We start from the raw sequence: 70,786 nt of genomic DNA, 5'->3' as shown, positions 1-70,786 counted from the left end.
TCAAGAATACCAATATACACATTATGAATGTCCCATAAGGAAAAGAAAGAGGGAAAGGGGCAGAACAAATATTCAAAGAAATAAACTTCCCAAATTTAAAGAAAGATATGAATATGCACATTCCAAGAACTTCAACAAATACCAAACAGGATAAACCCAAAGAGAACCATGCACAGACACATAGTAGTCAAATTATCAAATGCCAAGTAGAGGAGAGAGACTTCTGAAAGCTGCAAAAGAAAAGTAATGCATTATGTACAAGGGACCCTCAATTAGATTAAGTGTGAATTTTATATTCAGTGAGGCTATCTTTCAAAAATGCAGAGAGATTAAGATATTCCCAGATAAACAAAAGCTGAATGAGTTCATCACCACTAGACTTGCCCGACAAGCAATGTTAAAGGGAGTTCTTCAGACTGAATGGAAAGGACATGAGGCAGTAGATCAAGTGGAATAAAGAAATAAAGAACTCCAGTAAAGGTAACCATGAGTAATTATAAATGCCAGTACTATTGTATTGTATTTTCGGTATGTAACTCCTTTTTTTTTTTTTTTTTACTTCTTATAGGTTCTAAAGTGCAAATGCATAAAAAGTAATGTTTGTATTAAAGGCAAACATGATTGAAAGGGGTTGTTTAAAGGCATGTATCCCACAGATTAGCACTACAAATATAAATAAGTGCTTGCATGATCTACTTTTAAGGTGTGACACTGGTACAAAGAGTTAAAAACGGAGTGGTATATGGGAAAAGCTACCTATTGCATACCATTGACTATATTTAATAGGAATACCTCACCAGTACCACACTAATTCTAGGGATAAATAATTAGGGGGTGATAAGAGCTTTGGGGTGTTTGGGGTTATGATAATTGTTTAAAATTGAGAGTGATGATTGCACAACTAAGTGAAGATAATGTGAAACACTGATTGTTTATCTTGGACAGAACACATGTTATGTGAAATTAGGAGCCCCCTATTTACTAAGTGAAGCCCTCAATCTTGAGGTTTGCTCTTGTGAAATTTATGGCTGTAAAGGGGAGGCTAAGTCTACCTATAATTATACCTGAGTCACTTCCAGAGAACCTCTTTTGTTGCTCAGATGTAGCCTTTCTCTAAGCCCAACTCTGCAAATATATTCATTACCCTCCACCCTATGTGGGACATGACTCCCAGGAGAGTGAGTCTCCCTGGCAATGTGGGACACAACCTCCAGGAATAAGCCTGGCCTGGGCATTGAGGGATTGAGAGTGATTTCTTGACCAAAAGGGGGAAAAGAAAGGTAACAAAATAAGGTTTCAGTGGCTAAGAAATTTCAAATAGAGTTGAGAGGCTATCCAGGAGGTCAATCTTATACAAGCTTCAGCTAGATATTCCAAATCGCTACAGTATGCCAAGCCCAAATCAACAGTAGTCCCAAAAATTCTAAAGAATATCCTGGTCCCCATATCTGAGATTCTATAAAAGTTTCATTCATGAAGTTTATTTCTCAGAAACTTAAATCCTCCAGAGTGTTCCTATGCCAGATAAGTCCCAAAACCCAGAGGCAAAGCCTTTTCAAGAACATCAACCAGATACATATCCCTTCACCATAATGTCTACACCCCTTCTCAACATGAACAAGTTAGGGTGGTCACTGCCCAGATATCCCTGAAGAGTGAGATAGTGATCAAATAAGAAGGAGGAGTAGCAACAGACAAGATAGGATTTAACAAAGGACTATGATTACTGAATCTTTACATAAATATATATATAATTTTTTTAGTCTCTAGGGTATTAGAACAGTTAGAGGAAATAACTGAAATGGTGGAACTGTAACCCATAATATTCTTTGAAATTTGCTCTATAACTACTTGTTAAATCATACTTTGAAAGTTATTACTTTTTTGTATATATGTCATATTTCTCAATAGGGAAACAACTGAAATTGAGGAACCCATAACTTTTTTTGAAATTTGTTCTATAACTACTTGTTAAATTGTAGTTTGAAAGGTGTCACTTTCCTGGATACGTGTTATATTTCACAATAAAAAATGTTTAAAAAAAGTAATGATAAATCTGTGGTTTGGAAATTACAATGTATAAAGACATAATTTGTAACAAGTAGAACAAAAAGGATGTGGAGAAATAGAAACACTCATTCATTGTTGGTAGAAATGTAAAATGGTGCAGCCACTGTGAAAACAGCTTGGCATTTCCTCAGAAAGTTAAGTATAGAATTATATGACCCAGCAATCCCACATGAGCTATATACCTCAAAAAATTGAAAGTAGGGACTTGAACAGTTATTTGCACACAGATGTTTATAGTGGCATTATTTACAATTGCCAAAAGATGGAAGCAACCCAAATGTTCATCAGCTGATGAATGGATAAACAAAACATGGTATATACAAACAATGGAATATTATTTGGCTGTAAACGGGAATGAAGTTCTGATACATGCAACAACATGGATGAATCTTGAAGATATCATGTTGAATGAAATAAGCCAGACACAAAAAAGACAAATATTATATGGTCTCACTTATATGAGATGATTAGGATATGCAAACCCATAGAGCCAGAAACTAGAATACAAGTTTCCAGGGGCCAGGGTTGAGGTAGGTAATGGGGAATTAATGCTTAATTGGTGCAGAGTTTCTGTTTGGGATGATGGAAATGTTTTGGTAGTGGATGGTGGTGATGGTAGCACAACAATGTGAATTTAATTAACACCATTGAATTATGTATATGAATGTGGTTAAAAGGGAAAACTTTAGGGTGTATTATGTTACTAGAATAAAAATTTTTTTAAAACAGGGCTGTACAACACAGTGAACCCTAATGTAAACTATGGATTATAGTTAATAGTATAATTATAATAATATCATTTTATCAATTGTACCAAAGTTACCACCCTAACGAAAAGTATTACTAATAGGGGAAACTGCATGTATGAGGGAGGTATATGAGAACTCGGTATATTCCATGTGATTTTCCTGTAAACCTACAATTTCTCTAATTAAAAAAATGTTCCAATGAATAGATAAAAAATTGTATCCAAATATTTTGCCACGAATTTTTGAAATTTAGTGAAATGAAGGTCAAGAAATATGGTAAGAAGTCAGGATATGAAAAGCAATCTGACAAAGTTCAGAAAGGAATAGAAGAAAAATTAAAACTTCCCAGAAATGAAGGCAAAACTGGAGGCAGCACAAAGGAGAATAGTCACCACCGAAAACAGTAAGGGATATTGCACATCAAGTTCAGTCACCACATCTCCTCAGCCTCCCAAAGTCTGGGAGTTTCTGCCTTTCTTTCTTTTTCATGAGCTCAACACCTTTGAAGAGTACTGGTCAGGTCTTTTGTAGAATATCCATCAATTTGGGTGTATCTGATGCTTTTTCATGATCAGACCAGGGTTTTCTGTTTTGTAGAAAAATACCACAAAGGTGGTTAGAAGTAATTTGAAGTGTGATGCTATACTGGTATATAGTTTGTTTAGTGAGTCTGCGAATACTGGTAAAGACCTAATAGGTAGGAAAGGCAAATCCTTCTTCAGATTAAGAGACTATTCCCCTAAGAACAAACTGTTGGACTCAGCTGTTGGGCACATAGTGGGAGCAGGATGCTGATCAGACTGGATGAGGGAAAAATCCATATATTTGAGCCCATGTGTAGCCTCCATCTGTGCTGCCATCTGGGCTGCCATAGCCGCTTTGTACGTGGGCCCATTGAGAAATTGCTGAGGTGGCTGGGGCCAAAAGACTGACCAGTGTCCACAGAATGGGTCATGTTGTCCATCTGATTCTTCAGAGACTCTCTGAGGTAAGCTTTCACGTGAAACACAAATACTCTGACATGTGAGGGTCCACCTGCCTCCCTCGTCCTCAGGTTGCTTTACCACCAATCATCCAATTGTGTTCCTTCCAAGTCTCTGTTTATCTGGCTGGTTTGGAGCTGTATGTACCCAGAAAAGCATGTTCTTAAATCTAATCCATTCCTGTGGGTGTGGACTCATTGTAAGTAGGATCCTGTGATGCAGCTACTTCAGTTAAGGTGTGACTCACCTCATTCAGAATGGATCTTTATCATCTTACTGGAGTCCTCTATGAACAGAATGAAGGGGGGAGGGTGTGGAGAAAGCTGTGGAAACAAGAAGCTGAATGCAATGAAACCCAGAGGAGAAGGGGGAGACCAGCAGATGCTGCCATGCTCCTTGCCAGGTAGCAGAGGAGGTGAAGATCACCGGCAGCTGGTCTTTGGGAAGAAAGCATCGCCTGGACGATGCCTTGATTTGGACATTTTTCTCAGCCTCAAAACTGTAAGCTAATAATTTCCCATTGTTAAGCCAACCCATTGGTATCTGCTTTCAGCAGCCTAGGAAACTAAAACACTGGCCAAACCATTTTCCATGGCCCATGAATTGATGTTAATTCTCACTTGAGGCCACTTACTTCAGTGCACCCCCTGAGACTTGACTCCAAATTGTAGTTACGTGGGAAGAGAGGCAGTGGCGTGTCTGCTGGCATCCATGTCAATGGTGATACCATTAATTCTGGCAATGACTTCTTCATCCCCAGATGCTATTTAAAGACGTCGTGTTTGGGGAGAAACAGATGTAGTGATAGTTTCCTGATCCTGGATCACAGCTGAAGTGAGTAATTCTGGAATCAGAAATAGAGCAGCAGCTTCCTGTTTTGTGGAAGAGGTAACAGTTCCCTTGTTGGGCCAGTTCTTTGCTGCTCTTCTGGGAGTCAGGCCTGGAAACTCAGCCTAGAGCCTAATCTAGGCAATTCTGCAAGTTCCCAATTCCCTGTATTGAATGTCTTTCTGATTGAAATAGCTAGAGTTGCTTTGATTGTCTGCAACCAGGTCTGCCTGATATCCCTGTCAGAGAAGGGAATGGAGAGAAAGTGAGCAAATAGACTAGATAGATCTAGTTATTGGAAGAAGATAAGAAATCTAAGAGAAGACCAGTATCACAGAGGGGGAGAGACAGGCATATGAAAATCACTGAAATAGAAATTTAAAAGTAGTGAAAGACGCAAACACCCAAATGATCCCAAAGCCCTGTTCATAGAGTCCTAAGATGCTCCATAGAAGAGTTAAAGGAAGTCAATAAGGGAATTGGTCCTGGATTTCGAGAGGCACCGGTATGAGATTAAAAGATGAGTGCACAACTATGTGATGATACTGTGAACCACTGATTGTACACTTTGGGTGTATTGTATGATATGTGAATATATTTCAATAAAACTGCTTAAAGATAAAAAAAAGAGCATAGTTTAAACAAAAAAAGATGACTGGTTGGTGATATGGAATTAAGAAGCTGACTGGTGAGGTTGATGAGAAGTTGGTATGATGTTCAGTGGGAAGTGAATAGAAGTTTGTTGAGAATAGTGAAGGGTTTGTGCAGAATAGACTCAGCAGTTGTGATATTTGGAGAATAAAAGCTAACTCTATTATACCAGGCTACCTTGGGTCTCAAATATCAGAACTTCAATATGTGATTTCCTGTAGAATTAAGTTTCTTGGAAAAGCTCCTCAAATCCAAAGATGATGAGATTATACCAGCCACCTAAGAGACTTCTATCTTCATTGTGGAGCAGCTACAAATGTTCTCAACACATAAAACACTGATCAGAAATGGTGGAAAATGAATTGGGATGTTATTGTTGTTGTTATGTTGTTGTTGTGACAACAGAATGATGAAAGGTAGACTTTGAGGTAGATAGATCTGAATATAACAATTTTAGTTATAAGCCAGAAAAGTTCCTTGGGATAATTCTAAACTACTGAGAATTTGGCAGACACCCCATACAAGAGCAAGGGCCCTGAACGATGAACATCCAATTAATTAAATAACCAAAGCATTCACTGGGGCTGGAGGATGTGACTGATTTACTTTGAGCTGCCAACCGAGTGCCTGTGGGCAATGGAATTATGGCCCCAGACAGACTGAGAAAATTTATAGCTCTTGGCACCTGTTCTGACTCCTTGTTTCCTTCTCAGCCTGTGTGAGGGATTCAGGCTTTTAAAAGAAGCTCATTTATAGGGATTCAAGGGTCAGAACAGGAAGTACAGAAATAGCCCTTCTTTGCCACTCCACATCCACTGGGTCCAGAGACAGAGGTCTTCTCTTTGACAGATTTTCAGGCTCATGGAGCCTAATAAAGGCTGGCATAGAGATAAGCTCTCTCTGACCACGTTTGGACCCCAGCCTGGTAAAGATCCCCAGGGCACGGTCAGACCTCAGGACGTAGTCTGATTGGGAAATGCTTGACACAACGGCCTCAACTGTCCAATAGGGCACAGGCAAGCTGCTTGGTGCCAGAGTTGGGGAGACATTTTTGTTTCTCTTTAAGTTTATCTAGAACTCCTCTTCCTCCATTATACATTTATCTAACCTAAAACCTCCAAACTTTCATTATATTTGCTCAAGATGTGTTCTTCAAGAGAATCACAAGCAGGGACTTGGACATCTGCACACAGATGTTCGTAATGGCATTACTCACAACAGCCAAAGCACGGACACTACCTGTGTCCATCAACCGACTAATGGATAACCAAAACGTGGTATATCCAAAAGTAGACTGTTATTCAGCTGTAAAGAGGAATGAAGTTCTGATAAGTGAAATAAGACAGACACAAAAGGACAAATATTATATGGTCTCACTTACATGGAATAATTAGAATATGCAAACTCATAGAATAGAAACTAGCATACAAGTCACCAGGGGCCAGGATGGGCATAGGGAATGGGGAATTAATACTTAATTGGTACAGAGTTTCTCTTTGGGGTGATGATACATTTGGCAGTAGATGGTAGTGATGGTAACATAACAATGTGAATGTAATTAACATCATTGAATTATATATTTGATTATGGTTAACAGGGAAATGAAGTTGTATCTCTGTTACCAGAATAGAAATTTTAAAAACCAAAGTACTATACAACACAGTGAACCCTGATGTAAGCTACAGACTACAGTGAATAACATAATTACAATAATATTGTTTCATCGATTATAACAAAAGTATCACACCAATGCAGTGTTAACAATAGGGAAAACCATGTTTGTGATGGGGGTATTTGGGAACTCTGAACTTTCTGCATGATTTTTCTGTAAACTTACAACTCTTCTAATAAAAAAATTTTAAAAATAAAAACATGCCTTGAAAAGATATATCATATAAAATAATAGAATATATATAATATTATACAACATATACACACTACTATGTATAATAAAACAAAATAACAAAACTGAGGTTAACCAGATGTATTGGATCAATAAATGTAATTGGGCTTAACTAATAGAAGAAAGATACTTGAATTGGCTAAAAAAATCAAAATCTAATACTGTGATCCACATAAGAGACACTCCTCATACAATGAGATTCATAAAGGTTAAAAATAAAAGGAAATAAAAAATTAAAACTAATAAAAGGATATGCAAAGATATAACAGACAAATACAAATGAAAAAGAAATCACGAGTCACCAACTTGATATCTAGCAAGGTAGAATTCAGACCAAAGAGCATTAAATGAAACAAGGAAAGACGTTTACAATTTTGAAGGCTGCAATTCTGTTAATACTAAAGATTTAACTGTAAGTGCTATTTATGCATGCAATGCCTTAGCAGCAACTTTCATAATGTAGAAACTGTAGGACATGACAGGAGAAATACACAGAAACACATTTTTTAAAAACAGGAACATTTAACACACCTATCTCAGTCCAAGAAAGATCAAGTAGGTAGATAGATTAGATAGATGACAAAAAAGATAGACAAATAGATACCTATAGAGGGAGGGAGAAGGGCAGAGAAAGAAATTGTAAATGGCTGTCTCTAGAAAGTTTACAAAACAAAATCATTAAGGTAGATCTTATAGATAAGTTTAGAGACAAGGATGGATGCTCTGATGTGCCATCCAGATTCCTCTTCAGGAATAAAGACCACCTGCTGCAGGTGCTACCAGAAGATGACTCTCGGCTGTCAGCCCTCCTGAAGGTTTGCCTCAACAGAATAAAACTGCCTCACCTAAAGTCACACTCCTTTCCAATGATGGAGAAACATGGGGGTCAACCAGGACCCCACCCCCACCTCAACTCAGGACATCTCTGATGACCTTCCCAGCTCTAGAGCTCCCCTGGGGTGTCTGGGACACTTGTTGAGATTGCGTAGTAGCTCCACTTGTCTCTCTCCTTGATCTTGCTCCCTTGCCTTTCTTCCTCAAGTGTTGATCCAAAGGCCACGCTTCATTAAATGCCCCACTTGCTAGTCTCTGTTTCAGAGTCTGCTGCCAGAGAGTTCAACCTTTGACAGAAACACATGTGTAAAAATACAGAGATACCATTTCTCACCTATCAAATGAACAAAACTCTAAAAGAGGAACAGCGTCCTCTTTTTTTAAATTACATTCAGTTTTACTGAGATATATTCACATACCACACAATCATCCATGGTGTACAATCAGCTGTTCACAGTACCATCATATAGTTGTGCATTCATCACCCCAATCTATTTTTGAACATTTTCCTTATACCAGAGCAAATAAGAAGAAGAATAAAAAATAAAAGTAAAAAAGAACACCCAAATCATCCCCCCCACCCTATTTTTCATTTAGTTTTTGTCCCCATTTTTCTACTTATCCATCAACATACTGGATAAAGGGAGTGCAATCCACAAGGTTTTCACAATCACAGTCACCCATTGTAAGCTACATTGTTATACAATCGTCTTCAAGAGCCAAGGCTACTGGGTTGGAGTGTGAAAGCTTCAGGTATTTACTTCTAGCTATTCCAATATATTAAAATCTAAAAAGTGTTGTCTATGTAGTACGTAAGAATGTCCACCAGAGTGACCTCTTGACTCCATTTGAAATCTCTCAGCCAGTGAAACTTTATTTTGTTTCATTTCGCATCCCCCTACAACATCCTCCTTTGGCAAGGGTAGAGAAAGAAGTACTTCTACTTTGAGGGTGGGAATTTTCTGAATAACTTGCAAAATCATATATGCATTAATTCTTTGACCCAGTAATCCCACTTCTAGGAATTTATCCCACAGATCTCCCAAAGAAAAATATGAAAAGATATATGCCCAATGCTCTTTATAGAAGCACAATTTTGTAGTAACAAAGGACTGGAAACAAATGATATCAGTAAGGACTGCTTAAATAAACCATGTACTTCCAGATGATGAAGTTCCACATAGCTATTAAAAGGAATGAGGCATACTCCAGATACCAAGTGAAAAAAAAAAAACAAGGAAGAAAAAAATATATAGAGAATACTATCATTCAACTAAGAAAACGTAGAGAAACTAGATAGATATTTTATAGATAGACTAGATAGATAGATGATACATACATACATTTGCTTATTTTAAAAAAAGCAATGGAAGGATAGAAAAAAAAAAAATGGTGATCCATGGGGGAGAAAGGGAATAGAATGGAGAGGACGATATTGAACATATCTCATTTTACAGATTCAGCCTCAGAATTAAATTTAAAAAGCAAGCCTTAAAGATGAAAAGGGAAATTATACAATGACTCTTAATTACATAACACAACAACCAGTTGGTAACGTTACCACCCAGAAAGGAATTATTCCCAGTAACTTTAAGACAGTAATTTGACAATACATCCCTATGGGATATCATTTCAGGACAAAAAGAAATGCAAAAAAAAAAAAAAAAAATCATAAACTGTTTTCAGTAATCATATTGTTAGTGTTAATGTATGGTATTTTTACTCTCAGACTGTTGTATGCATGTGCATTGTGGGATAAAGCAGATGAGTAATTATGTTAGTGACACTGAGAGATTTTCAGTATGAGAGAAAGGATGATAGAGATGTAATATCAGTGAGGTTAAATTAAAACTCTGTATCCCGAATTTGAATTAGTAGTATCAGTATGAACTCACCATATATTTTATCTCTTAAAAGTTATACGTATTTCCTATCTATAACCACTGAAAAGACCTAGAAACAATAACCAGTTTATAAATATATTTCACACTAAAAAGAACCAGAATTCACTGGAGAAATGGCCAAGTCCTGTACAAAATAATTTGTTTTGGAACACGTTGTCATATCAGAAAACAAGGAAGCTATCAAGACTACTAGGGGCATACCAAAATAACTCAAGAGCCAACCTGAATAAGCTCCCACTGGCCAAAGATGGAAACATGTTAGCATCAATAAGGATAAAAACTATGATGGATTGAAACAAATTGTTATTTTTTCAATCCATTCTTCACTTTTGGGGAAGCCAGAGGATCATATTCTGAAAAACTGATAAAATGAAAAACACAAGCATTTTTATTGCCTTAACTTTATGAACTGCACCTCTGGGTAACAAAAGAGTTGCTGAGAGTAAGTTTCTCACTATAAAAGAATTCCATCTAATAAATGAAAAAGGAAGCTAGAAATAGAATAGAAATGCATAACGCATTTTGCAACCCCTGATGAATTCATGATCAGAGTGATCATTAATGGCTGCTCATATGTTTTAGTTCCTAGGCTGCTCCAAGCAAATACTATAAAATGGTTCAGCTTGAATAATGGGAATTTATTTCCTCATGATTAAAAGTCCAGGAAAATATCCCAATCAAGGCATCATCAAGGCAATGTTTTCTTCCCGAAGACCGATTGTCAGCAATCCTTGTCTCCTCTGCTATATGACAAGGCACATGACAACATCTGCTGGTTTCTTCCTTCTGTTCTGGGTTTCGTTTCAGCTTCTTGCTTCCTGTGGCTTTTTTCTCGATACATATTTACTCCAATAATAGGATTAAGACTCATCCTGATTGGGCTAGGCCACACCTTAACTGAAGTAACCTAATCAAAAGATCCTACTTACAGTGAGTTCACACCGACAGGAATGGATTCAGTTTAAAAACATGTTTTTCTGGGGTATACACAGCTTCAAACCACTACTTTATATCATAAAAAGAGGCAAACAGCTATTTATGTGCCTCCTGTTAGTATAATACCATGTAGGGGTAATCTTGCCACAAAATTAAACCTGAGTATGATAAATGCTCTAGATTTAATTACCAATTTATAGGAAATATAGGTGACAGAGAAAAATGTGAGGTAACCAACCATCCTGGTGTACTCAAGACTTTCCCAATTTTAGCACTGGGAAAGCTAGGAGAGTTGGTGACCCAAATGTTAGGCAACATCACAATGATGCAATCACCAAAATCCAGACTGTAGAAAATTCTTGAGGATGAACCATCTAGATTCTTTAACTAAAACAAAACAAACCAAAAATGTGGAGGGAAACCCTGTAGATTAAAAGGGACTTAAGAGACATGTCTACCAATCTCAACACATGAACTTTATTTGGTTTCTGATTCAAACTTTTTTCTAAAATGTATGAAACAACTGAAGAAGTTTGATTATTAACTGGATATCTGAGGATATTAAGAAATTATTATTTTAATTATGGAAATGCTATTGTGCTTATGTTTTTAAGAATTTTCATCTTTTAGAATAAACACTGAAATATTTACAGAGGTTATATGGTGACTGAAATTTGCTTCAAAATAATCTGATGTTAGGGGAGTGGAGGGTATGGATAAACAAGACTGGATATGAATTGGTAATTGTTGAAGTTAGATAATAGATACCTAAAGGATTGTTATATTATTCTTAGTACTTTTGTAAGTGTTTGAAATTTTCCACTAAAAAATAAATTTTAATTCAAAAAAGAAAAGACAAGAGACAAAAAAAAAAAAATACTAGGCGTGAAAGGCTTCTGGCAAGTTGACCATAGCAAATAGTCCAGTTGTCTCTTGGCCCTCAGACCTACTCTCACTTTTCCTTACTTCTCTCTGTATTGTGGAGGCTAAAAGTCTGAAAACTACACTTCTCAGGCTCCCTTGCTGTGATAGTTTGAAGTTGTTGTGTACCCCAGAAAAGGGATGTTCTTTTAATCCATTCCTGTGGGTGCAGACCTACTGTGGGTGGGACCTTTTGATTAGGTTGTTTCCATGGAGCTGTGACTTGCCACATTCAGGATGGGTCTTGATTCTCTTGCTGGAGTCTTTTAAGAGGATAAAACATATACAGAAGCTAAGAGATGAAATTAAGAGAAGATTATGGAAAAAAAGCCCTGAGAAACCAAGAGAGGAGCTACGGAAGCCCAGAGAGGAAGCCACTGGAACCAGAAGATAAAAGAAACAGAACCCAGGAGTGAAGGACCAGCAGACACTGGCCATGTGCCTTCCCATGTGACAGAGGAGTCCAGGTTGCCAGCAACCAGTCTTCAGAGAAGGTATCATCCTGTTGATGCCTTACTTGGGACATTTTCATGGCCTTAGAACTGTAAATTTGTAAGCTAATAAATCCCCATCAATAAAAGCCAGTTCATTTCTGGTATACTGCATTTCATCAGCTTTAGCAAACCAAAACACTTGCCAACTGACTTTTAGGTAAGTTTCACCAGTGGGAATCAATGGCAAGAGATTAGAGGACAGAAAGAAGAGAGAAGCCATTCGGCTTCTGGCTGTGTGACAGCAGGTAACTGCAGGCAACTGTGACCTGTAGCAGTGCCAGGGGTTTCAGTGGTGACAAGAATGGCTCATGCTGAGCAGCACCTCAACAGTTACCATGGACTTGTGCACTCCATCCCAGGGGAAGCAGCAGCTGCCTGATCTCTTGGTATGACCCCTTCCTCCCTTTTTCTCTTCCAGCCCTTCCTCCAAATTTGTAACCAGTGTCCTGCACTAAATCCTTCTTTGCTTAAAATATCAAGAATAATGTCTGTCTTTCTGACTGGACACTGACATGGATACACCATGACATCATGCAATGAGGTGGCTATAGCAGGTGTGAAGCTGATAAGAACATTATGCAAAGAAAGATTAGAGATTGACAGGAGCAGAGGAAAAGGGGGCTAGGGAAGAAAGGCTACAAATGAACTCTGGAATTAGTCCCAGGGATCCTAGGAATGTCAGTGGCTTAGACACAGAGAAAAGCCACTTTCGCCTTCTGTAGGAGAATGCTCTGGGCAGAAGAAAGGATGCTGAAGAAGAGAACACATTCCATGGTTATTGTCCCCTTCTCTTTGATTGTCTTTAGCTATGGAGCAGCAGTTTAACTCCCACATCCTCTTTTCCTCTGCCAATCAAAGCCTTCTGGAGTCACACCCAAATGGCCAAAGGTTTAAAAGTTTTATTATAGAAAACAATGGGAGACAAAAACAGCAGAAGTTCAGAGAGCACACATTTTTGAGACAAGAGATCATAATAAATATCATCTAAATGTGGCTAAAGATATTTTTGGCCAACTGACTTCTTGGCTTTGAAGAAATTTTATTATTTCAATCCAGAGTACAAGTTCCTTTCTCTCTTTCATAAAATATACAGATTTTTTAGGTCCTCAAGACAGCCCCCTTCTCAACTGCTCCCATTATTCTTTGTCAGAAACTCTAGAACCTCTCCCCATAATCTCCTTTCCTGTCCCTGGTAAATGAGCCCTGATGATGCGAGGCCAGGGACAATAAGGTGCCATAGATCTAGTAAAAAACAAACAAACAAACAAACAAAAAAAAAAAAACCTCACTCCTTTTGGAACTAATACTGAGGCCAGATACTGTTAAGATAACAGAGTTGCTATAACAAATAAACCACGTATTTGGGAATCTTCACAAAACCATCTAACTTTATTTTTTGATCATGTAAAATGCAAAATGAGTGATTCAGGATCTCAGACTCCTTCTATCTGGCAGCTCTGCCATCTTCAATACAAGGCTTCCAAGATCACTAAGGAAAGGAAGAAGAACATATAGAGTAACACATGGAAAAATTTTATGAACCAGACTTCAGTTTTGCCCACCCTCCATTAACCAGAACACAATCATATGTCTACCCACCCTAAGTGCAAGGAAGACTAAGAGATATATTCTATTATGTGCCTGAAAAGAAGAAGAAATGGATTTTGTAAATGGCAAGCCAGTTTATGCCACAGGTAAGAGAGGGAGTGATATTTTGTATCCTTGAGATAGGGCAAAGAATATTTCTTAGGGATTGTGATGGTTTGAAGCTGCATAGACTCCAGAAAAGCATGCTCTTAAAGTCAATCCATTCCTGTGGGTATGAACCCCTTGTACGTACGATCTTTTGGTGAGGAGAATCTTAAGTTAAGATGTGACCCACCTCATTCAGCATGGATCTTAATCATCTTACTGGAGTCCTTTATAAATGGCATGAATTCAGACAAAGAGAGAGAAGGACACGGAAGCAAGAAGCTAAAAGCAACAAAACCTGGAAGAGAAGGGGGAGAGCAGCAGACATCGCCATGTGCCTGTCCATGTGACAGAGGAGTCCGGGATCACCAATAGACAGTCTTCGGGGAGAAAGCACGGACTGATAATATCTTGATTTGGACATTTTTCTCAGCCTCAGAACTGTGAGCTTGTAAGCTAATAAATCCCCATTGTAAAAGTCAACCCATTTCTGGTGTGTTGCTTTTGGCAACCCAGCAGGTTAGAACAGGGATAGTGAGAAAATACTTCAGTGGCAGAAGAAATAAGTCATTAGGCATCTCTGCTCCACAATTTTAGTAGCTAACAAAAAAATGATCCTAAAATACAAGTGGTGTCTGGGCTTGTGAGGCAGTGATACAGAAGCCATATGTAGACTTGAGAAAGAGATACCCTCAGATACAATAGTTGTTTGAGGCATAATGCTGAACACCCTTGTCCAGGGAAAGTTCCAAGTGCATTTCTATTCACTCATTTCCTGTGGTAGATCAGATTATTGTTCTCAACTCTTTATTCCACCCATGTAGTAGAATTATGCTCCCAATCTCTTTACCATGCAAGTCTTACATTAGAATAGGCAGATTACGTATTCCTGTCCTTCTGACTTGTGCTCAGCCTTGGGATTTGATTGGCCAAGAAAATGTGAACCCAATCAGAGACTTTAAATATGTTTGTATAGTTTCGTTTATACTCTTGAACTTCCATCTTCTGCCATGATAAGAGCAAACCCTGGTAGTCATTTCTCCTTCAGCCTGTGCCCCAGAATGAGTAGACATGGAGTACAGCTGAACTCTATACAAATCTTGGAATTGCATCTAGTCCAGTTGTGATCAGCGGATACAGGCCAAACCACAGGCAATCTGCAAATCAATGAGTGAGAAAACTTGGTGCTTTAAGTCACTGAGATCCTGGAGGTTGTTTGTAATGCCACATTATTACAGCAGAAATTAACTAATTCAGAAATTGGTGCCAGGAGAGGAGTGCTGCTATAACTGAAAACTAAAATATATAGCATTGACTGTGGAGCTGGGCAACAGTCAGTGTTATAGGAAACTGAAAAAATAGTGACCCATATAATGTAATCGTGAAACATTTTGTAAACTCTTGCCTATGATAACCTGGAAGGCAAAAATAGTACTTAATGAATTTGTAGCACTGGGTGAGATTTTGAGACATAATCTTGATAGTGTGATGTGGTTATTGGTACCTGCACTTGATAAGGTTCAACTAAAAAGAAAGAAGCTCGGAAAAAAAGAGAAAGAGAAGAAACAATCTGTGTTGAAACCAGAGTAGGAACCTGGAGAATTTAGAATATTGAAAGTTGAAAACGAAACTTTCTAGACTTCAGTCAGTAAAGATAAAATTTAGAAGTGTTGAGAGTTACAAAAATTCACACATGCTTTGAGTTAGAAAGACCTATTAACGCTATTCCTCAAGACAAAAATCATCAAAGGTGTGGCTATGAAGACACCCTCATACTCTTTGCTAAGACCTTGAGGGAACTAAATTGACACCTAGAAGATCGTTTCAGCTGACAAAATGGCTCCTGGAAATGAGTCTAAAGGACTGGCTCTGAATACATTAAGTAATTAAGTAATGAGTGTAAGTCAGTCTAGAGAGAACCCATATACGGAAAAGGTTTGTGGGTATGGCTTTTTGCATTTAGAGTTGCTTAAACTCAAGTAAATCATAAAACAACAATTTTCTGAGGAATTCATTTTTGGCAGCAATGCTGAATTAAAAGAGACTGATAGAGGCATTTAAAAAAAAGCTTTTGGGCCTCCAACATTCTATAGAGAAAAAGCTAGCAAGACGGGAAAGGAATAATCTGCCAGAGGGCAAAGCAAAGAACATTGGAGAACAATGAATTGGAAAATCTTCTCCAAGGAGCAGACTGGGCCTGGTTAAGAAACATTCCTTACTCCAGGATAAAGGGACTTGGCAACATTCAACCAGTGGGTTTCAGAATTGCTGTGGAACAGTTATGTGCCTCCCATTCTTCCCCTTTTCAAATGAGATTGTTCGTTGCAGTTATTTTGTTCCACCACTATGTGTTGTGGGAAAGGGCAAGTGACTTGTGTTTTTAGTTCGTAGGTCCCCAGATCAAAACAAGTCCCAGATCTGATGCAGATCACAAGATAAGATCCTGGCCTTCAAAACTGAGCTACTATTGGGTTAAACTTTTGGGGTGTCTTGGTAGGGGGATTCTCAATGCTGTCTTCTTACTCCATAGCAGGAGAACCAAGTTATGCAGAATTTAAAGAGAGTTCCAAAGAAGATAATAAAAGTGATTGAGGACCGGAAAAGGACAATAAGCAAAAGAAAAAATGAAAGAACTATAGTGTTTTTCTCATAGAAAATTCAATTATATTCAATACAGTGCAGATTAACTGGAGTGTATGGCTCCGGAGAAGACAGTGTAAGAACAATCCAAGCAACTAGTTAGTCCTATATGAAGGGAATATCAGTCAAAATTAGGTTTAACTGTATGTTACAGCAACAACAACAAAAACAAACATATATGTAATATCTATAAAACAGAGGCTGAAACAAGGTAGAAATTTATTTTTTCTCTCATGTAGAATGAGTCCAGAGATAGACAGCCAGTGCCAGCAGGGAGGCTCTTCATTAGGTACCCAGGATCTTATGACTCCTCCACCTTTAACCTAACACCTCGCATTTCAATCAACAGGAAGGGGGAAAGGTGGAAAGGGTACCTGTTTTGGTTTGCTAAAGCTGCCAGAATGCAATATACCAGAAATGGATTGGCTTTTACAAGGGAGTTTATTAGTTCACAAATTTACAGTTCTAAGGCCATGAAAATTTTCCAGTTAAGTCATCAGTGGGACGATACCTTCTCTGAAGAAAGTCCAATGGGATCTCTGCTGGCCCTTGTCTCCCAACTTTGGCTTCTGGTTTCTGTGGCTTTCTCCAAAATGTCTTTGGGCTTCTGTCTCTAAGCATTTCTAAGTGTCTCTCAGTTTCATCTGCCTTTTATCCTCTCATAGAAGACTCCAGCAAGGGGATTAAGACCCACCTTGAATGGGTGGGGTCACATCACCACGGAAACAACCTAATCAAAAGGTTCTGCCCACAGTAGGTCTGTCCCCACCAGAGTGGATTAAGGGGACATGGCTTTTCTGGGGTACCTAACGGATTCAAACCAGCACAGTACTTCTCCTTCCCTTGAAGGAAACCTCTCAAAAGTCACATGTGGCACTTTCACTCACATGCAAATGGCCAGATCTTAAAAACATGGAAACACCAAGCCACAAGGGAGGCTGGCAAATGTTGCCCTTATTCTGGGAAACCATGTGCCTGGCTCAGAATCAAGAGCTCCATTATTAAGGAGGAAAAGAATAGATATTGGGGCAGGCAATTAGCAGTCTCTGCCACCAAGGGTTATTATTACATATGCAATCCATGTGTCTACTATCTGGTGGGCTCCAACCATGCAATAGCAAGATTGGTCTCTCCTCTCCCATTCCTCCCATCAATTCCTCTAAAAAGTCACCTGAACTCTATATTTGGGGGCCAAGAGAATTGTCTCACAACTGCTCCTGGTCAGAACAGGCTGCAGCCTGGTTTTGTGATGTTGCATGACTCCTAGCATCTTTCTCCGCTCTGTCTCTGGCTTCTGTTCTCCTGAAAACACCCGCTTCCTCCATTTCCCCAAAGTACCTCTAACACACAGCGATTGTGTTTAACAGACTTACTATAGGCTAGGAGGGTAACAGAGTGGAATTTTACCACAGGTAGGAAATAACCCATATATTGAATTTCAAACAACAATCTTCCTAAAAATTAATTGGCCATTTCCCACAAAAAAAAAAAAAAAAAAAAAAAAAAAAAAAAAAATCTTACTCTCAGTGTCTCTTCATTGCCCTGGATGTCTTCCAGATCTTTCTCCCCTTCATCTATAGGCATCTCGCTGTCTCTCCCAGGACGCCCATAAAAACTCAACATTATATCTGCAATTCCATTTCGGCCTCACCCTCATTTACCCAGGCCATTCTCCAGGGAACTCATCTCTAATAATCAAACAGGCCCATCAAGGTGTTTCTAAACAGAAGAATAGTACTCTTCCTAATAGGAATAGCTGGCTTTTCTCCTAGGATGCTCAGCTCAAACTATAGTCATATTTTTTTAAAATGTTTTTTCTGCCACACATAGAAGACAGAAATGGCTGTTTCCATTTTGGTGAGAAAACACCACAGTAGTGAATTAAATTTGGTATAAGAGTGACTAGCACAGGAGAATAGGAAGGCTGTGAATCCACCCCCCGAGAAATTATAAAGGCTAGGGCTTCAGCAGGGTTTCTCAATCTAAATACTACTAACGTTTTAGGTGGGATAATTCTTCGCTGTGAGGGGCTGTCCTGTGCCTTTTAGGATGTTACCGGGATCCCTGGCCTCTACCCACTACCTGCCAGTAGGTAGGTGAGTCTGAATGACTCAGCACAATCCTGTTCCCACCCCAGAGAAGGAATTCCCAGCACAGGCTCCCTTATGAGAATCTAGTACACTACTGTCCTCTCCACAGAGCAATCCAGGTTTTACAAAGGTGTGTTCCAAGGGTTGGAAGGGTCATGACTTAGGCCTTTGATGGGATAGAAGGGCCAGAAGATCCGTGTTCTAGACATGGTCCTGCCGCTAATAATCAGATAAGCCATGTCCTGTCTCTGGGTCTAAGTTTCTTGCTCATCTGTGATGAGTGGCTTGAGCCAAGTGCTCCCCAAAAAGTCACCCACCGTGGATGTTCTCTGACTCCACAGAACCTGTTTCTATAGTCATCCTGGCCTTCAGTTCTCCATCACTTGTTGAGTTTTCACAGCAGCCCACTTTTCCAACCCTGATATTTTCAGTCATCCAGTCTTCACTGAGCCCGTTCTTATGCCTGGCTCAGTGACAATTGACAATGACAAAAGAGGGGCAAAGTAAAAACACTGGGTTTCTCTTTTCTATATTCAGGAACAAGGGATGCAGGAGTTGAGAAGCCTGCTCTGCTGCTGGTCTTTCATGCACATCTTCGGTGAGACACTTCCCAAACAACTCCCTCTCTTCATTTCAACTTCAATCTCAGCCCCATCTTCAAGGAATTTATAGTCTTGTTAGAAAGACAGAACTAACACACATTTCTATTTTATCTTGCCAAAGGTGAAGAATGCCACCTTCTCCACAACAGCAACCAGCAAATAACTTGGCCTATATCAAGTGGGTTTCATAACTTTTAACTCTTAGCATGTAGTTGTCTATTCACATACGGCTGTGCAGGTTGGTTTAACTGAGTCCACCCTGGCACCTCATTCTCCTGGGGATGCTGCTCCTTTGGTTTCCTCCATCTAATTCCAAATTGCTCCCACAGCTGCAGCTCCAAGAGCCACCTCCACTGCCCAAGCCTCCAGAGCCACAGGCACCATGCTTCCACCTCCGTTTACAACTGTGCAGGTTGCTCTTGTGCATCAGCCTGTGACTTAAGCTGGATTTTCATCAGAATGGCCCTGTCAGAGGACCCAGAGGGTAAATGGGACCCTGCAAGACTCACATTCAGGTAAGTCAATGTAGTCCCTTAAAGATTTCTGGAAATGAGAACAACTTTAGGATGTAATATGCATATGACTACAAAGACCCCTTTCCAAGCTTTCTTTTTGAACAAACAGAATACAATATTGATGTTATGGCAGGGAAGAGAGCTAGAAGTCCCTCCAGACCAGAAAACTCATGCCCCTGCTGGCTTTGCAGTAAGAAATGAAACTTCAGTCCTTTTGCAAGGTGGTCCTGAGTCCCGCTCCCTGGGTGTGAGAGCCACAGATGAGATCAGAACCAGGGAGCACACAGGTGACTATGAAAGGAAACTGCTTCTAAATCAAGTTTACGTCCTGCCTGAGGCCCTTGCCATTTCTTGTGGGCAGAGAGCATCATAATGGTTGGAACCACAGACAGTATCAGTAGATGGATCCTCTGCTGTTGGAGGAAGAGGGAGCATTCCCCCAAATTTCAAGATCTATTTCACCAACACAGAGGTAGGTTAGGGACAAGGAGCAGGGCACCAACGAACTGCCCCAGGACTCAGAAGGCAGCCTGCATCCCGGGAGAAAATCAGGAATTGAGAAAGCCGAAGGCAGGTCTCATCATACTCTGGACAGCCAGCCTCCCTCTCTACCTCCATGGGAACCCCACAGGGAACCCCTCTCCTTGGCAGGACTAGAAGGCTGTGCCTATATCAGGCAAGAAGTCAGGGAGGGGACCCTGTGTCATTTTTTTGAGGAGAACATCTTATGAAAGGGGCATTCCCCCAAATTCTCAGCTCTGCTTGACCAACACGCAGCTCTTACAACTCAGGACTTAAACAGGACAATGCAGCAACAAGTGTCATGGGAGTGCATGGTGGTTCTCATCGACTGGATGACAAAGCTTCATGGAGAAGGCCAACCATGAGCAATGAGAAGGGCTTGAACAGCGAAAGGAGAAGATCTGTTGGGCATGTTCCATGTTTCTTTCATGTGTTCTCAATTAAACTACGAGATACTGAAGAGCCCGGCTGCATCTTATGCAATCACCTTGTGTTCTCCAGAGCTTCTCACTTGCAGAGGAGCTAGAAGTTAGGAAGCCTTGTCCCCCTTAACTCTATGGCCTTTGGCAACTTGGGGCCTCGTTTTTCTCCACCAGCAAATGAGGATAGATTATGTTCTCAAAGGACACTTCTTGACTTTGTGTGATTCCAGGAGGTCCTCAAGAAAAATGTTTGAATTGAAAACTACCCTGTTCTTGTCTGAGCTGACAGGTGAGCCTGGGGTTATGATAACTCCCCACAGACAGCTCCGAGGGTTTGCTCTGCTCAGGGTGCGGCAGTCAGGGCAGGAGCCCCATGGGCGCTGCGTCCGGGCTTCTGGGTGGACTAACCCAGGGCTGAGAACCCAGGGAGCTGCCGCCTGATGAGGACAATGTGAGGAGAGACAGGTTTGTCCTATGGACATTACTTACTCCCCCAGCCCCTCCCAACTTGCTAAGCATTTTGTTCAAAATAGCTGCCAGCCAGCTTCTTTACCAAAGAAACTCACAGCTTTGCTGCATTTCATTCATTTCTAAACCACAAATTTGACAGTCACCCAAACAATCCATGCTTGTCAGGCAGTTGGCAAAAAGTTGGCAGGAAGCCAGGAGACGTTTGGCCTCAGCACACCACACTTTGCCCCCACCCACTGCTGGGGCTGTGTCTAATGAGTTGGGTGTCCAACAAGCTTCCAGACCCCCTTCCTTCACCAAATGCCTGAGGTTACAAGAGGGCTGGAACCACAATCTGTGTCTCTGTAGCGGGAAGCTCGTTGGCTCGTGAACGGAGTTTTCCTAAGACCTTGGCTTTGTGAGCCAAGAAACAGGCACTGACCCCCATGCTCCTCAAGATCACAAATCTGGGGGCAGTGACAGGGGCCACTGAACGGAGAAGACAGCCCAGCCCTCCGGCCACACCACACTCAGCTCTCCTGCCAGGCTCTTCACCTCCAGGTCTGCCCCTTCCCTGTGCCTCTTCCTCCTTACCTGTTCTCTGCCTCCCCATCTCTGCAACTAGATATTTTATTATGAATTGCAAATTATTATGGTAGAAGGTCTGCTAATTTAAAAAAATTACTGCAGCCCCTACTTCCTTCTGGGGGCATGGTTTAATTCATCTCTGGGGCATGTCCAGTGCATGTGATGCCGTCAAGGGACTCTTTGAAGGGGTGTGCTGGTTTGAATGTATTATGTCCCCCGGAAGAAGGCATATTCTTTGATGCAATCTTGTGGGGCAGATGTCTTAGGGCTGATTAGATTGGAATCCTTTGAGTGTTTCTGTGGAGATGTGCCCCATCCAACTGTGGGTGATGACTCTGATGACTCTGATTGGATAAATTTCCATGGGGGTGTTACCCCACCCATTCAGGGTGGGTCTAAATTAAATCACTGGAGCCATATAAATGAGCTGACAAACAGAAGGAACTCAGCACAGCTGAGAGTGACATTTTGAAGAGGAGCTACAGCCAAGAGGGACACCTTGAAGAAAGCACAGGAGCTGCAGATGAGAGACACTTTGAAAACGGCCATTGAAAGCAGACTCTTGCTCTGGAGAAGCTGAGAGAGGACAAATATCCCAAGTGCAACTAAGAGTGACATTTTTGAGGAACTGCATCCTAGAGAGGAACTTCCTGAGAGAAAGCCATTTTGAAACCAGAACTTTGGAGCAGACGCCAGCCACGTGCCTTCCCAGCTAACAGAGGTTTTCTGGACACCATTGGCCATCCTCCAGTGAAGGTACCTGATAGCTGATGTGTTACCTTGGACACTTTATGGCCTCAAGACTGCAACTGTGTAACCAAATAAACCCCCTTTTACAAAAGCCAATCCATCTCTGGTGTTTTGCATTCTGGCAGCATTAGCAAACTGGAACAAGGTGGGAGGGGAGCCCTGGACAAGGTCTGGGAAGAATATCGTGAACAAACCTGAATGGATCAGGCTGACCAGTGATGGAAGTCTGAGTGTCTGAGGGCAGCCCTGGGAAGAGGCGAAAAGGGGAGAGATGGAGAAGGGCCTTCAGAATGATTGGGAACTGATTAAGATGGTCTTGGAAGGGCAAGGTAAGAGGGCAACCCATAAGAAAGCCTTTGACGGAGAGGTAGCCTGGGACATAGGACTGGAATGTCTGCTAGAATGGTTTAGGTTGCTTTCTGGGCTGTACAGTGAGATAACTTCTGCAGTACCCACAATGACCCCCCAAATCTTCATTAATCACCTGTTACAGGCAACAGCCTTGGGTGAGTGGTGCTTTGGGATAATGAAGGAGGAGGGAAATGTCCAGCTGGAGGCAGAGTGGCCTGGAAGGAAGATGGCAGCTGGCATGGGAATCTGAAGCATATCTAGGAGCCAGGCGGCTGCAGAGATACAAGCCACAAAGTGGATTAACCCAGAACATAAGCAGAGACGTGGGGCACATGGCGTGCACCCCACTGTCCATAAGACAGATCTCAACCCATTTCTCAGTATCCTAAGGGAAGGGCCACTCCAGGGCTGGAGGGTGGAGGACAGCTGGGTCACATCACTAACCGCTGCTTAACCTAATCTTCATGCCCCGCCCCCACTGCCTTTCTCCAGCCCTGAGAATAACACTCCTTTATGGTCACTGAGGGCCCCCACATAAAGCCAAATCTCCCTGTAGGATATTCCCAATTCTGGGGTGCCTCGGGTCAGCTGGTGATTACCTAAATCACTTAATGGTCACTTTCCCCATCTGCGAGGAGTTTCATTTTGCTTGGGTTGCTTGAGCATGAGAACAGCTTCATTTGACCTTCGTCCTTAATCACTGAGTTCCACCTGACTTGTTACCTGACATCACCTGGGAGAGCAAAAAGAGGAAACAAAGCAGTTACATATGGTTTTGTTGTTGTGAGAGCCCGCTCCAGACTGTGTTTCCCTAATGACTGATTTTCTTGCCAGTTAGTTCTAAGTCTTTTGCAGCCAGACCTTATGCTATTGCTAATTTTAAAATAATGGTAAGACGTTCATACTAAATTCTTCTCTGGTTTCTTAGCAATGGCTCTTTGCAAACTTCCAACCCACTTATAAGGTGTGATTATAAAATGATGAAGCTGATTATTTAAACAAATGCCTCAGAATATATTCATTATTTGGAGGACAAAAGTTAATTTTAAAAAAATTGAACTGTACTTGACTTTTAGAAAATATCAAGAATCACTTTATTTAAAATGCTCCTTCAGTAAGTTGATCAAGACAAATTTAATTGGATTAGGGTTTAATGAAATACACCTTTGCAGCTCTAAGAAACATTACTATTGAATTTTTTGCAAAATCATCATTAATTCTCATACCAATAACTCTTTTATGATATATGATTATCTACAAATGTCCCCAAATAGTCACCTTAGAAGGCCCTGTGCTTCAAAATTATTTCAGCATGTTTGAGCACTTGAGATAGACCCACACCCTGTGCTTGTCCCTCTATGATCACTGTGTCATCAGACCACTGGGACGCCTAGGAGGAAATACCCCTTCCTGCATGAACAGTGTAAGGTCTCACCTGAGAGGCAAGGCCAATCCTGGTCTCCTTTCCCATAGCACTGTCCCCCCCCTGGGGGAGAAGGTGGGCCCCACAGACCTGAAGCTGGAATGGAAAAGCCCAAGTTGGAATCTCTCTTAGCCATGACCACGGGAAGACAAATGAGCAGCCATGCAGCAAGCTGGGGAGCTGGAGGCCCCCATGCAGAAGCCAAGCTGGGAACTGAAACAGGGAGCAAGACACCCAAGCAAAGGGCCTGCAAAGCCTCACGCAGCCACTGAGACCACAAAGGTGCCGTCTCAGAGCGTAAGGGATAGAACAGAGCCCAGGAGTCTCCAGACTGAAGCAGCCACAGAAGGATCCAAAACACATATTTTTGTAAACTGAATAGCCTTCATGCTTTTGCTCCGAGTCTCTGTATTACCACCACCATTGTTCCCATTGTCTTTTCTTTAATGCAATTTTATTGAGTTATGCTCACAAACCATACAATCATCCAAAGTGTACAATTTATTGTTCACAGTACCATCATATAGTTGTGCTGCATTCATCACCACAATCAATTTTTGAACATTTTCATTACTTCCCAAAAAAATTAAAATAAGAGTAAAAATAAAAGTAAAAAGGAACACCCAAAACATACAATATTCCCCATCCCCCTCCCTTTTATTCATTTACTTTTTGTCCCCATTTTTCTACTCATCTGTCCATACACTGGATAAGGGGAATGTGAGCCACAAGGTTTTCACAATCACAGTCACACCATATAAGCTATATAGTTACACACTCATCATCAATAATCAAGTCTACTGGATTGCAGTTCAACAAATTCAGGTATTTCCTTCTAGCTTTTCTAATATTTTAAAAACTACAAAGGAATACCTATAAAATGCATAAGAATAACCTCCAGAATGACCTCTCAACTCCATTTGAAATCTCTCAGCCACTGAAACTTTGCTTCATTTCTGTTCCCCCTTTTGGTCCAGAAGGCTTTCTCAGTCCCACTATGCCAGGTCCAGGCTCATCCCTGGGAGTCATGTCCCACATTGCCAGGGAGATTTATACCCCTGGGAGTCATGTCCTACGTAGCAGGGAGGGCAGTGAGTTCACCTGCCAAGTTGGCTTAGAGAGAGAAGCCACATCTGAGCTACAAAAGAGGTTCTCTGGGGGTGACTCTTAGGCACAATTATAAATAGATTTAGCCTCTCCCTTGCAGAAACAAGCTTCATAAGGGCAAGCCCAAGATTGAGGACTCATTCTTCTAAACCAGCAGTCCCCAGTGCTTGTGAGAATCTCAGGAATTCCCCAGGTGGAGAAGTTTAATAGTTCCACATTTTTCTCCGGTCCCTCAAGGGGACTTTGCAAATACATTTTTATTCTCTGCCCGAATTACTTTGGGATGTATCAGGCTTCACACTAACCTGTATGAACCACCCAGATCTCACTCCCTATTCAAGTTTCCATGTAATTATGGTGTTTGAATAAATTGACCATACAAGTTAAATTATATAGTGTGCTACAGAAAATAAAGATTTTGCACCAGATAAACATCTCTCCCTTTGGTCTCACACAGAAGTTGAAGTTTTAAAACCCAGTCAGTATCATCCTTACCCTTTAGTCTGATTTACCTTAGTCCTAACCAAGTTTATTTCATTCATATCTCGAATTGAAGTCTGAATTCTTTTTCAACTTCTTTAACAGTTGCTGTATAGGGTAATACCGACATTCATAGCTATCAAACTCTGGCTCTGAGACTCATGTGTCACACAGGTACCCAAAGTTCCAGGAACAGACCAGGTTATACACAAAGAGCACAGCATCTCAGAATTTAGAAATAGCCATTGCAACTCAGGAATAGATATAACTGCTCTAAGAGCTTACAATCTAGGAACTTTTACAATAAGCCTTCCCCTGATAAGCTATGCTCTCAGATTCAATTCTCAGAGTTTGACATTATAGTTAGTCCATGTTAGTGAGGAATTGTAACGTTTGTCTTTTCGTTTCTGGCTTATTTCACTCAGCATACTGTCCTCAAGGTCCATTCAGCTAGTTGCATGCCTCACACCCAATGTCTTTTTAAATATTTAATCATGGCTTTCTTAAAATGCCACCCTATCTCAATTGTGCTATAGGGGAGAGAGAGAGAGAGAGATTGGCACTTGTATCTACTCTTGCACTCATGTTGCATAAGGGGTGGGGGCAGTACTCCCCAGGGGACACAGCAGAGGGGGTGGGGAATGGGAGGCCGCCACAATCAAAGGGGCCGCACTACTAAGAGGAAGGTGAATTCCAGGCCAGGAAACATTTCTCCATTCCGTGCAAAACTCAAAAAACCAGCTGCTGGCAGTGTGCTTGATGCAGAGGGTGGGGGCAGATGCAAAGACAACGAACCCTCTGCCCTTCCCCCTTTTGGAAGACAGACAAGAAAACCAGGCGAGATTTGGTAAGGGCTATAACAGAGGTATGAAGAAAGTGCTAGAGCAGGTTTCAGCCAAATGAGAAATCTAGAGAAGTCCTCATAGAGGAGGTGACCGCTGAGCGAGGACCTGAAGATGGAAGGATTTCCCCAGACCAAGCAAGACGGCATGTGCATTACAAAAGAGGGACAGGCTAGGCAAATACGAGGGGAAGAAGCACAGCTAACAAGACACAGTCTTGTGTGGTTGGAGTGTAAGGCCTGTAGGGCATAAGGGCAGGAGGTTCTGGAAAGGAAGTTGAGAACATCTGTTGGAGGCCTCTCTGTGCGGAGCTAAAATGGAAGGCTTTATCCTGCAGGCCCAGAAGAGAAAATGACCTGTCCCTTCAGCACCTGGGCACGTCAGGTCCCTCTACTCAGAAAACACAGGCAGATGGACGGCAGGAGGGGCCTGGAACAAGACCTCCAGTCCCCTGCACTGTGGCAAAACAGACCCTGGAAAAAATAACCTGGCTGTGGGGGCTGCCTCTGGGGTATAGCCAGGCTAGCATGACATGGCATTTCAGGGGGGTGGTGACCTCAGCTATGGTTGGGAAACCCCAAAGGGGTCAGGTGAGCAGTGACCATCACAAAGATGTCCATCTAGGCTCCAAGAGGCCCACAGCTAGCCAGAGTTCAGAGGGAGATCACTAATTGTAAGTCAGAGCAAGGACCAATTCCAAAGCACTGAGCTGAGCCAAAAGAAGGGGATAGACAATGTCAACAACCAAGCTCCAGTCTGACTCTCAGCAGAGGAGACTCAGGAAGTGCAGAGAGCCCAGGGCCCCTTCTCCAGCCAGATCAGCTGCCTGAGCCCTCACACCAGGTCTGGCTGCATAGAACACAGCCCCCCAGCTCCAGGGTTCCCTTCTGCCCTCCAAGACAAGTACACAGACCTTTTTGATTTTAGGGATTTTACTGCCAACCACTACCAACAAAAAACAAAACGAAACAAAACAAAAACCAGAAATATTCATTTAGCAAATTACTGAGTGCTCTCTGGGAGTCGTAGCTGTGCCCGGTGCTAAGGGAGCCAGGGGCAAATGACACAGTCCCTGCCCTGTAGCAGCTCACAGTCTAGCACAGGAGGCACTTCAGTGTGGAGAGCTTGAGTGGGGAAAGTAGGGGGTGCCAGGTAACACAGAAGGGCTACCAAGCTGGATTTGGGGGATGAAAAGGAGGTTCTTGAAGTTTCCTAAAGGAAGCCTTACCTGAGCCCAAACTGAAGGAATTAGCCAAAATGCAAGGAGAGGATGCTCCAGAGAAAGGAGCAGAAGGTACAAAAGTCTACAAGGGAGAGAAGGTTCTAGAATTCCAGAAACTTCCGATAGTCCTTCTGGTCACTGTCCCTAGAGCAAGAGAGGCAGTGTGTCTAAGGGTAGGCCAGCAGGCTCATGATTTAGACTGCCTGGGTTCAAATTCCACCTCCACTCTTCTGAGCTGTCTTTCCTCAGGCAAGTTGCTTCAGCCTCACTGCTTCAGTTTCAGGCACCTGGAATGATGCTTGCCACAAAGGATGTGCTCAGTGAATATCAATTACTATTTGTCCATGAAATGTGAGAGGTGCCGCTACCTAGGCCAAGCAGAAATGGGAGCTCAAGGGCAGGTGCTGGGTGGGGAGGGGCAAGCTTGCACCTGGACAGGTGGGCAGTGGCTGTAGTCACAGAGCTGGATGCAGACAGGAGTAGCCTCTGCACTCCTAGGGTTCCCTAGCAGGTGGGGGGGGGGGGGTGGCGGGAGAGGCAGCACCGTCCTGCCTGTGATTCCTGCTCCCCCACCCTGGTCTGTGCTCCCACTCCCAGGCCCTGATGCAGCTCTTCCTTTGGGCTTTGGGAACCATCTGGACCTCTTTCCCCAACCACCACAGTCCCTTCCAGCTCCCACCCCACCCCTCTGGTTCTTTTCATTTGGGAGAACCCTCAGCTCTGGATGACAGCTCCACACTGCCAGCCTCTGCCCAATGATCCCCTGTGATGGTCAGGTTCATGTGTCCACCTGGCCAGGTAATGGTTCCCAGTTGTTTGGTCAAGTAAACACTGGCCTAATCGTTACTGAGAGGCCATTTCATGGACTTAAATCATCAGGCAGTTGATTGCATCTATGGCTGATTACATCTACAATCAACTGAGGAGATTGCCTTCAGCAAAGAGAGACGTCTCATCCAATCAGTTGAAAGCTTTAAAAGGGGAAGTGATTATTTCAGCAGTCACAAGAGAGAATTTTCATCTCTACTTCAGCCAGCCATCTTCTCCTTGGGAATTCACTGAAAACCGTCATCGGAGTTCCCGGCTTGTGGCCTGCTCTATGGAATTTGGACTTGTGCATCTCCACAGTTGCATGAGACAATTTTATAAAATCTCAGAACACTTCCAGACATCTCCTGTTGGTTCTGTTTCCCTAGGGAACACTGGCTAATACATCTCCCAACAGTGGGGTGCCCAGTCTCTGCATGAGGGGATGGCCTGCCCCTGCCCCCACCATCAAAGTCCCTGTGGCTCAGGAAGCCCAGGTGAGGGAGGGGAGGCCAGGGTGGTGCAGTGGACGGAATTTGTATGAGACTTTATTTTGAATATTAATATGTTTACATGGTTCAGAAATCAAAACAATATAACAAAGTATATTTCTACCAATCTTACCCCTCCAGTCCACTATCTCATTTCTCCTCTCCTCACCTACAAGCTGTGCAGCTCAGGCATAAGAATGGGCAAGGGACAGAGCATGGTGACCTGGAGGAAGCCCCAAGGCAAGGGACCTGGGCACTGGGAAGATGCCCCTTTCCTGCTCCTACCAGCCCCTGCCTAGTTCACTCCCAAGGACTCTGGACCAGGGAGAGAGGCAGTGCTTTCATTCATTCATTCATTCATCCAAAAATCTTGATTGAGCACGTATCCATGACAGGCACTATTATAGTCCCTGCAAACATATGAGCGAACAAAATCAGGCAAAAATCCCTCCTTCGTGGAGCTTGTATTTTAGGGGCCTGCCTTCAGGCTAGTGGAGGAAACAGCCCGTTTGTTTGACCTGGGGACCGGCCTAGGGTGCAGAGTGGCTCAGGGTGGCTCCCTACACAGCCTCCTTTTCTCTCTTCCTGAGCCCCAGGAATGAGTTGCCTCTTTGTCATCCCTTCTCCCAGGCTTCCAAAGGGTCGTTACTGATCATTTCTACAAAAAATAGTTGAGGTGGACTTCAAAAGGGCTACATGTGAAGCGAAAACACCTGCCACACAGTCTATCTGCCTCGCTCCAGCTGGCTGGGGTGGGAGGAGGGGGTTTGCAGAATTACAGATGGGGGAGCTCCACCCACCCTCCCCATCATTCCTGAACCTCCCAGGTCCCAGGATGGAGTAAAGACCCCGTGAGGTACAGCCGGCCTGGCGCACTCTGGGTGGTCTAGGCAGCCTTCTGCTTTGTTCAGACCCTACCCAAGAACTTGATCTTCACAAGCCCAACCGAGAGCCCCAGGGTCACAGGCACTGGTATTGCTTACAGCACTACTTGCATGTTGGGCTGAGCTTATCCTCAGGCTTGCAGGAAGAATGGGCTCTCACCTGGCCAGGTGAGGGGAGGGCCCAGAGCAGGCAGGTCATGGGAGTTGGGGAGAGTCTCCAGGTTGGACTCCCAAAAACTGGGCTGTACTCCCCACTCACAGTGGCCACCCACATGCCTCAGATTCCCCAGGGCTCAGGTCTGAGCCCAAGCCCTGCAGTCAGCAGACATGGGTTCAGTGGTGTGCCCCCCACCCCCACCCCCACCCCCACCCCATGGCAGCCTGAATGGGTACACAAGACAGACCTGCACCTACCAGCTGGGGGTCTTGGACTAGACACTAAACATCCTGGGCCCTACTCTCCTGGTACAGAATAACGATACCCATCTCTCCACTTGTTTTGGAGATTAAAGGACACAATGTGCAAAGCTCCTAGCTCCAGCCTGGCAGGCACTGGTAAGGGGAGCCACTGTGATTGTTGTCCTCACCTAACTTCAAAGCTCAGCGGGTGCCTACGGCCAGATGCAGGGCTCAGGGTGTCTAAGCCCTGTTGGCAGCAAGTCAAACTGGACTGAATGGATTGACCCGTGTGCTTCCAATCGAGGACAAGCATTTAGAAGTTCCCTCTCTGGCCTGGCCTACTGGGCCCAGCCTAGTCCCCATCTCAACACAGACATGTGCACTCACCCCCTCCCCCTACCCACACCCCCACCCCCACGCATCCATTCCCTCAGAGAACCAAAGCCATAACAAGCCTCCAGGGCCCAGGTGGTGCCCTCAGCTGGTGGCAGGTGCCTGGCATAGTGCCTGAGAAGAAATGACCAGCTCATACATGACATCTTGAAAGGGGGGACAAAAGCTTTCCCTCCCTCTCCTCCCTGTCCCCACCCACGCCCAGCCCTGGTTCACCTGGCTGGTCCCCACCCCTATCCCACCCAGTCTAGCTCAGGCCATCCCCACCCCTGCCCCTGGACACTGAGTGGTGTGACCTGGGGCGGGCTCATCACCCAGCTCATAGATCTCCACTGTGGGGGTGAACCTGAGCTTCGTTTGTACCTTTACTTCTCGCTGCCACCCTCATCTTGGTCCTTACCTACCTGTGTTTGTCTGTCTCCTGCCCCAGGCTGTGAAATTCTGTCTTGCTCTTCTCTGCAGCCCACGGGCATGGCCAGGCCCAAATTTAGTGCATCCCCTCAGCCAGAATCCATCTGCACACGCACTCACACATCAGCCCACCAAGACGGGCCTGGGTTTGAACTCCCAGACCACATGCAGATGGGCACTTGCTCACACTCACATGCACACATGCACATCCTGCCGCACAAAGCTGCCCTTTCAGCCCGGCCCACCTCTCTGTCACTCCCATCTGCTCCCCCCCCACCACCCCCACCACAGCCAGGGCACCTGGACTCTGGGTGAGGGAACCAGGGGCCTCCCTTCTCTGCTCCCTGCTCTGGACAGCAGGGAAGACCCTTCCAGGCTGCTCTGACTCCCCCAGCGCCCAAACCGTCCCAGCCACATTTCTTTGTCTGTAAACGGAGTTAACACAACCCACCTCAAAGGGGGAGGGGTTGCGATTAGGCGAGAAGCAGCTCAGAGGGACCCAGAAAGCCCGGAGGCAGCACCCTTGCCATCGCCATCGAGTCACCCCGTCCCGGCGGAGCCTGCAGGTGGCCACCGGCTCCTCCTGCTGGCAAGCAGCTGACCCCATAGTGGCCACTCCACCCGCCGCGCCTCCAGGGCTGTGAACTCACAAGACCCAGCAACACACACACCCCCTTCCCTGCCCCCAGACATCTATCCTGACTTATTTCTCCAATAATGGGAATGAGCCACCCGGAAGCTTGCACAGATCCTCTTGTGACCAAGGAGGCAAAGTCCATCTGCAGCCAGGCATCAGGTGAGCTTGGGGAAACGAGTGTGGGGGCCCGTGATACAGGATCAGAGTGTGAGTCAAGGCCAAGCTGGGGCGGGGTAGGGGGCATAAGCTCGATATGGTAGCAGGTGAGGGTCACCGTGGGGCTGCACTGTGTAAGGGGGACAAGTGTAGAACCGGAGTTGGTGTCTGTGCGGGGCCAGCTTTGGGAAGTCAGTTGCTACCCATGATCCTGAGGGGCTGGACTCCAACTCTTCCATCCCTGTGGGCTACGTCCAAGCTCAAAAGGGTCCAGGGTGGTTCTCTACTATACTGAATCCAGGCCCTGGAGGTAAACTGTGTCTGCGGCACCCCCCTGCATACACCCCACACCTTGGTACCGGGGTGGCCCCTCCAGGCTCTGTGCACACGTCTGACACACCCCATTCCTGCACAGATGGGCAATGCACACACCCACGTGTGTGTCCTGAAATGTGAACACAGGATGCAGTGTGCTGAGGGCTATGCCCTCCCAGACCTCGGGAGTCTCCTCAGGATAATTATTTATTATTCATAGTCATCAGCATCTTCATTAATTATTCATATGATCCTTAATTATTATCCTTAACAATAAGAGCAGTAAATAGCAGAAAAGTCCTTGAGGTGCCTGAGGCCCAGGGCTGGATGCCTCCGGGGAGTTAGACCAGCTAATGCCCCCAGGGCAGTGGGGGGACCACAGACCCCCTGGCCACTGCCCGGCCCTGCCTCTGCTCCTCCCACTGGGGCCCAGGAGATGGTAGGAGGAGAGGGTCCCAAGGGCTGAGGGAGGAGCTGTGCCACCGCATTCCTCTCCACTTGCACTGCCAGGTCCTCCTGGAGCCGGGCCTCAGAGGGGAGGGGCCCAGGCAGCGCCCTGAACCCTGGGTGAGCCATGTGTCCACACTGGCTGCCCCACTAACTGCCTGGGTCTGAGCCGTGTCTGTGCAGGGGCTGGGAGGTGAGGGCCCCCAGCTGGCCCGGCAGGGAGAGGCGTCGAGTGGGGCCGTCTTGGGGGAGTTCTGGAGCCCCTGGGGGGAGCTCCTCGCACACCATGAACTGGGAAACCTGCAAAGAACACAGAGCGTTAGCAGGCCAGGAGCCCATGGAGGAACAGAAGGGACAGAGGACAGTGTCAGAAGACACACTGGAGACTCCAGTGATAGAGGGGCACATCCAATCAGAGGGAGGATAGGAAGACAGAGAGCGGGATCAGGTGGACAGAGGGAAGTCTAGGACAGGGAGAAGGGCTTGAGGGGACAAACAGAAGGGTCCAGGCAGACAGACCAGGGCAGGGGCCACAAAGAGTAGATGCTGAGGTTGGAAGTGGAGAAATGAACTCCTGGTGGGCAGGTGCCAAACAGGGGCGTTGAGAGCAGCTGGGGAGTTTCTACCTAACTCAGGGTGCCTTGCCCAGGGCCCAGGGCAAATTCAGGGCCGTAGCCTCTTCCTTCCTCAGGGAACATGGCAGTTGAATCCAAAACCAACTGGGAATAAGAGGGTCCTGAGCTGGGACAGAAGCTGGGACAGAAAGAGAAACAAGGTTCCTTCCTCCAATCTAGAAAGAACTCAGGGACCTAGAAACAGAGGTGGGCTGGCATCCAGGGCCTCTGCAGGCCAGGGAGGGTGCCAGGGGCGAGCAGGAGGGGGTCTGTGTGTGCTGACGAGTTTGCTGGTGAGATCTCTGCGGGGGCGGCTGTGAAGGGAGACTGGCACATTTGCTGACGTGGGCCCTGGTGTCTGCAAACAGGAGCAGGCAGCATATGGGAGGGGGAGCGGATGCCAGGGGAGAGCGGGAGCAGATCCGAGGCCGCCTCTGGTGGTAACCAGAAAAATCTCCTCTCAGGGCCCTGAGGAACTGGGGCGGGGCGGGGGGGTTGGCGATTGCTGTACTTCAGGAGGCCGGGAAGAGGCACGTTCACTCAGGAGAGGACAAAGAGCAGCTGAGGCCCCATCTCCAGAGCAGGGGAAGTGTCAAAGCCACGGAGAGGACCCAGCCGTGAGGGACTGCAGCGTAGTCAGACCCGGGGGGGGGGGCTCCCTGGGCACATAGCACCCCCCTCAACGCCACAGCCCAGTGCAATCTCATTCTCCTTGTTGGGGGACCACGATCCTTGGGGACCGCACAGGCCGTGATACAAGCCCAGCGAGTAGATGTACTATTTGGGAGAGGTGAGAGGGGTGGCCACAGCTCATGCATGCTGAATTCCACCCACTCAGCTGTTTGGGGGCTTCCCCCCACTTCCCCCATGGCTGGTCCGGGAAGACAGCCCGGGAGGAGAGCAGGAGCCGTGGTGGGAGGAGGCGGGGGCACAGGCCACACAGAAAGGGCAGCCAAACAGGTCTGGGGGCGGGGGGGATCTGGGCAGCAAATGCAGGGCTGGGGGTGCTGTGAGGGGCCCTGCTGGGGTACTTACCTGAGAAAGTGAGTCCAGGGTGAGGGTAGGGATAGGGCTGACGGGCAGCAGAGGGGAGGCGGAGGTGGGGCCAGGACCTGGGGTGGTCACCGCACTGTAGGCGGGAGGGACCAGCGTCATCTGCCGCTGCAGCAGCTGCAGGACGGTGGCCATGTCTGCACTCAGCCGGGTCTCTAGCCTGGGGACGAGAAGGAGGGGGGAGGGCAAGCACGTCGACCATGTGGGAGGAGGGTGGCTGGGGTCTCAAGGGAAGTGGATATTCCATTAACTGTGCCTCGGGGACCATCCCACTGAGGGCTCGGCTGGTCAACCCCAGGCTCACTCTTCATTCTGCGGGTGGCTGTCCCTAGTTCAGCTCCAGATGGAGGGAGAGGATCTAGCTGCCCAACACATGGACAAGCCTAGACAGAGTGGACGCTCCTCCCTGTACCCTAAAATACTGCCATAAACCCATATCCACAAACACCAAGATCATGCACATGCCCAGATTTTAAATCCCTACCCCCCACCCCCTAACCCCCACACACGTAGGGCATGGGGGGCTGAGCTGGAGCTCAGGGGCCCGGGGTGGGCCCTACCTGTTGAGCTGCCTTTGGAGGGCATCCAGCCTGCTCTCCACGTCGCCCCGGGGCCGGCGGCCCGGGCTGGAAAGAGGGATGTTGAGGAGGCTGGGGGTGGGGGCAGGGCAGCGAGGCAGCTCCTGGTACTGGCGGCCCCGGCTGTCCCCCCAGAAGCTGAAGATGTTGGACACTCCCGAGAAGGCTCCTGGAGCCGGAGAGTCGGGATGAGGCCCGGAGTGAAGGCCAAGCCCCTGCCCGCCCCCACTGGGCCCTCCTAGCCAGCCCGGCCGGCCCGTACCTGAGAGTGGGTTACAAGTGTCACTGCTCTTCTCACAGTCCTCGGTCAGGGGCTCCCCACCCGGCGGGTCTCCGGGGGGCCTGGGGCTGGAGAAGGGCACCAGGCGGAGGGGGCTGGAACTGTGGCCTGGCCCCTCATCCTCACTGCTCTCGGGGCTGGAGGGGCCACTGGACGGGCTCTCCCCCCACGGCCCCCCCGGCCGGCCCCGGCTACTCGGCCCTGCCCCCGCCCGGCCCGGCCCCAAGGCCGACACCTCCCCTGGCTGTTCCATGTCTGTGGGAAACAGAGAACGGGCCTCTAAGAGGAGAGCAGTCGGGGAAGAGGAGGGGAGGGAGGGGGGGGGGGGGGAGGGGGGCACAAGCAGGCCTGGGAAAGGGCTGTGGCGGGACGCTTGACTGGTTCCCAGTTAGTTCTTCTGTTATCTTTCCCCCCATCTCTCAACCAGACCAGGAATTCTCTGGGAGCAAGAGGAGGTCTCTCCAGCCCTTGGCTGCCCAAGCACAGGGCAATCAGCACTGTGGGCCTCAGCCCCGTCCTGGCCCTCTCGCCCCTGTGTCCTACCTCTTCTCCCCTCTCCAGTTGAGACGGCACCCACCAAGACCCCTCCCCTGTGAGGACCAAAGAACACTCAGCCCTGCCCTTGCCCTGGGGGGCTGGAGACGGCTGCCTGGAGGAGGTGACAGCTGGGCAACATTTAGATAGCTAAAGGTGAGGAGTGGGAGCCACCAAAGGGAGGGGCCCGACCCCACCCTCCCTGGCCTCACCCTTGTCCGTACGCCTGCGGAAGGACAGCTTGCGCTTGCGTTGCCGGGTGAAGCCACCGTCGAGCTCGGTGCTGCCTGGCGAGCCCGGGATCATGTTGGTCTGGAACCAAGAACAGTGTCATCCCTTCTGTGCTCACCAGCCCTGCCAGAGTCAGGCCCAAGACCACCTCCCACCGCAATTAACACAGACTAGGGTGGCATGGGCTGGGAGCCCCCACTGTGGGGAAACACTCTCACCACAGATGTGACCTCTGCCCCGGACAAGGGTGGAGGCTGGGGAAGTAGCCAATCTGGTTAGGATGTCATTTGACAGACAGGGAAACTGAGGCCCAGAGACAAGAAGCAGCACACAGGGTCACACAGCAAAGGCGCAGCCACGTGGTTGGGAGCAGAAGCCGGTTCTCCTTCTGAGGCCCACCCCAGGTGGCTCACTCACGTCTCGCAGGTTGAAGGTGATTTCCAGGCTGGACCAGAAGTGGTCAGAGAACTCAGGGTACATGTCCAGCACCTCAAGCAGGTCGTCCCGGTGGATCTTATGCAGGTCGCAGTAGGTGAGGGCCCGCACGTCCCCGTTGGACTTGCCAGGCCGTGCGTACAGGTTCAAAGGCTCTCCGAAGATGTCATTCTTTCCTGGAGGCCGCAGGAGAGGAGGGAGGGCTCAGCTCCCATGGGGAGGGAGCTAGAGGCAGCAGGCACCTTTCTTCCCTCCCCACCCTGGGCCCAGGGCATCTTCTCTTGGGCAGCTCCCCTCGGGCCCAGCCCTGCCCGCCTCATCCCGCACACACAGGCAGGGCAGCCTCCGCAGTGACAGCCTCCCTCGGCTCCCAGCAGGCAGGACGGGGACCGCGTCACCCTACGGCATAGAGGGCCAAGGCCTCAGACCTTTATATCTCCAGCAATTGGCACTGGGTCGGCTGAGTTAGCCTGGAGGCTCCAGCTCTGCCCGAGGTCCTCACTTCCTCAGGTTCTAACTCCACTTCTACCCCCAAATCCCACAAACATCCTCCTTTTCTAACTAGTGACCTGCATCAGCAGTGTTTTTCAAACGACAGATCGCATCACCTTAGTGAATCAAGACTAATCTTTGCTTGGTTTTTGTACTGAAAAAAAACAGAACTGCTCAGTTCCAGATACCATAGAACAGAAAATACCAGAACGTGTCACACATAGTAAGGCCTAGCATTATAGAGAGAAATTTTGGTTTTGGTTGTGTTTGGGGGTGGGGATAGGGGACTGTTTGTGGAATGAGTATATGTGTTTGTACTGAACTGAGATACAAAAATCTTAAAGTTTCTACAGGGGTCATGTTCGAGAGTTTGAAGCACAGGCCAAGGAAGAGGCCAGAGGGGGCAGGAGGTCAGTGCCCAGGCCCACCTGTCCACATAGGCAAGTGGGGTCGAAAGAAGGGGGAGGAGAGGGAGAAGGACAGGACCACCCTGGCTTTGGGGACCAAGAGGAGCCCCACATGAGGCTGCAGAGAAACTACATGCCCCCTTAATAAAACCTAATGCACAGCCTCTGAGGCAGCAGCTCTCCCCCTACCATCCACCTTGGCAGATGTGGATTTGAACCCACTTTAAGGAAGCAGGATATGCTGCTGCCTGTGAGGATATCCCTAAGGGAAGGAGAATCTGGGGGAGCCCCCGAGTCCAGCAGCCCCACCAGATGTGGAGCCTGTCTCTGCTGCCCACCTCTCAGGGCCTGAGTTTGGGTGAATTAAAGGAGCCCACGTTCCTCGCAGGCTGTCCCAGGTCCACACTGCCCCAGCAACTGCAGCCTCTGAGGCCCGTGACCTCTCCAAGGTCATTCCAGCCTAGTCCCCTTCCCGGCAGTACCCAGGATGGCCACCACAATGTCGCCCCGCAGGATCTCGATGGAGCCCCGGGAGATGAAGTAGAGGGCGGTGAGCAGGTCCCCAGCGTGCACCAGCGTGTCCCCTGGCGGCGCGTGCGTTGTCTTGAACTTCATGGCCAGAGCCCGCAGGCAGCCCTTGGTGGCCCCGCGGAAGGGCTTGCAGTGCTGCAGCAGCGAGCGGTTCAGGTGCAGGCAGATGTCGGCCTGGAGGCACTCGGGGAAGCCCTTCAGCACCTGGGGCAGGCCAGGGCCAGCTCAACACCCCCACCCCACACCCCCACAGCTCCGCCAGCCCAGCCCAGCCCTCATCACGGGGAAGCATCTTCCCAGCCTGTTTCCTTCTCCAAGCCCCAGGCCAGGTGAGCTGCCTGCAACTGGCCAGACCCAAGCCCCAGAGAGTCCTGGGGGACGCATCCTGGACCCCAGTGTCATGGGAAGGGCCTGGGCACCCATCCCCACTCCACCACTTCTTCCCATGCAACCTCCAGAATGCCACCTCACTTCTCCAAGCCTCCATTTCTTTCTTTGTAAAGTGTGGGGGCTGATAATTATCTGGGGACCACTAAGGGTTAAATGCGATGGCCCTCATGGAAGGGTCCAGGCTAGTGCCTGCCCCAAGCGAGGACTCTGCCCATGGACGTGCTCATTTCCTTCTCCCAACTCCCAGCTCCTCATGGGTGGGATTGGGGCAGTGCTACCTTGGGGTCCTTCTTAGTCCTGCAGAGGAGCCTCTAAACCAGCGAGTACTGCCCCAGACAGTGCTCCAGTGCCACTCCAGCTGCCACCCTGAAGCCAGCTCTCCCCACCGCCCAGCCTCCCAGGGGCTCACCGCGTTCATGTCGATGCCGTTGGTGTAGGACCAGGCGTGCTGGAAGTACTCCTCGAGGCGCTGCCGCAGCGGGTTGGGGATCTGGTGGAAGCGGATGAACTCCCGCACCCGCAGCATCTGTGTGTGGTAGCGGGCGGTGCCCGAGTACAGGCGCTGGATGATGGCCGACACGTTGCCGAAGATGCTGGCATACATGAGGGCTGGGGGTGCGTGGGTGGGGCCGTCAGCATCCACCGGGTGCCTGCCCGCCCGCTGGGCCCCTCTGCTCAGCCCCTGTACCATGCCAGTGACACACACAGTCACGCGTGCACACAGAACACACAGTCGCCGTGTCAGCACACACACAGAAGCACAAGAATGCGCACACAAACACACACCAGCCCTTCAGCAATTCCTTCCTGCCCTGCCTTGGACTTCTGCTCTGGTGTCCCAGGTCCCAGCCCTCAAATTTTAGAGCACCAAACCACATCATGACGGTGAGCCCTGGGGTCTCCAAGTCCTCAGGCCCCTTGAGCATCCTCCCATTCCTTCAACCTGCATCTCTCTGGAAACCATCGTGGGATTCTTCCCAGACCCCAAGCCACGGCTTTCCCCCACCCTCCGCCCCCCGGGGCCTACTCACAGCCGATGAGCATGACGCAGATGGAGAAGATCTTCTCCGAGTTGGTGTTGGGGGAGACATTACCGAAGCCCACGCTGGTGAGGCTGCTAAAGGTGAAGTAGAGAGCCGTGACGTACTTGTCCTTGATGGAGGGGCCGCCCAGGCCGCTGCTGTTGTAGGGCTTGCCGATCTGGTCCCCCAGGTTGTGCAGCCAGCCGATGCGCGAGTCCATGTTGGGCTGCTCCATGTTGCCGATGGCGTACCAGATGCAGGCCAGCCAGTGAGCGATGAGCGCGAAGGTGCACATGAGCAGGAAGAGCACGGCCGCCCCGTACTCCGAGTAGCGGTCCAGCTTCCGCGCCACGCGCACCAGCCGCAGCAGCCGCGCCGTCTTCAGCAGCCCGATCAGCTGCGGGGGGGAGCGGGGGAGGCATTCAGTGTGGAGGCAAATGGGGAGGGGGGATCGTGAGGGCTGGGGGCCACTGCAGTCCCGGGAGGGGGCATCTGAGCTGAGACTCCCCAAAGACTTCCTCCCGAACCTTCCTCCTGATAATTGAAGCTGCCTTTGATGAAGGGCCGACCCAGCACTGGGCACAGTGCAGATGTCTTCTGGAGCTCGGGGCTTGCTTTGTGACTGAGGGGTCACAATCCTCATGGTGAGAAGGAGGAACAGGAGAGCTCAGAAGGGTGCAGCCAGTACCCTGAGGTGTGCAGCCCCAATGTCCTCTAGCATAGAGGGCACTGAATGAGAAAGCACTGGCCCGTTTGGGTGGACTAATCAAAAAAGGCTCCCCGTGGACCCCTGCAGCCCTGCGAGCAGCTCCGCACAGGGTGGAGGAAAGAGTGCAGGTTAGCTGGGGCATCTGCCAAGCCTCTGCAGCTCCATTCTCGCTCTACCCCCTTCTCCCCACTACCTGCTGCCCCTGCTCCCACACCCTCTCCTCTCCCCACTCCCTGCTTCCCTGTCAACCCCACCTCCTCAGAGCCAGAGCCAAAGATGAGCAGGTCGAAGGGGATGGCGGCCACCATGTCGATGAGGAACCAGCCCTTGAAGTAGTGGACGGCGATGCGGCCAGGGTGGCTGACCACCTCCTCGTTGGCGTTGACATAGGTGGTGCGGAAGTTGATGAGGATGTCCACGATGAACATGATGTCCACAATGAGGTCCACCACGGCCAGCGGCTGGCAGGCGTAGCCGCAGTCGGGGGCCAGGGGGCCCTCTTCCGTCTCCTTGAGCAGGAAGGCAGCCGAGTAGGGCGTGAAGACAGCCGTGTAGATGACGAGCAGCAGGATGAGCCAGTCCCACACGGCCTTGAAGGGGCTGTAGTGCAGGATGGTCCCGCGGTGGATGCGAGGCGCCTGCAGCTTGTACTCTGGCAGCACATCTGCACCCAGCGACAGGACCTGGGCAGGTGGGGAAGGTGGAAGTGAGGAGGCAATATCCCAATGGGAGGGTGGGGCAGGGGAGGACAGGCCATGGGTAGAAGCCACATGACATCTCTACTGGGGCCTCCAGAGAAGGGGCCAAGCAGGGTAAGGAGGGAGGGAAAACAGTTTCAGTCAGAATGCCCATCCCTCAGCCAGTGGCCACAGCAACTGACCACGCCAGACCTGGGGCCTACAGTTCCCAGAAGGCCATGAGCACAGGAGCTCCTGGCTCCAGAGCTGAGCCAGCAAACCATGGCGCCAGCAGGCCTGACAGTTCCTAGTGTACTGAATTCAGGGCAACTGCTGGAACACCTGGAAATACCGCTCCCCACAAGCAACGCAGACGCATACCTGTGACCCATAATGCCTGCCACACAAGCTTGCCTAGACCCCTAAACACCCACCTTCTCTATATACAACCAGAAAATGTTCCCAGGATGAAGGCTCCCTGCCAGCATTGGCCTTAGGAGCCATGGTCTCCACACATATGACAGTCCTGGTCACTGCAGTTCCCTGCTGGCCCCACTGCTGGGGGGCCCAGGGACTGTGGGCCCCAAGGCCCCTTCGTGCCACTGGCCCAAAGATCCCAGCCCCTCTATCTCAGACCCCTTGGCCTCCCCGGGAAGGGCAGACCAAGATGCTTGCAGCCCGCTGATCTCCCAGCTCCATCTCCACCCAGAACCAGGGCAGCCCAGGTCCTCTCCCCGACACAAGAAGACATAAGCCAGCCCAGAGAAGATGTGTATACAAAGTCACCTCGTGTATACAAAGGGGCAAACACTCAGGGTGAGACATGCACAGCCCTGCCCAGGCTCACATTCAGAGACCAGGTACGAGCAATGCCCACCACCGCAGCAGACAGACAGACAGAGGCAGGCCTACCACCCAGACCACGTGGCAGTGTCCACATCACTCTTCCTGCCCGAGTCAAACTAGGAAGAGCCCCCTGGAGTCCCTATCTGTCCCCCTGGCTCTCAAATTCCTCTCTCCCAGACATCTAACCCAACCGAAGAGCCTCCATCCCCAAACTCCTCCAGTCTGGCCCCTGCCATCCCAGAGCAGCCTAACTCACAGCCCCAACTGGCCCCTTGAGAGCCAAAGCTGCTGGCACTGCTCCCAGCAGGACTGACTGCCAAGGCCCCCACATCCTCGGCTCCTGGGTTAGGGGTGAACATGGTGGGTAGAGCACCAAAGGCTCCCCTTAATGTTCAAGCTGGGGGTCCCCAGGACCCACCTTTACCTGATGTGTTTGGAGAACCCCTCTTTAAAGGAAATAACTGGAAGTTAAGACATGGCTAAGGGACTGGCCACCCTGGGGTGGACACAGGCGCTCCAGAGGCACAAGATAGGGTAGGGGAGCAGCTGGGGACTGGAGCAGGAAGGGGCAAGGTGTGGAAGGGCTCGCAGGCTCCCACTTCTACCTGCCATCAGCCCAAGTTACTCTTTAAGGCATGGAGGTTTTCAAGAGAGGATTAACAAAAACACTTGCCAGGGCCTCAGCAGACAAGGAGGCAGAAGAAGATAGCTGCCCCTGGAGTGGGTCTCCTCCCCATGCCTGAGAGGCCAGGCCCTGTGGGTTTGCCCATGACATGGCCAGCAGTGCCCGATGCACAGGTGTATCATAGGACTGCGGCAGACCCAGACGCAAGGCCTAGACCCAGTGCCAGCTCCAGCTCTGCAACCCCCAGCTGACTTTACAGCCTGGGGCCAGGTCTTCAACCCCTCCTGACTCATTTCCTTCTAGACGAGTGGAGCTCAATGAAGCCAAATCCTGTGTCCTCACCCATGGGTGGGGAGAATCCCACCTGACCTGCTCCCCAGCTGTGAGGTGCCAAGGCAGAGAGAGCCTGGAGGCATAGCCCAGGTGCCAGGAGGAGGTGGTGGTGGCAGAGTTAGGATTCCCAGACTCACTGCCCAGAGCCATCTCCCAGTCCTCCCTCCACCACCCACTGCCCTGCACCTGCTCTGGTCTCTCTGATGAAAGCTCTGCAAGATGGTCACTGGGGGCAGAGAGATGGCTCCCAGTAGGTGTCTAGAGAGTAATCAGCCTGGGGACCACAGCCCAGGCACCGCCACCTTGACTTCCCCAGCAGTGGTGGAGCCCTGCTCAGCGTGCCCTCATATCCCATCCGTGTCTTCTGACCCCTGCCCTCCTCAGACTCCAGCCTCCAAGCCTTGGACCCCTGAAGGCACCCTGCACCTCCCTTGCCCACCTCAGGGTCCACTCACAGCCCCACAGCGCAAGGGAGCAATGGGGCCCAAGCGCCTTCCGTGCCTGCTGCCATCATGCCCAGCCTGGCTGCTGCCCGCCAGTCCTCTCCTCGCCCTTGCCAGCCGGGGGAAGTGGGATGGGAGCTGGAGGCTGGCTCTTTCCCCTCCCTCCATCTGCCCGCGATCCTCTCTGTGTGCCCATTTCATTCCTGCTCTTTCTCTCCTCCCTTTGTGCTTTGAGCTGGAAGACTGAGAGCCTCCAGAAGCCATGAGAGAGGGGAAGTCCCGGCCAGCCAAGCACTGTCAACCCAGGTCCGAGAGAAAAGCGGGCAGGAGCCCAGGGTGGGATGAGTGGGGCTGGAGACGCAAAGGCTCCCCAACCCCAAACCTTCCTGCTCCTCAGAAGCCCTCTCCCTGGCCTGGCCCTGCCAAGAGCCGGAGCCCTTTGGGTCGCATCCCTGCTTGCTGGGCACCTGCCTCAGTGGCCCAGCCCCACAAGGGAGGGGGAGGGGCTGGGGCTGGGGGTCACCTACCTCCTGGGCCACGAGACTGGAGATGCGCACGGCCCGCCTTACCCGGCCTTTCTGGGCCCTGGGCTGCAGAGCCCCTGTACTGCTTGCCTTCCCTGTTGTGGCCGCCATGGAGGACTTGGCTCCCCCCAGCCTGCCTGCCTTGGGGCCCGAGGGCCCGGCCAGCTCCCCACCTGCTCCCCAGCAGCAGTCCCAGCCCAGGCTGTGCCCCAGAGGCTGGCAGACTGGCTTCCAGGGCAGCCTCTGGCATGCAGCCAGGGCCGGTGGGGCTGGGCCCCCCAGGCTGGGGTCACCCTGGCAGTGAGCGTGGGCAGCAGCCCACCTGGCTCAGGCAGCCCATGGCTCCCTGGTGTGGGCCCGGCTGCCAGGGTGCTGCGCTCTGCCCGCCTGCCGCCAGCCCAGAAGCGGCGGCAGCGGTCGGAACCTCCGCTCCTCCAGCCGGCCCCTCCTCCTCCCACGGTCCTCCACCCCCACCCTGCCACACTGTGCTCCCCCGCCCTGCCCCGCCCGTGCCCGCCCCCTCCGCCCAGTGCCAGGCCGGTGGCCCCCTCCCCCACGCCGGCTCCCAGGCTCCTGCTGCAGCCGCTCCCGCAGCCCTTTCCCCTCCCCCGCCACTCGGCAACCCGACCTGTCACCGCAGATTAATGGTCTCCCCGACACCCCCGCCCCGCCGGCCTGGGTGCCGAGCCGAGCCTGAGTGGGACAGAGACATCCAGAGATGGAGGAACAGCCATGGTGGCCGGCACAGCCAGGAACACACACGTACACACCTGACCCATACAGACACACACGCCACATCCACGACACCACCGCAGGCACACACGCTGCGGGCATGGGAGCCGGCCAGCTGCCAGGGGCTCCAGGTTGGAAAGCAAGAGAGAGGCATGGTGGGAGCGGGGAGAGGGGTAGGCAGCCAGACATGGAGACTGGGGTGTGGGGAACAGTTCTGGAGTCAAGGCCAAGGGGCTGGAGGCCTGGCAGGGACCCAAAGAGCCAGAGGCGGCGGAAACAGAGCCAGGAGGAGGGCCGAGGGAGGCCCGGCCCAGGGAGTTGCTATGGAAGGAGGATGGGAGGGAGGCAAGAGACAGGAGAGACAGGCTTGGGACAGGAGTCCTCCACCGTCCCACGCTGCTCGCTCACTGCAGGTTGGGCAGGAGATGGGACTCAGGGATCTCCACTCCCGACCTCCCCCTGCCCACCCCCTGCCCACCCCCACCAAGGCTAAGATGGGAAGAAGATGCTGGACGAATCAGGCGGGGGAAGGGTGCAGATGAGGGCCATGGTGGACAATGCAGGCTGGCAGTCCTCTATGGCTCAGGACTCCAGAACGTCTCCATATCTTTCATAGCTTTGCACCCATCACCATATCCTCCCCTCCTTATATGGGAAGAAAACTCCTCCTCTCCCATGGCTTGGGGACAGCAGTGGACAACCCAAGCCATCCTGGCCATAACTCATGGCACCAGGCCCCACCCTCCACCTGGCCTAGCAGAATCAGAGCCTCCTGACATCCACTCCCACAGCTCCGTCTGATTTGAAGCCTCCTGTTGGTTTGCCCCCCAATACTCCCCTCACACACACACTTATGGCCAGACACTGTCATGTCCCTGGAGCTGCCTTCTCCCACCCTGGCCCTCTAATATCAGGACCTCTCTCCCCAGCCTCATCTGCCCTGTCATCACATGTGTCCTTGGAGTCACACTCCCCCTCACCCCCCATGAAGCCACACTCTGTATCTGCTCCTTCTCAAGGCCATGGCCCATCCCTCTCAACCTCCCTCCAGCTTGCCTTATCTCCAGGGCCTCTCAGACTGTTCCAGCCCCCACCTACAGGTCTGCCCACCCACCAGGGGCCCTGAATGGCTGGCCCCTCCATCCCCCACCCCTCAACCTCAGCCCACTCCCACCTCCCTGATCCCATCCCCTCCTCCTAGGTGGGGTGAGAGCCAAGTCGCTGGGCGCCTACCTGGGTGACCTTCTCAGTGACATTGTGGGTCCGCTCCTTTATCTTGGGTGCTATGATCTCCCGGTCGCTGGTGGGCGAAGCCAGAAAGGGGTCGCCCTTGAGGTCCACAAAGTTGAGGGTGATTTGGGGAATTTTGCTAATGGTGCGGTAGCGCACGAGGTCCGAGTCTGACGTGGAGTTAAGCAGGCCGCTGCGCAGCGGGTGCATGGCCCCTGGGGTGGGAGAGGGAAAGGGGGGTCAGGTCAGCAGGGAAGGGGCCTAAGGGCAGGCTGGTCACAGACATAAAGAGCCAGAGCGGACACTGGACCCAGCCAGAGTGGGGGGGGGGGGTACAGGTGAGTGAATGGGAAGCCCAGCTCAGGGACACGGGGACACCAGCATCCCAGCTGGAAGGGCAGAGCCACAAAGAAGCAACCTGGTCCTGAACCAGCAAAGCCAGACCCCACCCCACTTCAAGGAAGCAATGCCATAACATAACCAAGAGGCCACAGGAGAGGAAGAAGATCCCCAGGAGGGAGCTGTTAAATGGTCAATGGGACCTTGCCAGAAGGGCGGGTGGTAGCAGGGACCCAGAAGGCTCTCCCGCCCTCAGACACTCCAAGGACATTCCAGCTCCAGGCTGTCCTGAGAAAGCCAGTTCCACGGGCCAGCAAAGGCTCCAGGAGTCAAAGAATGTAATGGGATGAATGAACATTTAATGGAGTAAAAGGCCACTTAATGGGATTAAATAAGTAGTTAATAGGATTTCCATCTCCCAGGCGCACAAGACTTGGTGGAGAATGAGGAAGCTGAGGTCCCAGAATAGGGCAGATATGGCGGGTAGAGAAGTGGCGGGGCCGCGGTGGGCATTAGAGGTGCCGAGGCCCCCTGAGGGGACAGTTCCCGCAGGGGCCCAGCGCTGCCCCGCCCCCCACCTACCGCGCACTCGCCCCCGTCGGGCCGGCGCTCACCGGTGCTGGCGTGGTGCGGCGGCTGCGGGGGCAGCGACCCTGCGCGCATGGCCTCGATGTCGTCCGCGGAGGAGGCGCGGCGCACGCTGGCGCAGCTCTCTCGCGAGCGAGTCCGGGCCAGGCTGCAGCTGGAGCCCGAGGCATCGGGGTTGAGGCTGTGTGCCCGAGGGGACGAGTGCGGGACGGACGGGGAGCCGGGGCCCACCAACGCGCGCCGCTCCTCGGCCCGCCCGAGCCCCGCCACGTGGTTGTCCATGGCGGTCACCTCGTCCAGGGCCAGAGACTCGCTGCTGGGGGCCGCGGGCGTCAGGTCCACGTCCACCACCACGGCCCCCGGGGCCCCCGCGCCGCCGGCGCTCCCCGGCCGCACAGAAGACTCCCGGGCCGTCAGGGCCAGCAGCGCTGGCAGCTTCAGGCGGAAGGTCTTGGCGCGGCCTGGGGAGAGAGCAGGGGGTTTGCTGTGAGGGGATGCCCGCAGCATCCCTGGAGACTATGAACAGCCCGCGGAGAGGAGCTGGAACCACCCCCGCCCCCGTCGCGACAGGGGACTGCAGGGAGCTGGTGGGCCTGAGCAGCCGTCACCCCTCCAACCCCACCCCTCACTACACAGAATTTAACAATTTTCAAAGAAATTTCTAGAATACAATCTTAATCTAAGACTCATGATACTAGCAAACACCATTTCTTGAGCCACACATCATGGTAGAGATTCTTGATTCTTGTGATTTGCTGGGTGGGTATTGTCCCATTTTATGGATGAGAAAATTGAGGCATAAAGAAGTGGGGAAACTTGTTTCAAGGTTACACAATGGCAGAGCCTGCATCTGAATGGAAGCATAAGCCTCTGCCTTTTTTTCCCATACGCTGCTGCCTTTCAAATGGCATCTGGAGAATAGGTAGGGCAAGATTTATTAACGTTGGTGTTTTAGAGCTTGGGTGAAATATTTTGCCATGACTTGGGGGAGGGAGGACAAAATCCAAAGAGCTGGGAAGGGGGTGGGAGGCTGTGCGCCTCTGAGTCATGGAGGGGATGAGGGGCAGCCCCTGTGTCTCCAGCCAGGTGAGCCTGCCCCTCACAACCTTTCAGAAATCCTCTCCTAAATTAGCCAAGGCCACAGCAGGGGACTTGACCAATCCAGGAACCAGGACCAGGGGGTAAAAATAACAGAGAGAAAGATTTGGGCCCATGCAAGACAGTTTCCTAATGATCAGAGTGAGCTGCTCAGAAGTGGCCATCTGGGTAGGGGGAGTCCCCATCCCTGGGGCTGTTCAAGCACAGACCAGAAAGAGGACACTCTTAGGGGATACTGCACTGGGAACCCAAGCAGGTGAGGCTAAGACCTGCCTCCAGGATCTGTGATTCTGGGCCTGATCCTTCACTCCACCCCTGTCTGTCCAGCCTGGGCCGAGTGGACCAGGCCATACCCTCCGCGTTCTCTCCTCCAACTCTGCAGGACCAGGCCATACCCTCCACGTTCTCTCCTCCAAATCTGCAGGGCCTTGGGCAGCTTCATGGGCCAGGGAAAGGAGACCACATATTTCAGAGCCAGCCTAAGAATGAGGCTGCACTTACCTGGGGCCAGCCAGCTGGTGGGGCGGCCACGGTGATTGGTGTCATGAGCCGGGGACCCCACCATGTCCTTCTCCATCACCACTTCGAAGTTGAGGATGAACATGATGACAGTCCCATCCTCGTTCTTCACCGGCACCACATCCACCAGGCACAGGAAGCAACTCCCTACAGAGTGGGGAGGGACACGGCCACGGTGGCACCAGGGTGCCCTCAGTGGGGCTAGGCAGAAAGCCAGATGGGACAGACCCTTCAGCCTGAAAGGGCTGATCACTTCTGTCTCCCCCAAAGCCTCCCACACCCTGTACTCTGCTCCCTCCTCTCTACAGTCTCTGCTGCCTAGACCTGCATCCTGGCTGTCTGCCTGACAGCCTGAGTTCCTTTCCCTGTTTGTTCTCACTTGTGGTTGCATAGCTCCCACAACCACCACTCTGCCCATCTTATTTCTCTAGCCCTCTTTCCCTGTGCACATCTTCTATCACACTGGTTTATGCTCCTTTCTGGCTCCATCTTCTCATCTCATTTTCCCTGTCCTCTCAATTTCATCTTTGCTTTTCCCTCAGGCAAGGCTCTACTCTTTAATCATTTGAGCATTTTTCTTAAATTCTTTAGACTGTCTGAGCTTCCTTTTCCTCATCTGTAAAATGGGAATAATAATAATTCTTTACTCATGAGTTGTAGGGATTAAATTGCTTTGAGCAATGCCTGGCATATACTAAACACTATCGGCAGCTTCGCTATTACCATCTGTCTCTCTGGGTCTGTTCTCTCTAGATGTGTCAGTCCACAATGAGAGAAGGATAGAAATTGAGAGCAAGAGCTTCAAAACCTTTGCAGCAATTTGGCATCACCACAATATTCAACCATGTGATTTTGTATTTCACAAAAGCATTGGTCTGCAATGTATTAGAAATAAAGAAAACTGATCCTTCACCAAGGAGTCTAAGAAGCACTGCTTCTAGATCTTTCATGTCCGTCTGCCCTTGTCGTTCTCTCTGTCCTTAGCTTTTTCCCTTTCAGGCTCTCCCTTTTTTCTGTTCACCAAAGTCCCTATGGCAGTGAGGTAAACTTGACCCCACTGCCTCTGTTCTTTGCCCAGCACATGGGCCCCCACCTGTCCTCTCTGCTGGTTTCTGTGAAGGAGACTCTCAGGCTCCACCTAAGGCTTAACTCAGAACCCAGTGCTCCCAGGGAAGTCCTTCTCGATGAAACAAAAAGGGACATTAAAGTTCTGTTCCTCCTCAACAGACCTTACGGGGATCCAAGCCTGTTCTCCTCTCCCCACTCTTCCCCAGGGTTGAGGCTCCTTTCCTTGTCTCAGCTCACCTCGGGCTCATCTGTCTTCTCTGAACCTGAATCGAAGAGGCCTAAATCCCCAGGGTCTGTATCCCCTTTGACAAGCTCAGTACCTAGAATCATGCCTCCTGGGGCAGGCACTGATTCATGACCTTAGCGATGGGGCAATGCTGATGGTGGAGGAGGTGCTCATGGTTGTGGGGTGATGGCGGGGAGAAGGAAGAGGAAGGGGTGGTGGTGGTTAACAGTGTGGTCCTGCTGTATCCCTAAAAGCCCCAACCTGGCCCATCCTATCACCTCACCTTTCTACCTCCCGTAATCTACTTGGGCTGATCTCCCACCCCTCTGTACCTCCCCCCCCCACCCCATATCTACCCCTTCCCCATCCCAGCTCTCAGGCCTGCAGCAGGGGAGCTGCTGGTGGTGGTGATTTGAGTCGAGGGAGCGAGCTAGCCCCCAGGACTTGGAGCTGGTGCTTGGTGACCAACCTCTGGGGGGCTGAACCCTGGGAAGGTGATGGGAGCAGCTTCAGCAGCAGCCTGAAGACACCAGGTGAGAAGGGCCAGATTCTAGGGGGATGCTGGCCAGGCCGGGGAAAGATTTACTGGGGATGGAGCTGAGAGGATTAAGCAGATCAGGATTTATCCTGTGGAACAAGGTCCTCTGATACCAACTTAAACAGGATGGTGCTGAAGTGTTGGGGCCCGCACCAGGGGAGGGGCTGGCTGGGAATGCTCTGCCCCACCCACAGCCCTTCCACTCACTGTATCCCAGGCTCTCACAGCTCTGCTGGAGGGATCTGAGCCCAGGGGCTCTGTCTGCGTCTCCCTCCAGCAGCCGCAACTGCCTCTCCTGTCCCCTGACCTCCGGCCTCTGACATGGCCTGGTGGAAGCACAGCTGTGGTGTTGGGAGGCTGGGGGGTGGGGGGGGACAGGAGGAGGTGGACGGGCCCAGCTGGAGACCATTTGGCACCCAGACAGCCCGCCTCGAGTTTTATGTCCTAATATGGTGTTGGGCAGCAGCGGCCTGAGCAGGGACTGGCCCTCATCAGGACTAAGGAAGGTTAGCACAGAGACCAAGAAACCTCAGGCTCAGGGAGCCCAACACCCAGCCCCAGGACCTCGTTCTTCGCCAAGAAACCTGGCTCAGACAAGTCTAGCATCTGCAACCAAGACGACCCCAGCCCTTCAGGACGGCCTGGAGACTCTGCCCCCAACACAAGGCTCCAGAGATTCTGAACTTGAGACCTCATCACCCCCTCCCCACTTCAGTTCAGGCTTCTCAGCAAGAGAGGCCAGCACGGCACCCTGAAACCACCCAGCCCAGCAATCAGGCGTCTCCAATTGCCATCTCTCCCACCCCCCACCCAGGCCGCAGAAACTCCAGAAAGGAGCTCTCCTCCTGGCAGAGGCGGCCCCCACTCCTGGATACAGACTCACACACACAGAGCCCCCTTGGCCCTCTCTCTTCCTGTTGACATTCAAGGAATTTTCCCTTTCAAATAGCCCTGTCAAAGCCCTGGTTATTCCAAAAATGTGAACTGGAGCTCGGCCTGGTGGGGGCTGAGGGAGGAGGCTTCAGTTGCTAATCTCAAAAGAGAAAAAAGGAAAGCGGGTGGCCCTGAGTCTGCCCATGCTCTCCGAGGCACTGCCCCTTCCACTTGGCTGGGGCAGCTGGGTCTTGCCCACAGGCTGCCCCATCACTCAGCCCCAGCTCTTCAGCCAGGCCTGCCAGCCAGACCCCATCCCATGGCTGGCTGTGCTCCCCAGAGACAGACCAGCAGGGAGAGGGATCCCTGGGGGCAGCCGAGACTCGGCCAGGCCAGGGGTGGGGCACAAGGACAGTCTGGAAACTGGGCATCGGCACATAGCAAATCCCAACTGGCGGGCAGTGGGGCTCTGACCTTTACACTCCCTCCCAGAAGAGAAAACAATGAGAGTCAGCAGGCCTGAGCTGTGCCCCTGGAGAGCCCTGGGCTGGCACACATGGCCACACTCAGAACATTGCCCCGGCTTGGAAGTGCCAGCCCCGGCTCCCAGCCCACTGCTTCTGCTCCTCTTCTCCCCCTGACCAAGCCCAGGCTCTGGCCAGCCCCGCTCCGCTAAGGCCCGAGGCTGACCTCAGGAAGGTCCGCCCGGCTGGCAGGGCTGGGGGGAGGCTGCAGTTCCACGGAGCACCACTCTGTGGCAGACACAGCCCACACTCCAGAGGCAGCCACAGCCAGGCCGGCTCCCTGGAAGGAGGGGCACCCGGGGACAAGGACTGCAGGGGAGCAGGTTTCCGCTGCGCTGGTTAGGGAGTCCTCATCGTCGGGACGGGAAGGGAGCATGGGCTTTGGAGTCAGGTGGCCTTTCCTCGCTCAGTTAGAGTGGCTTTGGGCAAGCCACTGACCCTCCCTGAGGCCCAGGTGCTCATCTGCAACTGGAATGGTCACACCCACCCCTCAGGGCTGCAGGGGTGAAATGACATAACATTTGTGAAGCACAGAGCTTGGCTCAGGGAGCTGCTCAAGAGATGCAAGGAAGGGCGGGGGGAGGGGGGGCTGGAGAGACAGGTGGGTCAGTCTCAGGGATGGAGAGGCCCCTGGGCCAGACTGGCTTATGCTGCAGCACCCCACACCTGCCCATCCAGGCCCCCCGACCCAGCTGGAGAGACCTCCCATTGGGTGAGAAGGCTCTGCCTGTTCTGCCTGGGGGGCCGCAGGCATGCTGTAGAGCCCTGGGTCCCTCTGGAGATGAAGACAAAGAAAGGGAAGATAGTCATCAATCGATAACGACATAAATTTACAGGCTCTGTGGCTCCTTTGCATACTCCTCACCTTTGATCCACACAGCCACCGGTTAGGCAGGCAAGGCCCTCACCCTAACAGCCCTACAGAGGCCAGACAACCCACTGCAAGGGGAGTGGAGATGGAGGGGAGATGGGGAGGGGGCGGTGGGCGAGGGGCCCTGCGGGCAGAGCCGGGCCTCAACAGTTCTGGGTGCAGCAGGTGTAGTTCAGCCTGACCCTCAGAAGACCTCTGCCATTCATCTGAACACAATGTCTGCTTTACTTGCATTTGTTTCCAACCCACACTTGGCAGTCCACCCCTGGGGGCGTGGTCCCGGCCCAGCGTCCCCCCCCCCAACCCCACCCACAGTCCCACACCTGACTCCCTACCTCTGGGCACCCAGGCAGAAGCCACACTTTGCTTTTGTTGGGGAAGGGAAGGAAGCCTGCAGGTGACCACCTGGGTGTCCTTGGGCAAGGCCCTCAGGTCAGAGCCTCAGTTTCCCCATCTGTACACTCAGGGTAATTGTGGCTTCTACATGGGGTGGCTCTTCAGTCACCCACAAATACTCACTAAGCACAGCCATGAGCCCATCACCATGAGAAGCATTAGGAGTAAAATGACAAACAAGACAGGCCTGGCCCCTGCCTTCAATGAGCTGAGTATTAAACAGGACCCAAAATTTGGGGCACCAGAGGAAGAAGGAATAAACCAGCAGATGGAAGGGCTACAGGGGAGCTGAGCTGCTCTGCTCCAGCCATCGGGCTCTTGCTCTACCTCTCGTTCGCTATGTGACTTAGGCAGGTCACCCACCTCCCCGAGATTCGACTCCCTGCGGGTACCACAGGGACAAATGATCCCTGCCCTAGGTGCCAGATGAGATGACAGATGTGTGAGTGCCTTGTGGAAGCATCCGGAGCTGTACTGAGGCAGGGTGCCGGGTCCCTGCAGGGAAGGTGACCTCAGGAAGGCAGCCATCCTTGCCCTGGCTCCTGCCCTCGCTCACTGCCAGCAAGAGGAGCTGTGCCCGGGACCGGCCCAAAGTCACGTTGAGGGCAGGAGGCTGGGGCTCCAGTCGGCCCTGTCCGCCCCCGAGGAAGGCAGGCTGTCTCCTGCAGCAGCAGCGCGGGGCTGTGCAGTGTCAGGTTATATTTAGCCTGGTGGCGGCGACAGGAAGATGCAGCGGGAGCCGCTCCTGGCCGGGGGCCACCGTGTCGCTAATATCGCTCTCATGGGCAGCTGGGGGCCTAGGGAAGGCTGGGGATGTTGCAGGCCCAGGGGACAGAAAGGGGGAGCCTGAGAGGCCAGCCAGTGAATGAGTGCATGGGCTGGCGGGGGGGTGGTGAGAAACATCAATCCTATGCTCCTGACTGAGTTGCTGGGAGGTGCAGAGATCCCTGGAGAACACCCACTGCCAGGCAAGAGTTGGGGAGAGCACAGTCCAGACCCCAACTCCCAGAGAAGGAACATCGCCTGACAGACTCCTCTGCTACCCTTCCAGCCCGGGACCTTGGCAGCACTACCTGGGGCCACGGGGGCCTCCACTCACCAAGAGCCCTTGCCCTGTACCTCCCTGTCACCTGGATCACTGCAGTGGCCTGAAGGGAAGAGCTCTGCCTAGGACAGCTGAGACCCAGCTCTGCCACCAATCTGCTGGGTGCCACTGAGCCTCTCTGGCCACAGCTTTGTGCCCCATAAGCTTTAGAGAAGCACTGGGAAGGTGAAACAAGGTCGTGTTTGTATCAGGAAAATGGCTCTCCACGGCTCCATTCTCCTTCCCCTCCTCCCTTTACCTCCTTCTTCCTATTTCCTAGAGTCTGTCCCTCCTTAGGACCCTTCAGAGTCCTCTGTTCCCCACCCAGTCAGCTGCACCAGCTGGGTTTCCATCCTTGTACGCCCCACCTCCACTTCACCACAGCTTCACCCGGGTCCTCCTGTTTCCCACCTGTCCCCACCCCACTCGTCTCCAATCCCTACCCATCCTTCTAGGCCCCCACTGAACCCTCTCCTCTACAGAGTCTTTCTCGACCACTCCATCGGGACCACGGGGATCTTCCTCTTTGAGAATTCTTCTAAAACTATATCCCTAATTTAGGAGATCATTGTACACTTGCTTCTGGGGTGAGCTTTCTCAATCTGTTCCCACCAGGGCCTAAGGCCAAGGTGAGGCTGGCTTCACAGGAGGTGCTGGGTTAAGTCGAAGGGCTGATAGCAGACGGACCCGGGGATGGTGAACTGCGGTTATGGGCAGGTGCAGACAAGGCTGCGTCCCCACCCTCTAACCTCGCTTTTAGATGCAGAGGCACTGATTGTGCTTTAGCAACAGAATTTACGTATTTTAAATACATGGTACCCCCCATCGTGATTCTAGATGGCAAACTGAACCACCTTGGGAATTAAGATGCCTTTGGCTAAAGTGTCATTAAATCTGATCAAGAGTTTCCATGGAGCACAGAGGCCGGCCCTTAAGAAACCGAGTGAAGGAGGAGCTAAAACAGGCACCTCACTGGGCGTACTATTTTTGAGCCTCAGACCCCTACCAACTCCTCTTCACTGCAATCTGCATCACTCCTCCCCGCCAGCTCACCCCACTCCAACACACATACACATAGCCTGCCTGAGGACTGTGATGGCAAATGGACCTGAGTCCTAGTGCTCTGTAAACTTCTAGCACTTCTAGCTCCCATCTTGGCTCCCAAAACACTCCAGCAGAGCCTGGGGAGGCCTTCATAAAGCTCTGTCCCAATTCCAGCTCTCCATTGATCACCAAGTGATTCACAGCTTCTTGATCATAAACCAAGAGCTGTAATCCCTCCCTGACTTGCCTACCTTAAAGGACACCATGAAGAACCAAGGAACAAATGCAACTGTACGTGAAGGCCCTCTGAAAAGGTCAGTGAAACATTCAAGTATCAAAACCTATGACAATGACTCAAATGTAAACAGAGAAAATGCATTATTTGCAGATGATAGGGCCATCTCCCTAGAAAACCAACCAAATCAATAGATAACAATTAGAACTAATAAGAGAGTTCAGCAAGGTTGCCAAATACAACATCGGCCCACAAAAATATATAGCATTTCTCTGTGCCAGCAATAACTAAGTAGAAAACACAGTTCAAAGTAAGGTATCTTTCACAATAACAACAAAAAACTATAAAGTGTCTACGAATTAACCAAAAATGAACAAGACCTCTATGGGGAAAAAAAAAACTTTGATAAAGGATATAGAAATTATCTGATAAATGGAGAAAGAGTTCATGATCTTGAATGGCAAAAACTAATACTTTAAAGATGTCAATTCTCCTCCAAATTAACCTATAAATTCAATCTAATCCCAATCAAGATTCCAGTGGGTTTTTTCTTTCCAGGAACTCAATAAACTTTCACAAAAGTTTATAAAGAAGGATAGCTTTGTCCATAAATAGCTATGTCAAACTTTAAAAAGAATAAAAAAGGAGATTTGCCTTACCAGAGACTAAGACATACTAAACGTTACAGCTTTTTCAAAAATGTGGTTTTGATGCAAAAACATACAAATAAATATTTGGAAAAGAACAGAGAGCTCAGAGACAGGTCCACGGATATATGGGAAAATAATCTATGATAAAGGTGGCACCACAAATCAATGGAAAAGAACAGACTACTTACTAGATGGGGTTGGGAAAATTGGCTCACTACATGGAAAAAAATAAAACTTGATCCCTACTTGACACCACAGACGGAGGTAAGCTCAGGATGGATTAGAGATCCAGCTGAGCAAGGTAAAACAATTAAGTTAATAGAAGAAAATGTGGACCTTTGTGGCCCAGGATGGTGAAGGACTTCTTAAACAAAACTTCAGAAGCACAGATGAAGCAAACAAATCGATGCATTTGCATCAAAATTAAGTATCTTTGTTGGATAAATTTACCAGATCACTAAATGGGAGAAGACATTTGCAATATTTCAATTCAACAAAGAGTTAATATCCAGAATATGTATATTGAATATATAACTGCATGCATTTGTATTTTCTAGAACACACAAGGAGCTCTGCAAATCAACAAGAACAAAAGAAAGCAATCTCAATAGAAAAATGAGCAAAGGCTGCAAACAGGCAATTCACGGCAAAGTAAACCCAAAAGGCTATCAAGCCTACAAGATGCTCAGACTCACTAGAAATCAAAGAAATGCAAATTAAAGTGACAAGATATCACCTTCCCCTATGAGATCAGCAAAAATTAGAAAAGTAGATAATGCCAAGTGTGACGATGTGGGGGTGTGGGAATCTCATGCTCTGTTGAGGAGGGTGGAGATGAGCACAGCCAGCCTGGAGTGTGATCTGGCAGCTCTTGGTTGAATTCAGGGTCCACATGCCCTGTGGTCCAGCAATTCCACTCTTGGGTGTGCACCCTAAAAACATCCTCACACGGGTCCAAAAGGGAACACGCATGAATTCATGCAGCATTATTTATGGTGGCAGGAAACTAAAGACAATCTGAGGGTCCCTCCTTGGGAGAGTGGGTAGGGAAAATGTGATGGATGCCCACCATGGAACAGGCACTACACATTAGATGGTGAAAGACATCCTGGATGGACATCAAGGCACACTTTTATGGAAAAAAAAGCAAATGCTAGAATACAACATATAGCACATTTTCATTTACATAAATTAAACCTATATGCATCCAAACAAAAGACACATTTTGCAAGAACAGATGCCAGCAAAACATTTGCATTAAGTACATTTGAATGGTTGCCTATGGGGAGGGTAATTGAGTTGGGAGTAAGATAAAAAGAAATAAAGGAAATAATAAAACAAAAGAGAAAGAAAAAAACAAGAACACAAATATTGTGGTTTTCATTATTTGAAGAAGAGACCTCAGCAAAAGCCTCAGGAGGGAGGGGGAGAGGCAGGCAGAGTTTGTGAGTAGGGTGGAGAGGGGAGCACCGGTGGAGACAGGGGTGCTGAGGCTGCAGGTAGGACTCACTTCCCATGGTTGCAACAGCACTGGCCAGGACCTGCGGCCACACGGGTGATGCCTTACTTAATGGCAAGCATAATGAGCTCTGGCACTTGTCTGGCACCTGATAGTGCTTTGGAAGGTTTTGGCATCTATCATCTTATTTGCAGAACCTCCCCCCAGCCGTGCATGGAAAGATCGGTGTCATTAACTCACTGAGCAAATGAGGAATTGAGGCTCTCAGAGAATTCTGGCCAAGGTTGGTGGCGGAACCAGAGCTAAAACCCTAAGTTTCCTGAGTCCCTAAGCCTGTCACACACACCCCTCCTCCCCCCCCCCAAAAAAAAAAGAGCACTACGGAGCAAAGCACCCTGTGCAGTGGTGTTCTGGGCTTAGGCAAAGCGCTGGAGCTGAAATAGGAAAACTGGGCTCACGTTCCAACTCAGGCACCACCAGCTGGGGAAACTTGGGCACCTTTCGAAGCAAACATTACCCTTCTGTAAAATGCCAGAGAGGAATCCTACCTCTTAGAGGGCCATGAGGACCACCTGCCATAAAACACGTGTCCCCGACTTGCAAACTATAAAGCTCAGTCGCAACAATGAGTGCGCCTGTGTGTGCTGCCGATGCAGCTGCCACCCACCCACCCCCAGCTTTGCTCTTCAGCAGCTCTAAAAATGTTCTCCCCCACCAAGGCCTCCCCAGTCCCCCTCTGAGGGTGGGCCGGCTGTGGGCTCCCAGATGCCTTCCCCGAGCCACACAATGGCCCCATCCATTTGGCAGGGCTGGGGGACTCCCAGTTCTCTCCCTGGCCCTCTTGCTGGCCCCAGCTTCCTTGGGCCCTGACAGCATCCCTGCCCTCTACAACCTCTCCTAGGCATTCTATTATTCTACGGCTTTTCACAGAGATGGGAAGTGGTTTGCCCAAGATCACACAGCAAGTTTGCAAATGAGCTAGAATTTGGTCCCAAAATCACCTGATTCCCAGTATAGGGCTTTTCCAGTGAGGTACACTGCCAACTTCATTTGTTCATTCATTCATTCAGCCCTGATAAGTACTGATCTTTGCACAAGACACAAAGATACAACAGAGAACAGAAGAGACAAGGCTGCTTTCTGCCCTCATGGAGCTTATAATCTAATGGGGAAGACAGACTCGACAACTCATCCATAACTATGAGCGTGGGAGACTGGGAGATGGGTGGGGCAAGGGACAAAAGACTGCCCTGGCCCTTAAGGCACTTCTAGTCCAGTAGACAGGAGACCAAAAAGTAGAGGGGTTCATTCGAGACCAACCACAGTCCATAGCATAAAAAGATCTCTTGCAGGTCCCTGGACGAAGGACAAGAAGGGGACCCTTTAGGGTGACAGCTTCTCCCATATGCAACATCTGTCCCAGGTGTCCCTCCTCCCCTCTGGCCCTGATCCCTATGTCCCTTCTCCCCATGTCAGGGAGGGAAGTATCTGTTAAAGTCCCCCACATTAAGGACTAAATTCTTACCTAGTCCCTCCCTGTATATGGGTAGGGGTGGTAATGAGAGAGAGTACATTTTTAAAGAAAAAGGATGCATCTCAATCCAAGTGAAAAGTTCTCCAATGGAGGCATTTCAGGCACCGGTGGGGGAGACCTTTGAGAGTGAAACAACTTTCTCTTTCTCAGCACCTCTTTCTGGGAATCACACCACACAGGGAGTCACCTCTGGGCAGAAAAGAGGCCTAGCCTCATCCCAACTCACACCCCCCAGTGGCCCTCCGCTGCCCTCATCCCCACTCTGCCCCAGAGCCCAAGGCCACCATCATACTCTGCTCCTATCCCAGACGGCTCTGCACAAATATTTATATAGCTCCTCTCCGGGGGCTACAGAAGACACAACATCGGGAGCTGTTCTTCCAACACTCTCCAGATCCCAACGTAGACAACACCCACAAACCGCGTCATGCCTGCTCACCCCCAGGGTGGGCCTGGGACAGGAAGCCCCCCAAGCAGGCCAGGGCACCCCATTCTGGCTCGGGAATGACGAGTGGGCCCCCTCTCTGGAGCCCTTCCAGGCCTCCGGCCTCATGGGCCCAGCTGGGGGAGGGAAGCTGCAGAGGGAAGTATGCTGAGCAGGGGGGAGGCAGCTGGGCTCCAGACAGGCCCACGACAGACCCTCAGGCCCTGTGCCCCGCACCTGGCAGCCCTGAAGATGCTCTGACCAGAGGAGGGGCTCAAAACGCCATCTCCCCTGCCCCTGGCTCCAAACTACACCAGGTTCTGCCAGAAGAATAGGACATCTCTGCTGATGGCAGCACCCACGAGAAGTGCTTCCTTGTGTCTAACCACAGTCCCTCCTGGGATCATTCTGGTCCATTTCCGAGCTCAAGGAGACCATCCTCTACCTAAACTGCCTTCCCAATCTCAAAATATCCAGGGGCTCCTTGGACTTTCACTTCCAGGAAAAGCATCTTTATCACCGATGCAGACTAATGGGGTCCTGGGGACCTGGGGATTACAGACTAGATGGGGGGCGGGGGGAGTGCCTGGGCTTGGGAAGGAGTCAGACATGATGGAGCAGGGAACAGGGAGGCCCAAGTGTCAGGGGAGGGCATCTGGTTTAAGGAGACAGGTGAGGATGGGGAAAGGTGAGGAAGGAGGACCAGGAGAAAAGGCCTGGGGTGTGCGGAGGGTCCCAGGAGGCGCAGAGGAATCACTGGTGCAATAAACACATGTAGAAGCACCTGGGAAACTGGGTCTGAGGATAGTAGATCGGTGAGTGTGGGGGCCATCTCTGGGGTTCTGGCTCCCCGCAGGCACTGGGGACAGAAGAGAGGAGACAGGGGGCTGGCCTGGGCTGCGGTCCCCACCCCTCCCCCAACCCAGCAGCGTCAGCTGCTGCAGTGGGGGCCCTCTGACCCTGTTGCCATGGCAACCAGCCTGCAGCTGGAGCAGAGAAGCTGACAGACTCTCCTCCAGAGACACCCCCGTCCCCACCCACACACGGGCTCCTGGGGACACGGGGACAAGGAGACCAGACCAGGACAGTGAGAGCTGTGAGAAGCCAGACAGAGGCTGCGAGACAGAAGCCCAGAGGGGTGGGGGACACCAAGGCAGAGAGAGGGAGGCAAGGAGAATGATTCAGGGGTGCTGAAGGAGGGAAGAAGAGAGACAGATCCAGGCAGGAGGAGATAAAGACCAAGGGGACAGAGAGTCACAGCAACTCCAGCAGAGAAAGGCAGGGGTGCAGACAGACAGGATGAGAGCTGGGGGGACAGGGAAGCAGCACGAAGGAGGAGAGAGATGGAAATAAGGAGCAGAGAGAAAGTGAGGGACAGAGAGTGGGAGACCTCCACAAGGTCCCATGGAGGAGGAGAGGAAGAGGGGAGGGGCCACCATCTAAGGGACCCCCCCCACCCCACCCCTGTGGAGATGTGGGAACAGAGGTGTGTACCCAGCCAGCACCTGCAGGGGCAGCCAGCAGGGATGGCACTGCCCACCAGCCCTACACTGTGGGGCTCTGCTTCCAATTCCTTCTCAATCCTGGACTGGACTTATGGGTATCAGCTCCTCAGCCCCTGGCACCCAGTGTCTCCCCCTCCAGCCCACCCCCCACCCCAAGTCCAGCCTCCCCACCTCCCAGCAGTCCCAGCAACTGAATAATGGGGCTGTCTGGCTCCAGGCCCTGAAACTGCACAGAGCCAGGCTAGAAGCGTGGATACAGCACAGCTGTCTGTAGTGGCGCCTGCCAGCAAAAAGCCCCACCTCCTTCCCAGCCACCTTTACCCACTTCCTGGGGCTGCAGCTCCCCAACACTGACCCAGGTAGAGACCCCTGAGAAAGGCCCAGACAGGAACAAGAGGTAGCACTGGCATTCCTCACCTCTACCTCCCTCCTCAGTCCATGCACAAGCACTTACACACACACACTCAGGTCAGACCCCTGGGATCTGTGCAAGGGACTGAGTGTTTCAAAGCAGGGGAAGGGGTGGCTGGGGAAATCTGTCTTCCTCCCAGGCCCAGAGTGCCAGGGTAAGTAGGGACCCACATGAAACTAGGTGAGAGCAACAAAGGGGCAAGTGGAGATGGCTGGTATAGAGTTTTCTTGATCACAGCCCCACTTGGAATAGAAACCTGGCGAGTGGAAAAAGGACTGAATCGGGGGTGGAAGGTCTGTGGTCTAGTCCCACCCCCTCCACTGATTCACTTGTAACCGGACCAGTAGTTCTCAGTTTCTTTATCTGTAACTCAAGTGGATTGGAGTAAACGATCCATGAAGTCACCTCCAGCTCCAAGATACCACGATAGCACTTCTGCAGGAGTCCCTTCCCAAAGGAGGAGGGATGGGACAGGAGGGAGGGCCAACTCCACCAAGGAGGACCCCACACTCACTACTGCCAAAGACAGAAGCTTCCAGGTCCCTCTTGCCAAGGGGCCTAATCACCTGACACAAGCCAACGTCCAAAAGCGGGCTTTGCCCAGCATTTTACAGTCTAGGGCACTGCCATTGGCTTTCCCTCTAAAGAGTCGCACAGCATCCTTGTGAGGTTCCCTGGCAAGGCATATTACCATATTTTGCAGAAGTAGAAACAGGCTTGGGGAAGTTAACCAACCAACCCAATGTTATATAATTTCAAGTGTTAGACCTGAATTCAGAATTTAGGTGTTTGTGTTCTTTTCATTCCACCAGTGGTTTTCAAACTTCTAAAATAAAACTTGAAATAAAGTAATAAGCAATATGCAGATATACCTCTAACTATTCTGGTGTTGTTTTTAACATATGACAGAACAACAGAGCAAAGTGGGTAGGGCTCTGATCAGACCTGGGTTTGATTCCCAGCTCTGTCATTTTTCGCTATGTAACTTTTGGGGAGTTAATTAATTTCTCTGAGGTTCAGTTTCCTCCACCGTAAAATAAGGATAAAAAATAGTGTCTACCTCCCAGGGTTGTGAAGATTACATGAGATAATACAAGTGAAAAGTTTAGCCCAGTGCCCAGTACATAGGAACCACCCACCAGTGTTAGCTTTTACTAGATCACCAGGCAGACATAAAAGCAGATCTGCTCTGATTAAGGTTCTGGGAATACACCAATGAGGGAGGGATAAAACAGACAGAAACCACTGCATTCACAGAGTTTGCATTCTAGTCTCACAGTGATTGCCTCCCAGTCAGAGCCTCTATTTGCTATAAGCAAAACTTCTTCCATAGCACCCCTGTGACAGGGCCCCCATAGTTCAGCCCAATGATGCCAGACTGTGCATGACTGCAAAAGTAGCAGTGCCATGTGGGGGATGGGGTTGGGGGGCATGAGGGAAGCAAGCCTTTATAGGGCTTTATCAGCCAACCCTGAGACATACAGAGGAAGTTTCAAGGGCTAGGCTCATGGGGTGGGGGGGTGGGGAGCATCCTCACTTTGCCTCCCCCATAGCAGAAGGCAAGGTGTGCTCCCTGAAGGTAGGAACCCCCTCTCTTTTGCTCACTGCCCTATCTCCAGAGACTAGCACAGCGCCTGGCTCACAGGTGTTCAGTAAATGCTTGTTGAAGACACACGGTTGAGCAGCAGGGTTTGGGCACCGGTGGGCCGTCCAGTCCAGTGGCACGTTCTGCAGCCGCCTCCCCAGCCCTCCCGGAGCAGAGCCCACCTCAGTGGGACAGGGCGCGGTGGGGGAGTAGCTCCGCCCAGGGCTCTGTTTATCCGCTCTCCGCTCTCCGGAAGCCCAGAGCAGCTGGGCTGGGAGGCTGTGGCTGAGCAGAGACACCTGGCGCAGTTGGGCGTGGTGGGCAGGCGCTCAGTAGACAAGACAAAGGGAGCTGAGGTTGGGGGGTAGAGGTACTCCCCGGGCCCAGGTGCAGTTGAGGTGCAGAAGAGAGAGGGGGCAGGAGAGGGGTAGCAGAGAGCGAGCCGCTGCCGCCCCCCACCTCACCCCTCAGACACTCCTTTTCAGACCAGTCAGCTGGCGGGGAGGGGGATGGGCCGGGGGTAGCTAGAGGCCTGTGGCCAGGAGTCAGGGTCCAGTCCCCGGCCTGTCCTATTATAATCTAAGTCCACAAACGCACCCGCCATCCCGGCCCTGTCAAACTCTGTTCCCCTGGCTCAACAGGCCGACAGGGAGGAAGGAACCAGAGCACCAGACTCACAGCCACCCCCGAAAACCACCCCGCCAGAGTGAGGTGAGGAGACCCAGACCTTTCTGCAGCCCTAACTCCCAGCCCGCGCCTCCCACCTGGCACACTGCAATGGCCCCGGCTTCGATCACGCTTCCCAGTGTTCGACGCCCCTATGTAACCCGCGCTGCTCCCGCCACTTTCCAGCCGCCGGAATCCCACCACTCCTACCCGGTTCCTCTTGGCCCCGCCCCTTCGGCTGTGGCCCCGCCCCCGGCCCATGCCTACCATCCTTCCGGTAGAAGGCGATCTCCACTTTGCGCTCCTCGGCACCCAGTAGGGCCTGTGCGATTTGCGCGGCGGCTCGGCGCTGCGTGCGCGGCCCGTGCAGGAAGTCGCAGGTGCAGGGCCGCTGCATCACCTCGGCTCGCGAGTAGCCGCACAGCTCGCAGAAGCCGTCGTTGCAGTAGATGACGGCGCAGTTCTCCACCCGGGCGTTGGCGATGATGAACTTGCGGCCTGGGGGGTGGGGATAAGCCAGCACGTGAGCGGGGGACCCTTGCTTCGGGGGCTCCCAGCCCTTCCCCACATTCCCTCATCACCCACAGCCACCAGGGGACTCCCCGCCCGAGGAAGCACAGTGGAGCCTGGGGTCCCCAGTAGGGGACTAGCGCAGCTGTGCCCCGATACAGGTGCCTGCGCTGGGCACAGCCTGGCGGGTGCGCCCCCTCCCCCTCCGGCCCGCGAGCTGGCTGCGTGGCTTCCCCCGGGCAGGCAGCCAGCCGCCTGCTGCCCCCTCCGCGCCCGGGGCCGAGGCCAGCCTGGGCGGGTGTCAGCAACGCGTGTCAGCAGCCGCGGCGAAGGGATAAACACTGGGCCTGGAGAAGGAGCCTGGGAAGAGCCAGTGATGGCGGCCCAGGCACAGCAGCCTTGCCCTTGCCGGACTCCTCTGACTTCTTTTTCTTGAGCCCCACTCTCAGACTGAGGGCGCTCCCTGGGCCACTCCTTACCCCAGGAATCCCTAGACAATTACTTCTCCAAGTATCTGCGGACCTTCCAGGTCAGTACCTCCCTGGGACCCTTCCTCACCACTTCCAGGAGCAGTCAAGGGCTGGAGAGTGGGTGCAGCTAAAGAGGATGAGGGAAGTGGCATGTTGAGCACCTACTATGTGCTAGGCACTTCATCTCATTGAACACTCTGACAACCCCATCAGGTAGGTATTATTATCCTGGTTTTATAGATGAACAAACTAAAGCTCAAGAGATGTACCTGGTCTTGCAGTTTGTAAATGACAGCACCAGATTTTGAGCCTAGGTCTGGCAGAAGGCAAAGGAGCAAGCTGAGGGTCACAGGCAGAAGCGGACAAGGTCATAGAGAGCATGGAAAGGAACCTGCTGTTCTGAGCCTAGAAATACACCCAGTGATGGTCCTGAGAGGCACCCATGTAAGAAGGCGAACCCAGGAAAGGGGACCTTACCCAGGGATGTGAGGCCTTCCTCAGTTTGTTCTCATCATGGAGAGAAGCCCCAGTGGACCAATTTCAGCTAGACTTTGGCCACCCCCTCCACGTCTGCCCCAAGAGCCAGGCTGGCGGGCGAGCAGCAGGCGGGCAGCAGCCCCGGCTTGTGCCAGGGAAGATGCTCCAAGGATAAGAGCTTTTTTATAAACACAGAAGTTTCCAGCCACTTTGGACTCTAATGCTGGGGCTTTCGGCTGCCATCAGAACTCTGCCCCCTCCCATCCCGAGCGGGCACGGCCCTGAGGCTGTGGCTCAAGACAAGTCCATGGGCAAGGCCCAGTCGGCCGCAGCAGGGGCTCCCTGAGGCAGGCTGAGGCCATCAGGATCTGGCCTCCTCCTCCTTCCTCAGTGTCCCCTTTCCTTGGCCTCCAGGAAGTTATTTTTTGGAGCTGGGTCATCTTTAGGTCAGTTCCTGAGGCCCCCCAAAACTCCCAGGCAGCTGTCAACCCCAGGAATCAGGACTTGCTGTCACGTGAAAAGACCCCCTAGCTCTGCTTCCCTCTCCATCTCAGCCCAAGGCCGTACTAACCACATACACCAGCTTCATAGTAGAAAAACTATCCCTTGTCCTGACTCCCAGGACTTGGAAAGAAGAGCGAGTTTCTTCGAATGCAAGCCCCACCCCCACCACCTCTACAGAGATCCTGGAACTCCACGATGAAGAGACCTTAAATGCCCCCTTGGCCTGGACCCTCCACAGATGTGGAAACTGAGACCTCGAGAAAGGGAGGATTCAAGGTCACACGAGTCAGTGACAGAGGTGGGACCAGAAGCCAGGCCCCTGAGTCCCAGCCCAGCACTCCTCCCTTTGCCTGCACAGCCTCCTCTGGAGCTTGGGGAAAGGAAAGCCCCTGGGACCCTCTCCCCACCACCAGTATCACTCTAGCTTCCCCCTCGAGGTCATCCTGTTCCTCGGCTTCAAACAATGCTTCCCATCGGCTGAGCCCCTCCCTCCCCCCCCCCCCCCGTCATGGTTACAAGCACACGTTGTCCTGTGCTCACAGGGTCATGTGCAAGGAATGTCACCCTCTCCCAGCTCCCAGGGCCCCTGGCAGTCACACCCACTGTGGCCAGAGCACATGCAGCCTTGGGTACAGGCACTGCACGCAGGGTAGGTGCAAAAGTCCACGCCCAGAACATTCACCTGGCTAGGGACACTTTTCTGGAAGCCTCCCCTAGCAAGCCAGCATTAGGGGGTGCTGTAGTCCCCTAATGGACAGTGCCCAGGGCAGGGAAATCCACAACATGGGGGCACTATGGCCTCAAAGCCCAGTGTCAGACTCGTGACACCCTCTCACTCTAGGGCCCACAATCTTGTAGCCTTGTCAAAGGTGCATCCCCACTGCCCATTCAGGATCAAATTCATGCATGACACACACAGGCCCAGGGTCACACATGCCCCCCGCACACTAGAGAACAGATTAGGCACTGATCCCTTACAGTCTCTCACGTAACAGTACAATCAAGACCAGCCTGGACATGGTACACTTAGGGTCCCACGGTTTGGGTCATATACATTCTCGTGTCCCGGCACTCCCACAACCCCATCCACATCCAAGTACCCAGAGTTAGGGACACCTGAACATTCCCATCCCATCTCCCTTTCCCGCACCCTCACACTCCCAGATCCCAGAGCCTGGGCTGAACCCAAGGAGTCCAGGGCCCTAACACCAGACCCCTGGCCCCATGCCCACGGCCCCATGCCCACAGCCCCCTGAGTGCCAAGCCTCCCCCCCGCGGCCCCTGGCCAGCTCCTCGGAGTCCACTAGCCCCCATTTAACTCGCACTTGGCGGTACACAACGAACGGCCTGGGCACGCCCCCCCATCCACACTCGAGGAAGCTCGGCCCGCCCCCAAAACCCCCTCCCCGTAGGCCCCCTCCCCCACTCACTCTGGCCCTCAAACTTGCGGATGATGGTGTCCAGGAAGGTATTCTGCGGCGCGACGTGGCCCCTCCGCACCGGCATCCTGAGCCCATGGGCGGGCCGGGCGGACCCCCACCCACCCCGGCCCGGCCCGGCCCAACACTAGGCTTCGGGTGGCCCGGCCCGGCCGTGGTCTCCGCACCCCTCGGCGAAGCTGAGCACGGGCGGGGTCGGGACTGGGCTGTGGGCGCGGGGTCCCGGCTCAGCACCCGACTCCGGACCGCGGGCCCGGCCTGGAGCCGCCTGAGCTCGGGCCGCCTGCCCGGGTGCCCGCACACCTGTCTGCCGGCTCCCGCCGAGCCGCGGGCCCCGCTCCGCCGCGTCCCCGCGCTGCGCTCCGCCTGCCCGCCCGCCCTCCCGAGCGCCGGGCTCCCGACTCCCGGCCCTCGCCCGCCCGCCTGCGGCGCCGACGGCGGCTCAGGCGCCCGCGGCTCGGGCTGCGCCTGCGGCTCGGCCCGGCCGCGGAAGGTGTTAAACGTGGCGCGCGCCCCTCTGGATCGGTCCCCCGCCCCCCGGCCCCCTCCCGCCGCGCGCCCGCAGCGCCGCCCTCTCCCTCCCTCACCCCGCGCGCCCGCCCTTCCCATTGGCTGAGCCACGCCGAGTGCTCCCCCACCCCACCCCAGCCCCTCGCTCTGCCAAGGAGCCCCCCTAGGACTCGCGCGCCCAGAAGAGGGGGAAGGGACCCTGAGGTAGGGGAACCAGGAGGACAGGTGCAAGGGCCGGCCTTGAGGCGGCGAGGGAGGGGGCTGCGGATTCCGACTGGAAGGGCCGGGAATCCTGATTTAAAGGGGGAGAGCCGGTCCCTCGTGTCCTGGTCCTCCAGCACGCTAAGCACTAGCCTAGGTACACACAGCGTATGCTCAAAACCTGCTTGTGGGCGACCTGGGCCCCTGCGAAGACGAGCCCAGAGTCAAGGTAGACCCGGGCAAGGCAATTTAGAGGCCCCAGGCCAGCCGAGGGTTGAGATAAGGGTGGATGAGACTTAGGAGGGACACGCACCCAGAGCAGGGATGCCCCCTTCACTCCCGCCCCCGCAAACACAGACACAATGCCCTCTCTGGGTGGGGGGTTCAGGGCCCTTTATGGGGGTTTTGCAGAGAGGGAGTTTCTGACAGGAGTTGCAGCCTCCTAGCTTCTGGATAAAAGAGAGGGCCTGAGCGCGAGGTTCCAGCCTGGGGATCCCCCACCCCACCCCCCTTTTGTGAGCTGCCTGCCCTCCCCCTGCAGCGTGAGGCCAGCCTTGCAGGCCCAATCCGCAGGCTCAAGGCCTTGCGGTGGCCCAGCCCCTCGGAAAACCCTGGCCTAGCCGCAGGCCCCTCCCCTCCGCCCTGCTGGCTCTCTCCAGCTGCAGCGCCCTTATTTAGGCAAGGAGGCATGAGGATGCTCAAGGGCAGGCAGGGTGTCTGCCCACCGCCTGCCTGAGTCTAATGAGGGTCCCAGGGACCAAGGTGTCCTGGCCTGAGCAGCCAGGCAGGGCCCCCGGAAAGTCGGGGCAGGGAGACAAGTGTTGACAGCTGAGCCAGCCGGCTGGGAGGAGTCAGCAGCTGAGCAGCCGGCCGTGGGTCCTCTCCCCTGCAGCCCCAATCAGAGACCTGTCTAGATGGATGGGGCCATGTGGGGGCCCCTGAGGGCTTACAGCTGCCTCTGTCCTTGGAGCAAGGGGGTTGGTCTTGTCACCAGGGAGAGCTATCATGGGATGTGGGGGGAAGGGAGGAACAAAGGGTAGAGAGAAAGAAGGAGAGCCTGGAAGGAGGAAGGGCCAGAGAGAGAGGTCTTGGTGAGACCACCCTACCCAGTCTCTGACTTTCTATCCAGGAACAAAGAGACGAAAACACTGGAGCCAAATGGGGCCATTGACCAGCAGATGACACCCCATTTTTATTTGCTGGTGGGTGGGCAGTGACTCAGGGAGCAGCCAGTGGGAGAGAAGGAGGTGGCTCCACCAGCTGATGCTAAAAACGACCAGAGGCTCTTGCCTGTACAGTCATCCCTTAGCCCCTTTCCACCTCCAACAGCTTCCTCACTCTCACCCCAAGATGCCCAGGGCCTGCCTTCATTGGCAGAGGTTTCCCTTCCTTTGTCACCTGAGGTCAGGTCTATCAACACATCTGGATTCTGGGGTGGAGCCCCACCACCTGGATGCTGGGTTGCCTGCTGGGTTGCCTGCTGTAAGCCCAAGGTGATTCACATTTGAGTGAAATTTCTTCCCCTACAGGTCTGGGAACTAAGAGAAAGTGAGAGACATCCTGCTGCTCAGCATAGGAAAAGAGAAAACAGGAAGGGACATCTGGAGCCAACCCCCCACCACCACCACCATTTTTCTCCAGACCACCAGGGGAGAGGGAGAGCCAGGCCCTGAAGGAAAGGGGGCTACTCACCTGATCTTGCCAGCTGTCCTCCCACTACTGGCACCCACGTTTCTGGGACAGGCCTCTGCTCTTATCCCAAAAGGAGGACAAAGGAGTCAAAGGGACCTTTAATCCTTCCAAAAGAGAGGACACCAGGCAGAGTGTCCCTCCACCTGTCCTCATGTATACGGAGACAAGAAGAGAGCTTTCCCCCCATCCCTCCTTCTCTCTCTCTTTCCCTCTCTCTCTCTGAAAAGTTAAAGCAAAATGTAGATTTCTGACTTCCTTGGAGACTGAAGGAAAAGAGAGGCTGTTTAAGATGGGCAAGCTCTCCCCAAAGGTATCGTTCCTGGGGCCACAGGTGCCCAGGCACCAACAGGTAAAAGGCAACAGACGGACTGACTGAGAAACTCCCCCACCCACCAACCTCCATCACCGCTATCCCCAGATCTGGGAAAAAGAGAAACGTGCCCAACCTCAATGCCAAGAGCTGGGCTGTTGAGCCCCCAGGATCCCGCCGACCCCCACCTCAGGCTGTCAGAGCCATTTTCTGAGACCATTCCAGGGAATACTTTTCCCCTCACCCTGCCTGTGACTGAGGGAAGGAGAGGAGACACAAAGGCTCCTCCCAGCTCCCCGGAAAGACAATTTAGGGAGAAAAGTCTAAGGAAAACACCATGAATCTGCTTAGCCTGAGGAGGAAGGGAGTTGATCCAGGACATCCTAGAAGAAAAAAGAAATTGAAACCTTCCCCTGCTGGTAGGCCCCCCAGGAGCAAGCAAGGCAAGGCACTGCCAGAATCAGGCCCAGGAGAGCAAGCGGCAGTCACAGGGGACTGGGAAGCGGTGCCAGTCAGCTGAGGGCAGAAGGGACAGCATATGGAGGAGTGGGTCCCCAGAAACCCTGGGGGGGAAGAACCAACAAAAGCAAGCCCTTGCTGTTCAAGAGAAAGCTTAGATTGCCTGGTGGGGTCTTGTTTTTCTTTGCAGTTGGGGTCCTGAGAAGAGAGATGTTTTCAGATGTGAACTGAGGTTGAAGGAGAAGAGAATTAAAGAAACAGCATGTTTCTTTTCCAGAAGTGGGTACTCAGGGTTTGTTAAAAGCAAGAAAGGAAAAAAGAAGGAATAAGTAAGTGAAGGAAGGAAGGAGGGGAGCGGGGAGAGGGGAGAGAGAAGAAGGAAGTGGGGAGACAGGGCAAGAAAGAGGAAAAGGAGGAACCCACCTCAAACCCATACCGGGGAGCCAAGGCTCCCTTTACTCATTGCCATCTGCAGCACCACCTGCAACGTTCCTTTCAACTCCTGGCCCATAACCAAGGTCTTCTCCCACCAGCCTGACACCAACCATCACTGGAACATTTTCCCTGGCTTGTTTGTGTCAAAAGAAGCAAGTAAAGTGCTGGAGACGAGGATTCGAGAGCTTCTGCCTTCTAACTCTGGTTCTGCTACTAGTCAAATCAGATGTTTACTGGGGGCCTCCTGTGTGCTGGGCCCTGTGCCAAACAAACACTGTGGGGAAACAGGAGGAACAAGCCAGGATCCCTTCTCCAGGGATTCGCCGTCTAGTGAGTCTTGAGAGAGGCTATGGGCAGAAAAAAAAAAAAAAAAATGTGCAATCTGAAGTAAATGCTGTGGGATTATAAGGAGGTTTAGATTAATTTCAGCTGGAGGAATCTGTGAGGTCCTTGTGAGTCGAGGAGGCAACGGTTTCAGAGCAGGGCCAGTAGGCAGAAGTGGGGCAGGGCAGAAGCATCACAGGTGGAAGGGACAACATAAGCAAA

The 70,786-nt window shown here is 51.3% G+C and overlaps 1 protein-coding gene across 4 annotated transcripts; it reads right to left on the bottom strand.

Annotated features, from left to right (window-relative positions):
- Positions 1–32,911: 32,911 nt before the first annotated feature.
- KCNH2 (potassium voltage-gated channel subfamily H member 2) lies at positions 32,912–66,904 on the bottom strand. 4 transcript variants are annotated; one of them, XM_037835827.1, is made up of 15 exons: positions 66,625–66,902; positions 63,501–63,731; positions 48,122–48,286; positions 46,549–46,983; positions 45,599–45,810; positions 40,440–40,868; positions 39,486–39,873; positions 38,864–39,063; positions 38,016–38,268; positions 36,617–36,810; positions 36,181–36,280; positions 35,417–35,689; positions 35,137–35,323; positions 34,559–34,736; positions 32,912–33,209 (listed from the first exon to the last, which is right to left on the bottom strand). In XM_037835827.1, exons 1-15 carry the CDS (start codon positions 66,698–66,700, stop codon positions 33,060–33,062), a joined length of 3,471 nt encoding a protein of 1,156 aa, XP_037691755.1. In that variant the 5' UTR covers positions 66,701–66,902; the 3' UTR covers positions 32,912–33,059. The 4 variants fall into 4 exon arrangements, with proteins under 4 accessions (XP_037691755.1, XP_037691756.1, XP_037691758.1 ...); XM_037835828.1 differs by lacking the exon at positions 66,625–66,902 and adding an exon at positions 64,691–64,709; XM_037835829.1 differs by lacking the exons at positions 32,912–33,209; positions 34,559–34,736 and having other exon boundaries at positions 35,183–35,323; positions 35,417–35,502; positions 66,625–66,904.
- Between the last annotated feature and the right edge of the window lie 3,882 nt (positions 66,905–70,786).

Source organism: Choloepus didactylus, chromosome 5, assembly GCF_015220235.1.
Source record: "Choloepus didactylus isolate mChoDid1 chromosome 5, mChoDid1.pri, whole genome shotgun sequence".
NCBI lineage: Eukaryota > Metazoa > Chordata > Mammalia > Pilosa > Megalonychidae > Choloepus > Choloepus didactylus.
This window is presented reverse-complemented; position numbering and strand designations above follow the sequence as displayed.

What these genes read in the sequence shown, in the direction of transcription:
- KCNH2 (XM_037835827.1), bottom strand. Translation starts at nt 66,700, where the DNA reads ATGCCGGTGCGGAGGGGCCACGTCGCGCCGCAGAATACCTTCCTGGAC. An exon ending in CGCCTTCTACCGGAAGGATG is followed by an intron (nt 48,287 to 63,500) that starts GTAGGCATGGGC and finishes CCCACTCTGTAG; the next exon opens with GGAGTTGCTTCCTGTGCCTG. An exon ending in GCCGCACCACGCCAGCACCG is followed by an intron (nt 45,811 to 46,548) that starts GTGAGCGCCGGC and finishes CTCCCACCCCAG; the next exon opens with GGGCCATGCACCCGCTGCGC.